Genomic DNA, 72,089 nt, shown 5'->3' on the forward strand with positions numbered 1-72,089 from the left:
CAGATAGGTCCAGATTTGGATATAGCTGCCATATAGACCGGTGTCTCGATTTAGGGTCCATAAAAGGCGCATTTATTTTCCGATTTTGCCAAAATTTGGGTCAGTGAGTTGTGTTAGGCCCTTCGACATCCTTCGTCAATTTGGCCCAGATCGGTCCAGTTTTGAATATAGCTGCCATATTGACCCATCTCTCGATTAAAGATTTTGGGCCTATAAAAGGCGATGTCTCTGAAATTTGGGACATACTTCTGCAATATGGCCCAGATTGGTTCAGATTTGTATATAGCTGTCATATAGACCGATCTCTCGATTTAAGGTCTTGGGCCCATAAAAGTCGCAATTATTATCCGATTTCACCGAAATTTGGGACGGTGGATTGTGTTCGGCCTTTCAATATTATTCTTCAATTTGGCCCAGATCGGCCTAGATTTGGATATAGCTGCCATATAGACCGACCTCTCGATTTAAAGTTTTGGGCCCATAAAAGGCGCATTTATTGTACGATGTCGCCAACATTTGGGATGGTGGGTTGTGTTTGGCCTTTCAACATTATTCTTCAATTTGACTCAGATCGGTGTAGATTTGGATATAGCTGCCATATAGACCAATCTCTCAATTTAAGGTTTTGGACCAATAAAAGGCTCTTTTATTGTTCGATTTCGCCGAAATTTGGGACAGTCAGTTGCGTTAGGCCCTTCGACAAATTTCTTCAATTTGGCCCAGATTGGTCCAGATATGGATATAGCTGCCATGTAGACCGATCTCTCGATTTAAGGTTTTGAGCTCGTAAAAGGCTCATTTATTGTCTGATGTCGCCGAAATGAGGGACAGTGGGCTAAGTTAGGCCCTTCGACATATTTCTGCAATATGGTACAGATCGGTTCAGATATGTATATAGCTGCCATATAGCCCGATCTCTCGATTTAAAGTCTTGGCCCATTAAAATGCGCTGTTTTTGCAATATTTTTTTATACACAATTGAACAATGACTTGTACTTATAGGTATTTGGTCCAAATCGGAATATATTTCGATATAGCTGCTGTGGGGCATTTTTCACCGGATTTTGACGGAAGGTGGTTTACATATATACCTGAGGTATCCAAAGTTCGTCCCGGCTGAACATGTTTAATTCAAGTTGAAAATTAATTTTTTGAACGATTTTCATAAAAATTTAGAATTTTTTGATGTAATCACGAATGAGTCTTACTTTTGCTCTACAAGTCTTAGTTTAGGAGATATGGCCATTTTAAAATTTTCAGGTTGACAATAAATTTTCTGACCGATTTTCTTCAACATGTTGAATTTTTGAAAGTGAACACGAATTATTCTTTATTTTGCTGTACGATACTAATCTTAGGAGATATGGCCATTCAAAGTTTTTGAATGAAAATTAATTTTTGCCGATTTTCTTAAAAATTTAAAATTTTTGTTTGTATATCCTCATAATGTTTAACTGTATTTCTCTTTAATTCTAGTTCCAATTTTTATACCCTCCACCATAGGATGGGGGTATACTAATTTCGTCATTCTGTTTGTAACACCTCGAAATATGCGTCTAAGACCCCATAAAGTATATATATTCTCGATCGTCATGTCATTTTAAGTCGATCGAGCCATGTCCGTCCGTCTGTCCCTCGGTCTGTTCGTCCGTCTGTCCGTCCTTCACGTTCAGCATTCATTTATAGTCCGAATCGGACTATAAATTGATATAGCTCCAATAGCAAAACAATTCTTATTCAATATTCTTTATTTGTCTAAAAAGAGATACCGCGCATAGAACTCGACAAATGCGATCAATGGTGGAGGGTATATATTGGGTTGCCCAAAAAGTAATTGCGGATTTTTTAAAAGAAGAATGAACTTTAATCAAATATACATTTTTCTAAAGCAAGCTAAAAGTAACAGCTGATAACTGACAGAAGAAAGAATGCAATTACAGAGTCACAAGCTGTGAAAAAAATTTGTCAACGTCGACTATATGAAAAATCCGCAATTACTTTTTGGGCAATCCAATAAGAATCGGCCCGGCCGAACTTAGCACGCTCTTACTTGTTTTTCCTAGTGTGAGCAGTTATAATGAAAATCCAAAACATTTAGTAAACAAGGACCCCATCTCTCCATATGTTTGTAAACTTTTTACAAACATTATTTCAATTTCGCTAAACATTTTTGCTTCTTATTTTCCCACAAAAAAAAAACTTCTTGCCATATGACCATGATATGCTTGCCGACATCATTGTTGGCTACGCTTCAAATTCAAGATCAGTCAGGCAATTCATAAATGTTGTGAAACAATGCAATTAATCTTTAAAAATAATTGTTATTTCTTTTAGAAATCATATTTTTTTTTATTGTACTTCTCGATCATCAAGTGATACTTCTGTCAAATCATATTTTTTCCCATTCATATCAGAATGTCTTTCCAAGGAATCACTTAAAACAAAACCAAGAAAAAAACAGCAAAGCGACAATCATTTTGAAAATCACAATTTTTTGGTTTTAACGATTTTATGGTGCCAATACCTGTCATAAATCATAAAATGCCTTGTTGTGTTATAAAAAAAAATGCATTTCAAGTGACACAGGACAGACAGACGATATTTCTCAGAAGCCAAAGAACAGTAGCCACGGCAAAGTTCATTGCTTGCGTTTGTCAACGCAATTGTTGTGTTCGACAACATCAAATGGTCGATCAAAGTGACGCCTTCATTAAATTGATGTTTGTGGTTAAGGTGATGATAGCTATCACTGTCTCTGCTTCTGAGGAGTGCAAAAATATGGTTTCTCTCATTCGTCCATCGATGGATTTTCTTTTGTCGTTTGGTTTTTTTCGGGAAATTTATGTCTGTTATGAAGTCATATTTTTAAGGGATGTGTTATAAATATTGAAGAAGTTACTTGAGGTGAGAAACAGGTAACAATGTTTTCAAATGTGTGGACAACTTTTTTTTAAATTCTTTTCTTTACTTTAGCATTAGCAAAAAATGTTAAGTAAAAAATTGACAAATCTTGGTGCTGTAGAGGGCGATATAAATATTTTTTTGTATCCCTACCATACCTTTAACAAAAAAATCATTCTGGAGTGCCCAAAGACCAAACCTCCTCAGAAACCCAATTGATATTGTATAGGTCATCCTACATGTTCGTTTGGAGGTTCTTCGTAAGTGGATGGGCAATAGACTTATGACCCCAAATATTGATATGATAACATAAGACATGAACCGAAATCCCAGGGCCCTTGGATACAAAATTGTGATGGAAAAACTCGACAAACGGGGTCGAACTGCGGTCATGGACAAGGGAATATATAGTCCACACACTCTTTCCCCGACACAAAGAAGATGAACATTATTTAAAGCCCACTGCCAACATAAGCTCTTCACGAAAGAAAACCTAAGGAATACCGCATGCAGCCCCGAGAGCGGAATAGCCTACTATCCCGACGGAATATCGGCCGAGGTCATCAGGCCGACATATGAAATTTTGAACAATGACTTCTGCTACGATATCCGACATCCAATATGGTTCTATTTATTAAAAGTAGTAGGTGGACTCGGTGGTGTAAGGTATTATACAGTCGGCTGCGCCCGACTTTAGCCCTGCCTTACTGGTTTTTATACCCACCACCGACGATCTAGACATGTCCGTCCGTCTGTCTGTTGAAATCACGCTACAGTTTTCAAAAATAGAGATATTGAGCTGAAACTTTGCACAGATTCTTTTTTTCCAATAAGCAGGTTAAGTTCGAAGACGGGCAATATCGCGCTGTATCTTGATATAGCTCCCATATAGACCGATCCGCCGATTTAGGATCTTAGGCCAATAAAAGCCACATTTATTATCCGATTTTGCTGAAATTTAGGACAGTGAGTTGTGTTAGGCTTTCCAACATCGTTCATCAATTTGGCCTAGATCGGTTCAGATTTGAATATAGCTGCCATATATACCGATCCGCCGATTTAGGATCTTAGGCCAATAAAAGCCACATTTATCATCTAATTTTGCTGAAATTTGGGACAGTGAGTTGTGTTAGGCTTTCCATCATCGTTCATCAATTTGGCCTAGATCGGTTCAGATTTGAATATAGCTGCCATATATACCGAACCTCCGATTTAGGGTCTTAGGCCCATAAAAGCCACATTTATTGTCCCATTTTGCAGAAATTTGGGACAGTGAGTTGTATTAGGCCCTTCAACATCCTTTGTCAATTTGGTTCAGATCGATCTAGATTTGGATATAGCTGTCATATAGACCGATGTTCCGACTTAGGGTCTTAGGCCCATAAAAGCCACATTTATTATCCGATTTTGCTGAAATTAAGGACAGTGAGTTGTGTTAGGCTTTCCAACATCCTTCGTCAATTTGGCTCAGATCGGTCCAATTTTGGATATAGCTGCCATATAGACCGATCCTCCGATTTAGGGTCTTAGGCCCATAAAAGCCACATTTATTGTCCCATTTTGCTGAAATTTGGGACAGTGAGTTGTATTATGCCCTTCAACATCCTTTGTCAATTTGGTTCAGATCGATCTAGATTTGGATATAGCTGCCATATAGACCGATGTTCCGACTTAGGGTCTTAGGCCCATAAAAGCCACATTTATTATCCGATTTTGCTGAAATTAAGGACAGTGAGTTGTGTTAGGCTTTCCAACATCCTTCGTCAATTTGGCTCAGATCGGTCCAATTTTGGATATAGCTGTCATATAGACCGATCCTCCGTTTTAGGGTCTTAGGCACATAAAAACCAGATTTATTATCCGATTGTGCAGAAATTTGGAGCAGTGAGTTGGGTTAAGGCCCTTGACATACTTATGCAATATGGCACAGATCGGTCCAGATATGGATATAGCTGCCATATAGACCGATCTCTCGGTTTTGGGTTTTGAGGCCATAAAAGACGCATTTATTGTCCGATGTCGCCGAAATTTTTTACAGTTAGTTAAGTTAAGCCCCTTGACATACTTCTGCAATATGGCACCTGATCGGTCCAGATTTGGATATAGCTGCCATATAGCCATTTTGGGACAGAGAATTAAGTTAAGCCCCTCCACATATTTCTGCAATTTGGTCTAGATCGATGAAGAATTGCATATAGCTGCCATATAGACCTATATCTCGATTTAAAGTCTTGGCCCCAAAAAAGGGGCATTTATAATCATAAGACATAAGGTATGCAATTTTCATCGGATTTTGATGAGAGGTGGTTTACATATATACCCGAAGTGGTGGGTATCCAAAGTTCGGCCCGGCCGCCTTTTTACTTGTTATTTTCTCTTTCATCCCAATTAGCTAAAGACGGCACAATTACCTGTGTCGACAGATCATCTAAAGTTAGATCAAGTGCCTTTTGAGAATGCTGATGAGTATTTAAGGTCCCACCAAGAGGCCAGAGGTTAGTATGTCCGCCTATGACGCTGAAAGCCTGGGTTCGAATCCTGGCGAGATCATCAGAATTGATATGTGAGAAGTTAGCCTCTGTTCCTTAAAGGAATGTTCATGGGCAAAATTTGCAATTTGCATTTGCACCAAGAAAAAACAACTTTTTTGTTTTTTGGGACACTGAATCTATACCCTAGCCTTTTTGTCACTTAAAAATATTACCTTATTAACTTAATGACTTTTCTTTAAATAAGTTCCCATAGTGAAAAATACGATTGTCTTAAGTGGGTATAGTTTTTTAAATAAATAATCCATGGCCAATTAATTTAGTTGCCGACACAAAAGAAAATATTGCTGCAATAAAATTGTTTATTAAGACTTATGAGACTGAATACAATCGCCAAAGTCATTGACAATAAAGTTAATAGTCGTTAATTAGACTTCACATTTGTATTTCGCTGCAACTTGGCAGAATGAACCAACCGCAAATAAAGCCAGAACTATGGCACTCTGAAGATGGTGCACTTTTTGCGCTACCGCCAGAGGTATTCATTTCAAAAAACGAACCATTCAAGATATTTGCGAAAATTGTTAAATGACTTCATTAGCAGACAATAATTTTTGATGCAGGCAGGGAGGCTGCCCCAGAGGAGCAATGGCAATGGTTTCATGAAATATGATTAATATTCTCAGGTGAAAGATAGCCATTTAATTTTGTTTGGTTTTTTTTTACGATTACATCCAGGTCAATAATATCGAAACGAATGTGAAATTAAGACATTTTTCAAGGAAAAGTAAATTGTTGTAGTCATTGCATCCAAAAAAGCATACAGTGAAAGCGATTGTCTTTGGTAGAGATGCACAGAGGAAGAGAAATGGAAAGGAAGTGACCCTATTGTACCAGATGGTCCAAAAACATGCCAAGTTGACAAAAGGATTACATGAAATTTTCCAGCATAGATCATTCAAGGAAGTTTTGTATTTCGTTTTCTTCAATAAGCGTTAAATGACTTCGCCATGGGTTGGCTTTGTTGCCATTTTCACTTAGAAGATCTCCACATACAATTGCAATTCAATATGGTTGATGGCCCAAGGACCATAGACAATTTTTTAGACACTTGAGCTTGTATTCAAAGATTGATGTTAGCCAGTGCTTGGACACTAGCCAACGTACGAACATTTTGGTTACCTATAGGCCTACCAGCTTGTGGTATTTATGACCATTCAACCATCCCTGAGGTAGACGTGTTTCATGGTCATCCACAGGGTTTTTACCTTTGTACGACATATATTTGCTCACTCTGGGTGATGTTACCAAGGCAGCGAATGTGTATTAAATGAAATTCAAATTTTTATTGAATGACTTGACAAACAGCAAGCCTAGGATATTTGAAGTCATTACAACATGCTGTGCTGCGAAACCCTAGGAGAAAATTATGTACGACAAAAATAGTTTTGACCATGGGCAAGTCATAAATCTAGATTGGCATAAGGGTCTTGCATTGTTTTTGATATTTAGAGGCTGCACAGTTTAGATAATGTGAAAATGCCTCCAAAAGTTAACACCTCACCTAAACCCGTAACATGTTGTGACCTTTTGAGTGATTTTCAATGTAAAACGATGTTGTGATTAAAATTTAGGAAATTATTGGGTTGCCCAAAAAGTAATTGCGGATTTTTCATATAGTCGACGTTGACAAATTTTTTTACAGCTTGTGGCTCTATAATTGCATTCTTTCTTCTGGCAGTTATCAGCTGTTACTTTTAGCTTGCTTTAGAAAAAAAGTGTAAAAAAACTATATTTAATTAAAGCTTTATTAAAAATGCATTTACTTTCTTTTAAAAAATCCGCAATTACTTTTTGGGCAACCCAATAGCATTGTGAAGAATTTTTATTTTTTTTTTTTACAAAATTTGCATTGGCTTATGATTTGGCAGTGAAATTGTATTTTATCCATTTTAGACCTCTACCACTTATTGTGGTACAATCGGTTTGAAATTTTATATGTAAGAAGCTTTGGGTTCCTGATAAAAAACAAGTAAAAAGGCGTTAAGTTCAGCCGGGCCGAACTTTGGATACCCACCACCTCGGGTATATATGTAAACCACCTTTCATCAAAATCCGGTGAAAATTCCATACCTTATGTCCCATAGCAGTTATATCGAGATATGTTCCGATTGGGACCAAATACTAATCAGTACATTAGCTATACCTAACAAGTAAAAGCGTGCTAAGTTCAGCCGGGCCGAATCTTATATACCCTCCACCATTCGCATTTGTCGAGTTCTTTCCCCGTATCTCTTTTTATAAAAACAAAGCATAAAAGCAAAGAATTGCTGTGATAATTGAATTGAGTATTGGAGACCACAGTAGAAGTCTATGTGTAAAGTTTCTGCCAAATCGAATAAGAATTGGGCCTTTTAGGGGCACAAAAAGTAAAATAGGGAGATCGGTTCATGAGGGAGATGTATCAGGCTGAAGACCGATTCAGACCATATTAGACATACGTGTGTGAAGGTCATGAGAGAAGCCGTTGTACAAATTTTTTCCAAATCGGATGAGGATTGCGCCCTCTAGAGGCTCAAGAAGTCAAGATCCCAGATCAGATTATAAGGCATATATATCAAAACATCGACCGATATGACCCATTTACAATCCCAACCGACCTACACTTATAAGAAGTATTTGTGCAAAATTTCAAGGGGCTAGCTCTACTCCTTTGAAAGTTAGCGTGTTTTCGACAGACACACGGACGGACGGACGGACGGACATGGCTAGATTAAAATATCATGACGATCTAGAATATATATACTTTATGGGGTCTTAGGCGAATATTTCGAGGAGTTACAAACATAATGACGAAATTAGTATACCCCCATCCTATGGTGGAGGGTATAAAAATGAACCGATCGGAACTCTACGACACGGATGTCGAAAAGCCTAACATAAGTCACTGTGTCAAATGTCAGTGAAATCGGATTATAAATGCGCCTTTTATGGGGCCAAGATTTTAAGTCGAGATATCGGTCAACGTGGCAGCTATATCCAATCTGGACCGATTTGGGCCAAGTTGCAGAAAGATGTCGAAAAGCCTTCAGAACACACTGTCCCAAATTTCGGCGAAATCTGATAATAAATGCGCCTTTTATGGGTCCAAAAACTTAAATGGAGAGATCGGTCTATATGGAAGCTATATCCAAATCTGAACCAATCAGGGCCAAGTTCACGAAAGATATCGAAGGGCCTAAGAAAACTCACTGTCCCGAATTTTGGCAAAATCGGATAATAAATGTGGCTTTTATGGGCCTAAGACCCTAAGTCGGAGGATCGGTCTATATGGCAGATATATATATGGGGGCTATATCAAGATATATCAAGTTTCAGCTTAATATCTGTATTTTTAAAGACTGTAGCGTGATTTCAACAGACAGACGGACGGACATGTCTAGTTGGTCTTAGATTTTTACGCCGAAAGTTGGTCTTAGATTTTTACGTTGAAAACACTAAACTATGTTTGCGTGAGTATCGTCAAACATCAACTGAAAGAAATAGCTTCGAAATGGGGGCAAACGAACGAAGACACACGAATACATTGTACGTGTGCCACGGGCATAGGAATTTATGAGCGAATGTATATGCTGCCCATCTATGGTCTAGACAGTACCCAGTTGTCCAAACAGTAACCAGTTGGCACCATCATCTAGTTCAGTAGCAAACTTTTAAAGCCAATTTTATACCTGCAGTTCTATTTTATGCAAAATTCTAAGAAATGTGGTTATTTATAACCATGGCTCTCAAATACTTTTTACCGAACTTCTATCGGGTACCGCTAATAGGGGTCGGGTTAAAACAAAGAACGTACTTCTTGCGTGCGAGAAAGAATTTACACCACCAAAAATTCACATGCCACTGATAGATTCGCAAACCCAGGTTCGAGTACCCCGGCATGAAATTTGTATACCATCTACCGTAGAAGGGTGGTATACTAATTTCGTTATTCCGTTTGTAACTCCTCGAAATATTCGTCTAAGACATATAGTGAATAAATACTTGATCGGCATGACATTTTAAGTCGATCTAGCCATGTACGTCCGATCGTCTGTATGTTGGTCTTTAACCTGATATAGATGCCATATAAACCTATCTGGTATATTGACTTCTTGAGCCTCTAGACGGTGCAATTACTATCCGATATGACTGAAATTTTGTGTAATGACCTTCAACATACCTGTCAAATCGAGAGCGGGCATTAAAATAAAAAATATTTGTTCAAACATTGACAAATGTTATAAGAAATCAATTACGAAACAAGTTTGTTGGAACTAGCAGAAGTACTAGTTCCAGGGTCAACTGGTAACTCCAATAACAAATCCATGTTAAATTTACCAGTTGTTTACACTGAAAGTAAACGATAGTGGAACTAGTCCTGATTACTTTGGAACTAGTGGCCTGGACTACTGGGTATTCAATGCTTACTCAAGCACAGCTTTCTTATCAATCCCCAACATATGGATATTAGTGAAAATCTTCTCTGAAGTTGAACTGTTGGCTTTTTAAGAGTTTAACACCTTTGCAACGTTTACTAAAATCTCTACCAAACTAAATTTACCTGTCCATTGCTTTCGCCTTAAAATTAAACTCAAATATTTATTGAATGACTTGAAAAACCAGCATGTCATCGTTGCGCCGTCAAGGCAACACATGCTGTGATGAGTAGGTGTCAAGTCGTGCTGTCTACCTTGTTGGGTTTTGTTTTTGTTTTTCATTCGTCATGTGATTTAAGTATCTTTTGGGGGAATCCTTTGCATTTCATAGGCCATAAAGATTTAAGGTGTCTCATTAGAAGTCCTAATGACAAATTGCCTCCTAAACCTATCACTTCGCAATAAAGACAATCCGCAAATCTGTCCTCAAGGCAATATCGTGGGCTGACAGTAGTATTGTTAAAAATTAACACCAGATGGGCAAACTAAGAACAATAAATTTTTAAAATATTGTACTTGGAGACCTTAAGGTCCTTGGAGTATTACAAATTCGAACCAAGGACAGTTGCCAAAGGTAGTGAGATCAGTTAGTTGAAAACTGTTAATTAAATTAATCACCTGAAGGGAGCTGACCTTGGGCGTTTACTAGGAATCTCAATGAAAAAATGAGTCAAAAATCGATTTTAGAATAAGTGAAAAAATGTCGGCGGCTCCTGTATAGAGCTGTGCATTCGATTTCAACCTTTAGAAGGAGACAGACGAAGATTACACTATACAAGGCACTAATACTACCCGTACTTGTGAAAGCAGATAAGGCAGTGCTTGGAGTATTTGAAAGAAAGATTCTTCGTAAAATATATGGACCAGTTTGCGTTAACGGAGTATATAGACGACGTATGAACCACGAGCTGGATGAGCTGTATGACGACGATAGCATGTCTCACGCATCAAAATACAAAGGCTGCGTTGGCTAGGTCATGTTGTCAGAATGGATGAAGAAGCTCCAGCAAAGAAGTCTTTTGAAGGCAAACACGGTGGTACACGCAAACCGGGAAGACCAAAAGCCCGATGGAAAGATCAAGTGGGAGACACCTCGAAACTTGGTGTCAGAGATTTTAGAATGAGCGCAGAAGATCGAGGCGCTTGGAACGCTATTCTACGTTCAGCTAGTGGAACAAATATTCTGTCATAGTCAATTAAAGTAAGGTAAAGAAGGAGACAAGGTGGACACATGGATAGGTATACCGATTGGTTTAGAATAAATTCCTGATTCGATTAAACTTTGTCCGTCTCTCTGGCTGGGAGATCGGTTTCTGTGGGAGCTACACCAGGTTATAGATGGATTTGGATCGTACTTGACACAGTTATTGAAAATCATAACAAAACATAAGGTGCAAAATTTATGTAAAATCGGAAAAAAATCACGGCGTGTAAGGGCTCAAGAAGTCAAATCGGGAGTTCGGTTTATATGGGAGCAATATCAGGTTATAGACCGATTCATATTTCATAATAGAACACCACATTCAAAAATGTGGCCAAATCGGACAAAAGATGTGGCTTCCAGAGGCTCAAAGAGTAAAATTGGAGATTCCATATAATCAGCTTCTTTGAATTATTATCTAATTATTGACCTTTCGAATTGCTTTTATCGCATTAAACAAAATTTAAAATTTATGAGATTTATTGTTTTTTCTTCATTTAAAGTCAGGCTAAAGTGCCCCTTCTTTTTTAATTCCAAATATAGCGAGCTATTACTCCCATAATAATTGTGTCTACGAGGACAAAAATGTTAAAGCTGGTGCGACCTGCAGGATTACAAAAATCCCCAAAGTTGCACATATCGCATTCATGGTGAGTACTATTTGGGGAATGAATCTCACGCAGTGGCAATTGACAAGCCTTTATGTTTGTATAGATGCATCCTTTATAAAAATATTCTCCATGATCTAGAAAAAAATTTAAAGAATTTTAATTAAGCTTTGAATTTTTGTGCATCGATTTACTTCTTCTTCTTCTTTACTTACTGCTCTTAATATTCTCTCTCAAACATTCCATATCAGGACTTGTTGTATTGGGATTAACTTCGGTGTGATGAATATTCAAATATGAGCGAGTGTCATTGGCTAATTGATAGTTACATTCTACTTTTCTAGGACTATTACATGAACTCTGGCTTTCACAACTGTAACATTTAATGGCGTAAGCTGAAATGAAATATATATAAAAAAAAAATAATTTTACATGTGGCTTAGGTCAGAAGAGATGTTAAAAATTTGCCAAGGAGAGAATTATTCATATATTTCATTAGACATATTGATTGGCACTTGACATCCTGTTAAAGAAACAAACAAAAAATCTGGTAAAATATACACAGATAATAATTATTTTGAAAAACAACAACTTTTGTCGAAAAAACGACGACGAAATTTGTTAATTTTCTTGGAACAATTAATTTTGAATTTCAGCGACCGAAAGAACAAATTTGTTGCTGAAAGGCATTCTTGGCAAGCCAACATATAACAACAACAATATATTCATAAGCAAAACAAAAAACCATCTATCCAGCCACCACATGCATGTGCTTTGCTGCACAGCTTCGGTGTGGTGGTGTTTTGTATTTATTTTTGCTCGGCTCGCTGTTTCTCTCGTTTGTATACTGCATGCTTTGCTCTCGGGTTTTATCTCAGTCACTCTCTTTTCTGCTATTATCCTAAAAACCAATTTTATTTATATTTTGCAGCCGCGTGATTTGAACTCATGATCTCATGTTTGGTTGTCTTGCAAGCACCCGACATCATTTTATTCATCAGGAAATAACTCGATAAGCATTATTGCACAGTAATAAATGTCTCAATCAATTTCAATTTTAACAAGTAAAAGCGTGATAAGTTCGGCCGGGTCGAATATTGGGAACCTACATGGAAGCGTGCTAAGTTCGGCCGGGCCAAATCTTGGGAATCCACCACCATGGATTCTGGTAAAATATGGGAGCTATATCTGCTAATAGACCGATTTGGACTGTACTTGGCACAGTTGTTGAGAGTCATTACAGAACACTATATGCAAAATTTCTGTCAAATCGGACAAAAATTGAGGCATCCAGGGGCTCAAGAAGTAAATTCGTTAGATCGGTTTACATGGGAGCTATATCAGGTTATAGACCGATTTGAACGGTACTATGGAAAGTTGTTGGAAGTCATAACAGAACACTATGTTCAAAATTTCTGCCAAATCGGTTGAAATTTGAGGCTACCAGGGGTTCATTATATCAAACCGGGAGATCGGTTTTTATGAGAGCTATATCAGGTTATAGACCGATTTGAATGGTACTAGGGAAAGTTGTTGGAAGTCATAACAGAACACTATGTGCAAAATTTCTGCCAAATCGGGTGAAATTTGAGGCTACCTGGGGTTCAAGATGTCAAATCGGGAGATCGGTTTTTATGGGAGCTATATCAGGTTATTGACCGACTTAGACTGTATTTAGCACAGTTATTGGAGGTCATAACGGAACCCAACATGCAAAATTTCAGCCAAATCGGATGAAAATTGAGGCTTCCATGGGCTCAAGATGTCGAATCTCGAGATCGGTTAATATGGGAGCTTGTCTAAATCTGAAACGATATGGCCCATTTTCAATACCCAACGCCAGCTATCGTGATTTCGACAGACGGACGGACATGGCTAGATCGAATTGGAATGTTGAGACGATCCATATCCGTCCTCGACATCCTTTTTCAATTTTAGTCCTAGGCCCATCAAAATGCGCCTTAATTATTCGATTTCGCCGAAATTTGAGACATTGAGTTGTGTTGGACTCTTCGCAATTTTTCTTCTTTTGGCTCAGATCGGCGCAGATTTGGATATATCTGCCATATTGATCGATCTCTCTATTTACGGGTTTGGGCCCATAAAAGCCGCATTTATTGTACGATTTAGTTGAAATTTGGGACAGTGAGTTTTGTAAGGCTCTTCGAAATCTTTTTGCAATTTGGCTCAGATCGGTTGAGATTTGATTATAGCTGCCATATAGACCGATCTCTCGATTTAAAGTCCTGGGCCCATCAAAATGCGCCTTAATTATTCGATTTCGCCGAAATTTGAGACATTGAGTTGTGTTGGACTCCTCGACATCTTTCTGCAATTTGGCCCAGATCGGTCTTGATTGGCATATACTGCCATATAGACCGCTCTCCCTATTTATGGTTTTGGGCCCATTAAAGGCGAATTTTTTGTCCGATTTCGCTGAAATTTGAGACGGTGAGTTGTGTTAGGCTCTTCGACATCCTTTTTCAATTTGGCTCAGATCGGTCCAGATTTGGATTTAGCTGCCATATAGACCGATCTCTCGATTTAATGTCCTGGGCCCATAAAATGCGCCTTAATTATCCAATTTCGCCGAAATTTGAGACAGTGAGTTGTGTTGGACTCTTCGACATTTTTCTGCAATTTGGCTCAGATCGGTTCAGATTTGGATGTAGCTGTCGTGTGGACCGATCTCTCTATTTGCGGTTTTGGGCCCATAAAAGGCGCATTTATTGTCCGATTTCGCCGAAATTTGAGACAGTGATTTCAGATTTGGATTTAGCTGCTATATAGACCGATCTCTCGATTTAAAGTTTTGGCCCCATAAAAGACACATTTCTAATCCGATATCGCTGAAATTTGACACAGTGACTTAAATTAGGCTTTGCGACATTCGTGCCCTATATGGTTCAGATCAGTCAATATTTGGATATAGCTACCAAAAAGACCAATATTTTGTTCTACAAAATTTGTTATTAGACCACTCAATGTCCGGTCCAAATCGGACCATATTTCGATATAGCTGCTATGGGGGCATGAATTATTAATTTTTTTTTATCCGATTTTGAAGAGAGGTGGTTCACATATATACAACTTAACGCCTTCTAACGTGTTCTGTGTACAGATTGTGTGCTAATGATAAGGACAAACCACTTTTCACAGCTGCTGATTTCCATCGTAGCCATGTGATTTTTTGATAAGATAAAAACCTTGAAGAAAAAACATTGACCTTAAATTTTATGCTGATTTATGTTTTGTCCATATGCTGATTATGTGTGTAAACGAGGCACTTTAAATTATACTTGGAGAAAACGATGATATATTGATTTCAGTTCATGATCCCATAACAGTAATTGTGGTGGTGTTCATTACTACTTGTTATTTACATCATCTTGTCACCCTGTTATTAACGGTCTTTATATTTGAAAATTTAAATGGACTTAAATAACCCGCCTCCAGGCGGGGGGACTCCTTTTAGAGGAAACCGAATCCAAATAATTCAAAATGAGAATATCATGCTAAAGCAGCAAATACATGAAATGCAGCACACTATTGATTGCATACTTGCTGAATTGCAAAATATAAAGCAAGAGAATATAGTTCTAAAAGAACAACTTTTAAATAAAAAAGATAGTCAATTCATGGACGCTAATGATATGGTAAATACTGTCCAATATACTGATAGACCACAAAACCAAGCCCAAGACGAATCTATAGTCGAACGTGGTTTAGTTCATCAGTATGTAACTGATGAAGAAGAATTGGAAAGAGAGACAAACTGGATTGTTCAAAGAAGTAAGAGGAACAAATCCAAAACTAAAAAAGATAACACCAGCGAATCACAGCAAACACAAATAGAAAAAGAAAATAATATCGAGAGATCCGAAACAAAAGATGGTAGGGCAGATAAACCGCCCCCTATAAATATTGTTGGCATTACAAGTTTTGAAGAGATTAAGAAATTAATTAAATCTGCTCAAGTACATGATTTCACAATCACAGCTTTGAACAATAATGTATGGAAGATTAACACGAATTCACCTACTGATTACAGAAACTTGTCACAAACATTGAACGCAATGAAAACTGAATGGTTCACATACGAAAATAAAAACGAAAGGCCAAATAAGGTCATTATACGTGGTCTCCACCACACTTGTACAAAGGAAGATATAATGCAAGATCTTCAAGAAAAGGGCTTTAAACCTTTAGATGCCGTCAACCTTTTAAAGAAAGAACGAGTAGAAAATAGCAGTTCCTATCGATACAGAAATCTTCCTATTTTCCGAGTAACTTTCCATAAAGACGACAATATAGATGAAATCTTTAAAATAACAAATATCCTTAAAATAAAAGTTAAAATTGAAGCAGTAAGACCTCAAACAAAACTAATACCCCAGTGTAAACGCTGTCAAGGCTTCAATCACACCAAAAGCTATTGCCAGAGGGAAGCAAGATGTGTAAAATGTGCAGGAAAACATGACACAGAAAATTGCGAAATGCCAAAATCTATAGTTCCTAAATGCATTAACTGCAAAGGTAATCATCCTGCCAGTTATAGAGGTTGTGAAGTTGCAAAAGAGCTTCAAAAACTCAGAAATAAATCTCGATCCGTCAAAGATATCCATACAAATAAACATAATGTGGAACCTCTCGTCTCAAATAACGGAGCAAACCAGCAAGTACTCCAAAATCCGATACAATTACAAATTCAAACATCCAACCAACAAACATTGCAGCAGTCAGTGCAAGCTACAAGTCGCCAAATCTCTCAAACAAAGAGCTACTCTGGTGTATTAGACGCCAAAAATTTGAATGCTTCTTATGAAGAAACCCCAACAATACTGGGTGTAATATTGAAAAACATGGAAAAAATTAATCAACGCTTAGATTTCCAAGCTAAGCTGAGTGAAAAATTGATTGATAAATTAAACGCTATAGTCGTTAATTCAATTAATTCTAATCCACAATAATGGCTATGCTACGAATCGCTACATGGAATTGCAATGGTTTATTGCGCCGATTAAATGAAATTGAATGTTTTCTATATGATGAAAAAATTGATATACTACTCATATCAGAGAGCCATTTAATTAAAAACTCGTTTGCAACTATCAAAGGTTATAAGATCTATAACGCCTTTCATCCTTCCTTAAAACCCAGGGGAGGAGCATCGGTCATAATAAAAGAAAATATCAAACATCAAGAGGAGCAAAAGATTGAGGACGTCATGTTTCAAATAGCGTGCGTATCGGTTCAACTTAAACACAACAACTATTTCAAAATTTGCGCACTATATTCTCCTCCAAGGCACAATATTAAAAGTGAACAGTATATAGAAACATTGAAAAAATGTAACAACCATTTCGTGATGGGTGGCGATTTTAATGCTAAAAATAAAGTCTGGGGTTCAAGACTCACTTCTCCAAAGGGATGTGAACTATACAAAGCATGTAGATCTCTTAAATGCGAGATATATTCGGGAAACAAACCAACGTATTGGCCTTCGAACGGAAATCTTATACCTGACTTGATTGATTTTTTCATCATAAAAAATATACCTAAAAATTATGTGTTTATTGAAAACTCAGAAGCGTTATCATCATCTGATCATTCTGCTGTAATACTGACTGTAAGTGACAGCGCCATTGAAATGGATCCTCCAAATTTTCTTATAAACAAAAAAACAAACTGGCACTTTTTCAAATATACTTTATCGGAGAAAATACATTTAAATACCAGTCTCAAGACAGAAGCCCAAATTGATGAAGAGCTAGCGAAATTTATTGAAGCCATTCAAATTTCTGCATGGGAAAGTACTCCTACCCAAAATTTGAATAAAATATATCATACGCCTACGTTTCCGAAAGAAATAAGAATTTTATTATCAAAGAAAAGAAAAGCACGAAAGAAGTGGCAAAGAGAAAGGACGGCAGAAAATAAAGCCGCCTTAAACCGTCTTGTTAATGATCTTAAGAAATTAACAAGTGAATCTAAAAATAAAACTATGTCGTCGCACCTAGAAAACTTGTCTTCAACCAAAGCAACCAACTACAGTTTGTGGAAAGCAACGAAGCAATTCAACCAAGCTTCACCAAAAATGCCTCCAATCAAAAACGTCGATGGAACATGGATTCGTAAAGCTGATGAAAAAGCTGAATTATTTGCAGATCATTTCTATAATATATTTAAACCACTGGAAGACAGATCTAATAACGAAGGTACCAGCAAAACCCAAAAATCGGACCATCTCACAATCAAACCAGCCACACTAAGGGAGTTGGAGAATGTAATAGCAAAAGATATAAGTGCTAAAAAAGCGCCTGGTTACGATTTAATAACAGGACAGATATTTAAAAAGCTTCCAGCTACAGCTCTAAAAAATCTATTATTTATTATAAACGCATGTTTCCGACTGCAGTATGTTCCACTAGAATGGAAAGTAGCCGAAATTATTATAATCCCGAAACCTGGCAAACCAGACCATCAAATAACCTCATATCGGCCTATATCTCTCCTACCTGTTATGTCGAAAATATTCGAAAAACTGCTCTTAAAGAGACTTGTACCACTAATAACAAATAGACGTCTCATCCCAAGCCATCAATTTGGATTTCGAACTGCACATTCAACCATTCAACAGGTTCACCGCATCGTAGATGTAGCAGAAAAAGCTATTGAAGATAAGCGCGTTTGTTCAACAGTATTTTTGGATGTTGGGCAAGCATTTGATAAGGTCTGGCATGAAGGGCTTTTGTGCAAACTACATAATGATCTACCACATGAGTATTATCAAATTCTGGCTTCCTACTTAACCCATCGCCACTTTCGAGTAAAAATTGAAACCCAATACTCAAATCTGAGGCCAATTCGAGCTGGTGTCCCACAAGGGAGTGTCTTAGGCCCAATACTATACCTCTTATATACGAGAGATATTCCAACATCTCCTGATGCAACCATTGCAACCTTTGCTGATGATACGGCGGTCCTCACCACTGCGGACACTGAAAAAGAAGCCACAAACAAGCTCCAAGTTATTCTTTCCAGTATTTTAAGCTGGATGAAAAAATGGAGAATGCATTTAAACGAAAGTAAATCAACGCACATTGTGTTTACAAATAAACAGATACTTCAAACTCCACTTTATCTAAATGGCACTGTGGTACCTTTCGTGAATAAGGCAAAATATCTTGGCATGACCCTAGATACAAAACTAAAATGGAAAGAACATGTGAAGATAAAGAACAAAGAAGTTAAAATGAAATTCAGTCAAGTATACTGGATATTAGTGGATAGTAGAATATCACTTAAAAATAAACTGCTGATTTACAATCAAACAATTAAACCTATATGGTGTTACGGCATACAGCTGTGGGGCTGTGCTGCAAAGAAGGAGGTGGATATTATACAGAAGACCCAAAATAAAATACTACGTACTATGGTAAACGCCCCTTGGTTCATACGCAACAATGACCTGCATCGGGACTTGGGAGTAAAAACCATCGCTGAAGAAATTCATATCAACGCACAAAAACATGTCCTCAAGCTACAAAGTCATATAAACAGTGACTTGAACAATATTGTCAGCAACTATTCCAGCACAAGGCGACTTCAAAGAACTTTACCCTTAGATTTAGCCACATAAACTCCCTTGATTGTACACAATTAGAGTATAGTTATTGAACTACTTCTCATTAAAATGTTATATACTAGGTTAACTATTCTAGTATTGAATATGTATTGTTAACATTAAATTACTAGATGAGTGCAAACTCAGTCGTAATAAAACTGCATTAAAAAAAAAAAAAAAAGTTCATGATCCCATAACAGAGGCATTCATTCAAAAATTTTGCTCAAATTTAAAAATTGTAACTTTCACCAGGCCCCTTTAACAACTTTCGGTTCATATCCGATAATGTTGAATAAAGTGACCATATTGATGAGGTTTAAGTACGTTGAGATATCGAACTATATTTGAATGTAGATGTAGATAGAAACGGATTGCTCATATTATTACTCCTTGGATCCACAAATCTCACTCGATCCTTATACAAAGTTCAGCCTAGTCAAACTTAATCATTGGTTCACCAATGTTTACACTTGACATTGTGCACTGTAGGGGAATCACATGTTGAATAAAGTGACCATATTGATGAGGTTTAAGTACGTTGAGATATCGAACTATATTTGAATGTAGATGTAGATAGAAACGGATTGCTCATATTATTACTCCTTGGATCCACAAATCTCACTCGATCCTTATACAAAGTTCAGCCTAGTCAAACTTAATCATTGGTTCACCAATGTTTACACTTGACATTGTGCACTGTAGGGGAATCACATCAATTCTCTGTTTATGTTAGACTTTCACTTTTCACATTGCTAAGTTTTGGTTATGTTGAATAAAGTGACCATATTGATGAGGTTTAAGTACGTTGAGATATCGAACTATATTTGAATGTAGATGTAGATAGAAACGGATTGCTCATATTATTACTCCTTGGATCCACAAATCTCACTCGATCCTTATACAAAGTTCAGCCTAGTCAAACTTAATCATTGGTTCACCAATGTTTACACTTGACATTATGCACTGTAGGGGAATCACATCAATTCTCTGTTTATGTTAGACTTTCACTTTTCACATTGCTAAGTTTTGGTTATATCCATACTATTATCAAAATGCCAGGCAATAAAGTGTTATGTCAAAAGAAATTCGATAATTCTCTCTTGAGCCTTATATTCACATTTTTATTATTTATAGCTTTTATTCCATTGATAACACATACAATATGTGAAAAAACAGAGGGCGGTAAAGCCAACAGCAAAAAAACTTTTCGAGGAATTCATTGCAAATATTTGTACTTAAAAAATAATTCGTCGCTTTTTCTAAAACGATTATCGCTACACAAACGTGAGAAAGCGACTGAGAATGATGTTAATGTGGGTTTAACCATATATTCTTGTGCGAACCACACCATCATACAACATATATCGCAACAAATCAAATGCTTTTCAAAGGTTTGTTCTTTTTTTTTTTGCCTTATAGGCAATACAAGGCGATAACAATAATGAATCGGTCAAAATATCAACGAAAATTGTAAAGATAAACATATTTAACCCTCGTTAAGTCCTAAAAAGTCATGTGGACTGACAATGCCTTTGTTAGTAACTAATAATTAAGTTCGAAATGGTCTTTATCGGACCATATAATGTCTAGTGGTACTCCATGTTCTAAATGTTAGCAAAAGTCGGGCAATAAACGTCTCCGTTATGGACTCTATACCTTAAAAAGTTCATTGGTTTACATGATAAATTCATGCAAGAATTTGTGACGAATACACTGTTCTTCACCCAAATACTCGTATTGCCACTTATTTCTGATAACTAAAACATAAATTATTTTTACACCCACCACCATTGCATGGGGGTATACTAATTTTTATTGAGATAAAAGAGACACGTGACTAAATGATTGCTGACTGACTGACTAATCATTGCCCAGGCTGAATCATGAAATTTGGTACGAAAGTCTTACAGGGGATAAGAGTGGGTTTGGAAAACATCGATTCAAGAGAGCGAAATGCGTTTGCTAAGTAAATTTAATAAGAGAAATGGTGACATTCAATAAGAAATGATTTCTCTTAAAGATCGTGTTGCAAGATTTGAAACAGTCACAGACAATATAAGTGCAATTGAACAAGTAAAAGCGTGCTAAGTTTACCGAACACTATGGATTCCGCTAAATACCGGTAATTAGTGGGGGCCTATATCACCATATTGACCGATTCGGATACAACTTGGCGCTGATATTGTAAGTCATAAGATAAGTTTTAGCGCCAAATTTCAGCCAAATCAAGTGAAAATTTTGGCTTCTAAGGGCTGAGGAAGTCAAATCGAATGATCCGTTCATATGGGGCTTTATCTGTATACAGACAGGTTCAAATCATAATTGGAATGAATGTTGAAGGTCATAATTCAAGTCTTTGTTTCAGCCGATTCTTATGAAAACAAGTAAAAAGGCGTTACTTAACCACCTCCACCTCATCAGGTATATACGTAAACAACCTTTCGTCATAATCCGGTGAAAATTGCATAATTTATGCCCGAATAGCAGCATTATCTAAATATGATCCGGTTTGGACCAAACTCGACTCGGATATTGGGAGGTCTAATAAGTACAAGTCATCTCAGAACACTGTCCCAAATTTCGCCGAAATCAGGCAATAAGTGCGGCTTTTTTGGGTCCAAAACCTTAAATCGAGAGATCGCTCTGTATGACAGCTATATCAAAATCTGGACGGATTTGGGCCAAATTGCAGAAAGTTGTTGAAGAACCTAACGCAACTCACTGTCCCAAATTTCACCGGAATCGGACAATAAATGCGCCTTTTATGGGTCCAAAACCTTGAATCGAGAGATCGGTCTATATGACAGCTATATCAAAATCTGGACGGATCTGGGCCAGAAAGTTGCCGAAAGTTGTTAAAGAGCCTAACGCAACCCACTGTACCAAATTTCAGCCAAATCGGATGAATATTTGGCATATAAGGGCTGAAGAATTCAAATCCGAGGATCGGTTTATATGAGAGCTATAATAGTTTATAGATCGACTCGGGTCATACTTGACATGGATGTTGGAAGTCATAACTTCAGTCTTTGTTTCAAAATTTCTGCCAAATCGCATGAAAATTGATGCTTCTAAGGGCTCAAGGGGTTAAATTGAGAGTAAAGTTGGCAACCCTGTTGATTAGCGTGTGTTTTTGACGGTGTAAACGTTGCACTGAATAAATCATATATTTTAAATAGAAAAACACTTTAACTAGCCATTCAAGTGTTTTTTCTGTAAATAAATCCAAGTCATAAGATTGTGTACAAATAAAAAGAAGAAAACAATGCCCAAATCAACATCAAGTCGTAGTGGCGCTTTCAAAAAAAGGTAAACAAATAAAAAGGCATTAAGTTCGGCCGGGCCGAACTTTGGATACCCACCACCTAGGGTATATATGAAAACCCCCTTTCGTAATAATCCGGTGAAAATTGGATAACTTAAGCACCCAAATTCGACACCGACATTAAGTGGTCTAATATATATGAAGCTATTTAATTTTGTAGAACAAAATATTGATCTTTTTGGCAAATATATCCAATTATAAACCGATCTAACCCATATTAAGGTCGGATATCGGGAGGCTCAGAAAAACTAACTGTTTATAATTTCAGCAAAATCGGATAATAAATAAAGCTTTTATGGGCTTCAGACCCTTTATCGGGTGATCGGTCTATATGGCAGCTATATCTAAACATAGTCCGATCAGAACCATATTTAGGTCAGATTTTGGGAAGTTTTAACCTACTCACTGTTCCAAATTTCAGCGAAATCGGGTAATAAATAAAGCTTTTATGAGCTTCAGATCCTTTATCGGCAGATCGGTCTATAGGGCACCTATATCTAAATATAGTCCAATCTGATCACATGTCGGGAGGCATAAAATAACCCACTGTTTTGAATTTCAGCGAAATCGGGTCGTAAATAAAGCTTTTATGGGGTTCAGACCCTTTATCGGGAGATCGGTCTATAAGGCACCTATATCTAAATATAGTCCGATCTGAACTATATTTGGATCACATCTCGGGAGGCTTAAAATAACCAACCGTTTTTAATTTTGTCGAAATCGGGTCATAAATAAAGCTTTTATGGGCTTCAGACCCTTTATCGGGAGATCGGTCTATATGGCAGCTATATCTACTTATAGAGCGATCTGAACCATATTTAGGTCAGATATCAGGAGGTTTAAAATAACCCACTGTTGCAAATTTCAGCGAAATCGGGTAATAAATAAAGCTTTTATGTCCTTCAGACCCTTTATTGGGTGATCAGTCTATATGGCAGCTATATCTATATATAGTCCGATTTGCCCCGTTCAAGAACTTAAGCAGCGTACATCAAAAAACGTATCTGTGCCAAAATTTAGTTCAATTTCTCAATTTTTGAAGGCTGTCGAGTGATTACAACAGACGGATGGAAAGACGGACAGACACACGGACATAGTCAAATCGTTTTTTACGACGATCAGAAATATATATGCTTTGTAGGGTCGGAAATTGATATTTCAATGTGTTGTAAACAGTATGGCTAAATGAATATACCCCCTATCTCACGGTGGTGGGTATACAAAGAGACAAAAGGGAAATTTGATGATTGCATTCAATGTGACAAAAAATAAAAACCAATAAAAGCGTGCTAAGTTCGGCCGGGCCGAATCTTATATACCCTCCACCATGGTCCGCTTTTTTTGAGTTTTTTTTCCCATTACCTCTTGTTAGGCGAACAAAAGATAAAAAAAGAGAAAGGCTTTGCTATGGGAGCTATATCAAGATATAGTCGGACCATAATTTGATTGAATGTTAGAGAACATAGTAGAAGTCATTGTGTAAAGTTTCAGCCAAATCGAATAAGAAGGCTCAAGAAATCAAGATCCGAGATCGGTTTATAAGGCAACTATATCAGTTTGTATACTGATTTAGACCATACTTGACACAGTTGTTGGAAGTCGTAGCGAAACACGTCGTGCCAAATTTCAGCCAAATTGTATAAGAATTACGCCCTCTAGTGGCCCAAAAGCAAGATTCAAGATTGGTTTCATCAGGATATGGACCGATATAGACCATACTTAGCACAATTGTTGGAGGTCATAACAGAACACTACATGCCAATTCGGATATTAATAGCGCCCTCTAGAGGTTCCAGGAGTCAAGAAAGTTAGCGAAAGTTAGCGTGCTTTCGACAGACGGGCAGACGGATGGACATTGTTAGATCGACATAAAATGCCATGATGATCAAGAATATAAACACTTTATGGGGTCTTAGAAGAATATTTCGAGGAGTTACAAACAGAATGACGAAATTAGTATACCCCCTCATATGGTGGAGGGTATAAAAAAAGATTAGCGCAATAGAAAAAGACAATATAAAGTTGAAGAATGAACTCGAAGTTATGAAAATATTTCTGAAGATGAAGAAAGATGCTCGGGAGAAAAACGATATTGAGTTGAAACTTTGCATAGATTCATTTTTTGTCCATAAGCAGATTAAGTTCGAAGATGGGCCATATCGGAATATATCTTGATATAGCTCCTATATAGACCGATCCGCCGATTTAGTGTCTTAGGTCCATAAAAGCCACATTTATTGACCGATTTTGCTAAAATTGAGGACAGTGAGTTGTGTTATGCCAGTCGATATCCCATTTCAATTTGGTCCAGATCGGTCCAGTTTTAGATATAGCTGCGATATAGACCGATCTCTCGATTTAAGGTCTTGGACCCATAAAAGTAGCATATATTGCCCAATTTTGCCAAAACTTGGGACAGTAAGTTGTGTTAGGCCCCTTGACATATTTTTGGAATTTGGTCTAGATCGGTCTAGATTGGATATAGCTGCCATATAGACTGATCTCCCGATTTATGGTTTTGGACCCATAAAAGGCGCACTAATTGCCCGATTTCGACGAAATTTGAGACAGTGGGTTCTGTAAGGCTCTTCGATATCCCTCCGCAATTTGACGCAGATCAGTTCAGATTTGGAACTAGCTGCCATTTGGACCGATCTCTTGATTTATAGTTTTGGGCCCATAAAAATCGCATTTATTGTCCGATTGCGCCAAAATTTGGGACGGTGAGATGTGTTAGACTCTTCGACATCTTTCTGCAATCTCAGATCGGTTCAAATTGGGATATAGCTGCCATATAGACCGATCTCTCGATTTATGGCTTTGGACTCATAAAAGGCGCACAAATTGCCCGATTTCGTGGAAATTTGAGACAGTGGGTTGTGTCAGATATCCCTCTGCAATTTGGCACAAATCGGTTCAGATTTGGAAATAGTTGCCATATAAACCGATCTCTTGATTTATGGATTTGGGCCTATAAAAAGGGCATTTATTAATAGATTTTGCCGAAATTTAGGACAGTGAGTTGTGTTAGGCCTTTCGACATATTTCTGCAATTTGGCCCCCATCGGTCCAGATTTGGATATAACTGCTATATAGACCGAACTCTCAATTCATGGTCTTGGGCCCGTAAAAGGCATATTTATTGTCCGATTTCGCCGAAATTTGAGACAGTGAGTAGATTCAGGTTTCTCGACGTCTTTCTGCAATTTTGCTCAGATCGGTCCAGATTTGGATATAGCTGCCATATAGACCGATCTCTCCATTTTAGGTGTTGGACCCATAAAAGGCGCATTTATTGTTTGATATCGCCGAAATTTGGTACAGTGAGTTGTGTTAGGGCCTTCGACGTCTTTTTGCAATCTGGCGCAGATCGGTTTTGATTTGGATATAGCTGCCATTAAGACCGATCTCTCGATTTTAGGTCTAGGCTCAATAAAAGGCGCATTTGTCATACAATTTCTCTGAAATTTGACACAGTGACTTATGTTAGGATTTTCGACATCCGTGTAGTATATGGTTCAGATCGGTCTATATTTGGTTATAGCTGCCAAAAAGACCAATATTTTGTTCTACAAAGTTGAAGAATGACTTGAACTCATCAGACCACTTAATATTCGGGGTCAAAATTGGACTATGTTTCGATATAGCTACCCCCATAAACACCAAGGTGGTGGGTATATAAACTTCGGCCCGGCCGAACTTAACGCCTATTCACTTGTTGATACATGATTTTCATATTGTCGACATTTATTGCATTTAGTTTTTCTGCCATGTGGTTGCATTACAAACTAGGCTTATTTTTGTAACTTTGATTAATTTGTTGTGAAGGTCATATTGCAAGCAACAACTGATGACTAACTTGTCAACGATTGCCCATGAATTGTTCATCGAACAACACTTTAAATAATCTATAAACTATATTTTTACTGAACGACCAGATAAGATAAGATTTGTCAATAACCCATTGATATAGCAACGGCAGTTTCCGTGTGTTTGTTTTCCAGTAGCTCTACTGATGTTGTGTCGCTTCATGGGTGTTATCGCCGTTGATTGGTTATGAATATAGAAAAATAACTTTGAAATGCTTTCGACTTGATGCAAGATATGAAAGTCTCAAAGGTTTGGCTTATATAGCAATATTACTAAAATATAATATAATGGTCGACTAAGTTTTAGTCATTTCCCTGCTTTTGTTTAGCGGTAATCGTAACGTTTTCTAACACAGAATAATTTTTAACGCGAATTGTAAAATTTTGAAAAAAGAACACATTTTACAATGAATTCTTCAAAAATTTTATTTGTGATTGGCATAATTGCCCTAAGTTGTGTTACGTACAGTACGTGTTATTAATGAAATAAGAATAAGAGGAAAATTAAAAAAAAAAAAAATAAGTGTAACGGAATGCAAGCAATATTTCATAAGAGGTTTCATTCTTGTCATGGGTAAATTTTTTCATTTCGGTGGTAATATATAAATTTTGTAATTTTATAAAGGACCTGTGTATAATTTAAATCGTTGTAAAATTCTAAGAGGATTGAACCGTGCCATGTCTTTACATCTATCCTTCAGTCTTTCGTATTATAGCTTTAAAACTAAAGAAATTGTGCTGCATTTTTCTCTCAACTCATATTCTTTCCACAAAAAAAGTTAAGATTTTAAACGGGGTAAATCGGACCATTTTTGCATAAAGCACAGTGAGATTTTCTAAACTTCTTTGGTTTATTAACGAATAATTTTGCATCCTATTTTGATGAAATATGAGTGAGTTGTTTGGCACTTCTCCACTTCAGTGCATAATGTGTATACCCTACACCACTACTGTGGTACAGGGTATTATAGCTTTGTGCATTTGTTTGTAACACCCAGAAGGAAGAGAGCTACACCTATTGATGAGCTCACCGATCGACTCAGAATCACTTCATGTTTCAATTCAGCTATGTCCGTCTGTCTGTCCATCTGTCTATGATGTGTACAAAGTACAAACAGCAATTTTCAAGCGATTGCCAATAATTTCGTCATTTACCAATCGATGCTCACGAAATTTCGACTCTTGACATAACTGGTGAATTTGATAGAAATCGGTTCAGATGTAGTCATAGATTTAATACATATATGTCTCCCGATTATCATTTTTAAAACCTTTGCAAGCACATTTATCAACCGGTCTTCTCAAAATTTTTACAATGCTTTCTAAGATTTAGATTAGATTTCTACCGGGTAAATACCCAACGCTTGAGTACTTATTGCGTACATACCCAATAAATACCTTTTTTGGGTATTTATAATTTTGCTGATATCTTGGGTGTAACAAATGTTTCTAAACAACTTTTGATGATTTCGTATCCTTTGTATGTAAACCTGACTTTCTGATCTCATAAAGTCGTATTTTAGCTATACACAGCCGACCGATCTCCAGACTTAAAGTCTTGAGGCAAGAAATTGGTAAGTTTTCATTCGATTTCGATGAACTTTGGCAGAGTAAGTTCTGGTAGACCTCTATTCATTCCTGTCATATGTGGTACAGATTGGACCAGATTTGGATATAGCTGCCATATATACCGATCTCCCGATATTGTGTAATGAGCCTATAAAAGAAGCATTTTTTCATGAAATTTGGCACAGCCAGTTCCGGTACCGCTCTAAACCTTTTTATTGAATATCGTCCAGATTGAACCAAATTTGGATAGCTGCCATATAGACCGATCTCGCGAAATAGAGTATTGAACCCATAAAACAAGCATTTTTCATTTGATTTTGATGAAATTTGAAACAGTGAAATGGCACCCCTCTAGATCTGTTTGTTGAATATCGTCCAGATAGTGCCATATAGGGAATGTGGACTAGATACTCTACACAATACTCAATATTGGAAGATGCGTCCATATAGCAGCTTTATCCAAATAACGTCCGATCGGGACGATCGGATGAAAAATGCTCCTTTTATGTTATATACATATATGGCCCGATCTAGACGATCTTCAATAAAAAGTTTTAGATGGGTACCGGAAATCGCTGTGCCAAATTTTTATTGAAGATCATCTAGATCGGGCCATATATGTATATAACATAAAAGGAGCATTTTTCATCCGATCGTCCCGATCGGACGTTATTTGGATAAAGCTGCTATATGGACGCATCTTCCAATATTGAGTATTGTGTAGAGTATCTAGTCCACATTCCCTATATGGCCCTATCTGGACGATATTCAACAAACAGATCTAGAGGGGTGCCATTTCACTGTTTCAAATTTCATCAAAATCTAATGAAAAATGCTGGTTTTATGGGTTCAATACTCTATTTCGCGAGATCGGTCTATATGGCAGCTATCCAAATATGGTTCGATCTGGACGTTATTCAATAAAAAGGTTTAGAGGGGTACCGGAACTCGCTGTGCCAAATTTCATCGAAATGGGATGAAAAATGCTTCTTTTATAGGCTCATTACACAATATCGGGAGATCGGTCTATATGGCAGCTATATCCAAATCTGGTCCGATCTGTACCACAAGTGACAGGAATGAATAGGGGTCTACCAAAACTCACTCTGCCAAATTTCATCGAATTCGGGTTATAAATGGATCTTTTATGGTCTCAATACCATATACCGGGAGATCGGGTGATCGGTCTAAGGGCATTAGTCATTTTTCATCCGATGAAAAATGCTCCTATTATGGGCTCAATACTCTATATCAGGAGATCGGTCTATATGGCAGCTATATGCAAATATGGTCCAATCTGGACGATATTCAATAAAAAGGTTTAGAGGGGTACCGGAACTCGATGTGCCAAATTTCATCGAATTTGGGTTATAAATGGATTTTTTATGGTCTCAATTCCATATACTGAGAGATCGGGTGATCGGTCTAAGGGCAGCTATATCCAAATCTGGACCTACCTGAGCCAAATTGCCGAAAGTGAATAGGGGTCTACCAGATCTCACTGTGCCGAATTTCATCCAAATCGGATGAAAAATTACCAATTTATTGCCTCAAGACTGGAGATGCCAAATTTCATCGAATTCGGGTTATAAATGGATTTTTTATGGTCTCAATTCCATATACTGAGAGATCAGGTGATCGGTCTAAGGGCAGCTATATCCAAATCTGGACCTACCTGAGCCAAATTGCCGAAAGTGAATACCAGATCTCACTGTGCCGAATTTCATCCAAATCGGATGAAAAATTACCAATTTATTGCCTCATGACTGGAGATCGGTCTTTATAGCGGTTATATATAACTAAAATCTGACTTTATGAGATCGAAGTTCAGGTTTACACACAAAAAAAAAAACTAAATTATCAAAAAATTTTTGAAAAATGTTTATATACCCAAAATATCTGCCAAATTATAAATACACAGCTTTTGGGTACGAATGGGTAAATACCTTTTGGGTATTTACCCATCGCCCATCTCTACCCTTTGCAAGGGCATTTATAAACCAATCATCTCAAAAGTGTGCACATCATAGAAAGTCTATGACTACCACAATATGTACGGATTTTGGTTGAAGATCCGTTTCAAATTTTACTTCCTACGACTTAGCCTACATACCCAATGTAGTGTAGGGTATCAAAAGCCGGCTTTGCTCGATTTAGCCCATGCTTACTTGTTTAATTTAATTTTGATTAAGTTTGGAACAGTAAGTTATTCTAAGATCCTCAATATTATTGCTCTTACAAAGATGTGCAACAGTGAGGTTTTAGATTTAGATGCGACCATATTTGGATAGACCCAATGGGAAAACTATGCTGGAAAAAATTGTTGTTCTAATTTTAAAGATTCGAGGCCAAGATAAGCAAAGTTGATTTAAAGATGATCAATTTTCCAAATTTTTCCACAAAATTACAAATTTATTTGATATCGCATAAAAAGACGACATGTTATGAGATCAAAAACCTGTCACCGGGAGATTGTTTTATACGGCAGCTATATTCGAATTTGAACCGAACTGGGCCAAATTGAAGAAGAATGTTGAAGGGTCTAACACAACTCACTATCTCAAATTTCGGCGACATCGGACAATTAAGGCGCCTTTTATGGGCCCAAGACCTTAAATTGAGAGATCGGTCTATATGGCAGCTATATCCAAATCTGGACCAGTCTGGGCCAAATTAAGGAAGGATGTAGAGTGGCCTAACGCCACTTAGTGGGCTTTTTATGGGCTCAAGACCTTAAATCGTGAGATCGGTCTATATGACAGCTATATTCAAATATGGATCAATTTGGGCCAAATTGAAGAAGGATGTCGAATGGCCTAACGCAACTCAGTGTCCCAAATTTCGGTGCCATCGGAAATTAAGGCGCCTTTGATGAGCTCAAAACCTTAACCCGAGAGATCGGTCTATATGACAGCTATATCTTAATCTGAACCGATCTGGGCCAAATTGAAGTATGATGTCGAAGGGCCCAACAAAACTCAGTGTTCAAAATTTTGGCCAAATCGGATAATAAATACGACTTTTTTGGGCCTACGACCTTAAATCGGCGGATCGTTCTATATGGCAGCTATATCCAAATCTGAACCGATATGGGCCAAATTGAGGAAGAATGTCGAATGGCCTAACGAAACTCAGTGTCCCAAATTTCGGCGACATCAAACAATAAATGCGCCTTTCATAGGCCCAAGACATTGAATCGTTAGATCGGTCTATATGGCAGCTATAACCAAAGTTGAACCGATCTGGGTCAAATTGAAGATGAATGTCGACTGGCCTTACACAACTCACTGTCTTAAATTTCAGTAAAATCTTATAATAATTGTGATTTTTATAGGCCTAAGGCCCTATATCGGCAGATCTGTCTATATGGGAGCTATATCCAGATATAGTCCGATATAGCTCATCTTTGAACTTCACCAATCTATGGACAAAAAACAATCTGCACAAAGTTTCTGTTCAATATATTTTTTTTATACCCTCCACCATAGGAGGGGGGGTATACTAATTTCGTCATTCTGTTTGTACCTACTCGAAATATTCGTCTGAGACCCCTTAAAGTATAAAGTGATCGTCGCGACATTTGATGTCGATCTAGCCATGTCCGTCCGTCTGTCCGTCTGTCCGTCCGTCCGTCTGTCTGTCCGTCTGTCTGTCGAAAGCTCGCTAACTTCCGAAGGAGTAAAGCTAGCCGCATGAAATTTTGCACAAATACTTCTTATTAGTGTAGGTCGGTTGGGATTGTAAATGGGCCATATCGGTCCATGTTTTGATGTAGCTGCCATATAAACCGATCTTGGGTCTTGACTTCTTGAGCCTCTAGAGTGCGCAATTCTTATCCGATTGAAATGAAATTTTGCACGACGTGTTTTGTTATGATGTCCAACAACTATGCCAAGTACAGTTCAAATCGGTCCATAACCTGATATAGCTGCCATATAAACCGATCTTGGGTCTTGACTTCTTGAGCCCCTAGAATGCGCAGTTCTTATTCGATTCGAATGAAATTTTGCACGACGTGTTTTGTTATGATATCCAACAACTTTGCCAAGTATGGTTCAAATCGGTTCATAACCTGATATAGTTGCCATATAAACCGATCTTGGGTCTTGACTTCTTGAGGTCGCAATTATTATCCGATTTGCCTGAAATTATGTACTACGGATCCTCTCATGACCATCAACATAGGTGTTTATTATGATCTGAATCGGTCTATAGTTCGATACAGCTCCCATATAAATCGATCTCTCTATTTTACTTCTTGAGCCCCCAAAGGGCGCAATTCTTATTCGAATTGGCTGACATTTTACACAGGTCTCCAACATGTAATAATATAATAATAGCACAGCAAATCATTTCTTATATCCTTTTTTGAGTAAGAATAGATGCCGGGAGAAGAACTCGACAAATGCGATCCATGGGTATGTAAGATTCGGCCCGGCCGAACTTAGCACGCTTGTACTTGTTTTTTATACCCTCCACCATAGGATGGGGGTATGCTAATTTCGTATATATTCTTGATCGTCGCGACATTTTATGTCGATCTAACCATGTCCGCCCGTCCGTCTGTCTGTCGAAAGCACGCTAACTTCCGAAGGAGTAAAGCTAGCCGCATGAAATTTTGCACAAATACTTCTTATTAGTGTAGGTCGGTTGGGATTGTAAATGGGCCATATCGGTCCATGTTTTGATGTAGCTGCCATATAAACCGATCTTGGGTCTTGACTTCTTGAGCCTCTAGAGTGCGCAATTCTTATCCGATTGAAATGAAATTTTGCACGACGTGTTTTGTTATGATGTCCAACAACTATGCCAAGTACAGTTCATATCGGTCCATAACCTGATATAGCTGCCATATAAACCGATCTTGGGTCTTGACTTCTTGAGCCCCTAGAATGCGCAGTTCTTATTCGATTCGAATGAAATTTTGCACGACGTGTTTTGTTATGATATCCAACAACTTTGCCAAGTATGGTTCAAATCGGTTCATAACCTGATATAGTTGCCATATAAACCGATCTTGGGTCTTGACTTCTTGAGGTCGCAATTATTATCCGATTTGCCTGAAATTATGTACTACGGATCCTCTCATGACCATCAACATAGGTGTTTATTATGATCTGAATCGGTCTATAGTTCGATACAACTCCCATATAAATCGATCTCTCTATTTTACTTCTTGAGCCCCCAAAGGGCGCAATTCTTATTCGAATTGGCTGACATTTTACACAGGTCTCCAACATGTAATAATATAATAATAGCACAGCAAATCTTTTCTTATATCCTTTTTTGAGTAAGAATAGATGCCGGGAGAAGAACTCGACAAATGCGATCCATGGGTATGTAAGATTCGGCCCGGCCGAACTTAGCACGCTTGTACTTGTTTTTTATACCCTCCACCATAGGATGGGGGTATGCTAATTTCGTATATATTCTTGATCGTCGCGACATTTTATGTCGATCTAACCATGTCCGCCCGTCCGTCTGTCTGTCGAAAGCACGCTAACTTCCGAAGGAGTAAAGCTAGCCGCTTGAAATTTTGCACAAATACTTCTTATTAGTGTAGGTCGGTTGGGATTGTAAATGGGCAATATCGGTCCATGTTTTGATATATAGCTGCCATATAAACCGATCTTGGGTCTTGACCTCTTGAGCTTTTAGAGCTCGCAATTCTTATCCGGTTGGAATGAAATTTTTCACGACATGTTTTGTTATGAAATCCAACAACTGTGCCAAGTATGGTTCAAATCGGTAAATGTTTTGATATAGCTGCCATATAAACCGATTTTGGGTCTTGACTTCTTGAGCCTCTAGAGGGCGCAATTCTCCTTCGATTTGACTGAAATTTGCACGTGGTGTTTTGGTATTGCTTTCAACAATTGCGCAAAGTATGGTTTAAATCGATCCATGTTTTGATATAACTGTCATATTGGGTTACCCAAAAAGGAGTTGCGGAGTTTTTAAAAGAAAGTAAATGAATTTTTAATAAAACTTAGAATGAACTTTAATCAAATATACTTTTTTACACTTTTTTTCTAAAGCAAGCTGAAAGTCAAGCTGATAACTGACAGAAGAATGAATGCAATTACAAAGTCACAAGCTGTGAAAAAATTTGTCAACGCCGACTATATGAAAAATCCGCAAATAATTTTTGGGCAACCCAATATAAACCGATCTTGGGTCTTGACTTCTTGAGCCTCTAGAGGGCGCAATTCTCGTACGATTTAACTGAAATTTTTCACGTAGTGTTTTGATATCACTTCCAACAACTGTGCTAAGCATGATTTTAATAGGTTCATAATCTGGTAAAGCTGTCATATAAACCGATTTTGGATCTTGACTTCTTGAGCCAATTAAGCGTGCAATTCTCATCCGATTTTGCTGTTATTTTGAGATGAGATGTTTTAGTATGACACTCAATAACTGTGCTAAGTATGGCGTAAATTGGTATAGAACTTGATATAGCTGCCGTATAAACCAATCTGCGATCTTGACTCTAGAGGGCGCAATTCAATTCAATTCATCCGATTTGGCTGAAATTTTGTACAACAGCTTCTCTCATGTCCTTCAACATACGTGTCTAATATGGTCTGAATCGATCAATAGCTTGATACAGCTCCCATATAAACCTATCTTCCGATTTTGCTTCTTGAGCCCCTACAAGGCGCAATTCTTATCCGAATGAACTGAAATGTCGCACAATGACTTCTACACTGGTGAGCATTCATTTATGGTCCGAGTCGGACTACAATTTGATATAGCTCCAATAGCATAGCAGTTCTTATTCTATATTCTTTCTTTGCCTAAAAAGAGATACCGCGCTTAGAACTCGACAATGCGATCCATGGTGGAGGGTATAGAAGATTCGGCCCGGCCTAACTTGGCACGCTCCTACTTGTTATTTGATACCCATATTGTCCTTATCGGTCCACTTTAGATTTTGGGTGGTGTTTTTGGGGTAACGGTAGAGGGTCCGCCCCCTTCCGATATCAATAAATTATAAAGCCTATTCCTACTTTTTGACCTTATTCGTAATTTACTCCTGAAAACCAAATAAAACTATTTTAAGGGGTTTTAGGGCTGGGGAGGGTCCGCCACCTTCCAGATATCAAAAAATTCTATAGCCAATGTTTTCTTCCAAACCAACCTGCACAATATGTGAAAATTTCAAGGTAATGGGTTCAGCCGTTTTTGAGTCTATACGAAACAAACAAACAAACCGACAAACAAACATACAAACAAATAAACAAACACAAATTGAATTTTATACAATACATAAGAGAAGAAGATGAGGTCGAAAATGGATATTTCGATGTGTTGCAAAAGGAATGGCAAAATGAATATTCCCCCATCCTTCGGTGGTGGGTTTGAAAATGGCTATGCTATTGGAGCTAGACAGGTTATGAACCGATTCGAGCCATGCTTTGCGTGGATGTTGGATTCCATAGTAGATGCCATTGTGCAAAATTTTAACCCAAGCGGTTAAGAATTGCTCCACCTAAAAGCTCAAGGAGCTCAAGAAGCATAATCAGGACATTGGTTTATATGGAAGCTATATCAGGTTATGAACCGATTTAGCCGATCTTTCATACCCGGTTACTCGCCATAAGCCCTATAGCTGCTTAAGTAGTAAAATCGGTTTATATTGACGTTATGACCCGATTCAGACTATCTTTGGCACTCATGTTGAAAGTCATAGAGGATAGCATCGTGAGATTGGCTTATATCGGATCTATATCAGGTTAGTAACCGATTAAAACCATAATTGAAAAATTGTTATTGGAAGCAAGAAAAAACACTTCATGAAAAATTTTAGCCCAATCGGGTGGGAAGCTCAAGAAGTCAAGATCCGAAATTGGTTTTTATGACAGCTGTTTGTCCATGTTTACCAAAAAAATTAAAAAGTCGATTTGGCTGAAATTTTGCTCATTTTGACTTTTTCTATGACCTCTAACATTAGTGTTATATATTGTTTGAATCGATTCATAAACTGATTTTGCTCCCATGTAAACCGATGTCTCTTTTTAAATTCTTTCGCCCCTAGAGGGCGTAATTCTTAACCGATTTGGTTGTGAGGTACTAAGCCATGTAAAAACTTTTCCACAAAGAGATGTCGCACTGCGGCACGCCGTTCGGAATCGGCTATATAAAAGAGGCCCCTTATCATTGAGCTTAAATTTGAATCGGACCATACTCATTTACAGATTGGGAAGTTTGCTCCTGTTCCTTAACAGAATTTCATGGACAAATTTGCATAAACCGATCTCCTGATTATACTTCTTGAGCCTCTAGAGGGCGTAATTCTCATCCGATTGAATAGTGACTTTTTCTATGATTTCTAACATTCGTGACGAGTATGGTCTTAGTCGGTCCATAACCTGATGCAGCTCCCATATAAACCCATCTCCTGATTATACTTTTAGAGCACCTAGAGGGCGCAATTCTTATCCGATATGACTATGGAGGCCACTGTAGCGCAGAGGTTAGCATGTCCGGCTAAGACGTTGAACACCTGGGTTCGAATCCTGGCGAGACCATCAGAAAAAATGTTCAGCGGTGGTTTTCCCCTCCTAATGCTGGCAACATTTGTGAGGTACTATGCCATGTAAAGCTTCTCTCCAAAAGAGGTGTCGCACTGCGGCACGCCGTTCGGACTCGGCTATAAAAAGTAGGCCCCTTATCATTGAACTTAAATTTGAATCGGACTTAGTGGAATGTTCATGGGCAAAATTTGCATTTGCATATGACTTAAAATTTTGCACAATGGCATTTACTATAAAGTCCAACATCCATCGGTTCATAATCTAATATAGCTTCAATAGCATAGCAATTCTTATTCATTATCCTTTGTTTGCCTATAAGGAGATACCGGGTGAAAATCTTCACAAATGCGATTCATGGGGGAGGGTATATAAGATACGGCCGAGCTTAGCACTCTTTTAATAGTTCGATCTTACTAAGCTACATCCATTTGCTTTATTTTGTATTACAGCTTATGCCATTAGATGTTACAGTTGTGACACCAAGAAAGCCTGCAAAAGTCCTAAAAAGGTAGAATGTAACAATGGGTTGGCCAATACCACTCGCGCTTATTTGGACTTCCATCACACTGGAATTAACCCCAACACAACAAGTCCTTTTATTGAATGTATGCAAGAACGCATCAAGAGTAGTAAGTGAAATAAAGTTGAATTCATAACAATAAATATATATTTAATTTAAATTGTATGTCTTTATTTTCTATCTAGATCAAGGTGAATTTGAATACAAAGGATGTGTCTATAGTAATATAAACGTTTGTCAATTGCCATTGCGTGATTTCCATACCAGTGGTAGATATGAACGTACCTGCGCCAAGTGCAACGACAAGGACCTGTGTAATCCTGCCGGTCGTGCCAGCATTAGCGGTTTTGCCCTTATAGCCACAGTGGTTATGGGTCTGCTTGTTCGAAAAATTTCGGCTTAGGCCAAAGAGAGAGAAGCTTAACCATAGCTTGCGGAATATATTGAGAAACTAAAAATCTAAAAAAGTAAATAAAATTGTTGTTTTGTTTTTTGAAATATTAATGTTGTAAATAAAATATTGAGCAGTAAAATTTTGATAAATAAAATTTTTAGCATAAATTAGATATTTTAACAACTAAAAACGTCCGACAAAGAGAGGGGATATCGAGAATAGAGAAGTTAATTCGATTTATGTGAGATTTATATCTATTTGTGAATTTATCAGGCATTTACGAAGCCAGTCCAGATTTCTTAAAGGCTTGAGGAAATTTTAAAAATTCTGGGGGGTTAAAACTTTTGGCACATTGAAATAACCTCCAATGAAATAAACCCCAAATCAAATTATGAAATAAACTCCAAACTTTTGGAAATAAAGCCCAAATAAAAAATGAAATAAAGCCCAATGTTTGTCATAATAGGTCAAATAACCCATTCGACGTATTTTTAGAAGGAAAAGCGCCACCTGGAATTGAACGCAAATTTTTATGTCATATTCACAATCTACTACTCCCTAGAATCATTCATTTGAGTCCATAGCCATGGTCGGCTAATATGCCCTATTGGTGGGTATTTGGGGGTGGGCGACCTCCCATTACTTGGACCTTATGTTTTGTGCCATATTTGTAATCCACTGCCTAATACTTTTCATTTGAATCCTATATTGACATGAACTTCAAATATGTATATTTAGAGGAGTTTGGGGGGGGGGGGGGGGGGGGTGATGGCGCCCTCTGGGTGAATTTGTATGCCAGATTCGTTATTTACCACTGCATACTTTTCATTTGATACCCATATTGTCCTTATCGGTCCACTTTAGATTTTGTGTGGTGTTTTTGGGGTAACGGAGGAGGGTCCGCCCCTTCTGATATCAATGAATTATAAAGCCTAATCCTATTTTTTGACCTTATTCCAAATCTACTCCTAAAAACCTTTCATTTGAGTCCCATATTGTCATGATCGTCAAATAAACCCAGCTTAAGGGGTTTCGGGGCTGGGGCGGCCCCCCAGGTACTTGGATCCCACTTTTATTATGAAATTCGTGCTCTACTCGTGAATGCCTTTCAATTGAATCCCATATTGTCCCTATCGGTCTACTTTTATTTTTGAGTAGTACTTTTGTGGTAAGGGGAGTGTCCGCCCCCCTCCCGATATCAAAAAATTATACAGCCTATGTTTCCTTCCAGACCAACCTATACAATCTGTGAAAATTTCAAGGTAATCGGTTAAAACGGTTTTTATACCCTCCACCATAAGATGGGGGGTATACTAATTTCGTCATTCTGTTTGTAACTACTCGAAATATTCGTCTGAGACCCCATAAAGTATATATATTCTTGATCGTCGTGAAATTTTATGTCGATCTAGCCATGTCCGTCCGTCTGTCCGTCCGTCCGTCCGTCCGTCCGTCCGTCCGTCTGTCTGTCGAAAGCACGCTAACTTCCGAAGGAGTAAAGCTAGCCGCTTGAAATTTTGCACAAATACTTCTTATTAGTGTAGGTCGGTTGGTATTGTAAATGGGCCATATCGGTCCATGTTTTGATATAGCTGCCATATAAACCGATCTAGGGTCTTGACTTCTTGAGCCTCTAGAGTGCGCAATTCTTATCCGATTGGAATGAAATTTTGCACGACGTGTTTTCTTATGATATCCAACAACTGTGCCAAGTATGGTTGAAATCGGTCCATAATCTGATATAGTTGCCATATAAACCGATCTGGGGTCTTGACTTCTTGAGCCTCTAGCATGCGCAATTCTTATCCGATCAGAATGAAATTTTGCACGACGTGTTTTGTTATGATATCCAACAACTGTGCCAAGTATGGTTCAAATCGGCCCATAACCTGATATAGCTGCCATGTAAACCGATCTTGGGTCTTGACTTCTTGAGCCTCTAGAGTGCGCAATTCTTATCCGATTGAAATGAAATTTTGCACGACGTGTTTTGTTATTATACCCAACAACTGTGCCAAGTATGGTTTAAATCGGTTCATAACCTGATATAGCTGCCATATAAACCGATCTTGGGTCTTGACTTCTTGAGCCTCTAGAGGGCACAATTCTTATCCGATTTGAATGAATTTTTGCACGAAGTATTTCGTCATGATATCCAACAACTGTGCTAAGTATGGTTGAAATCGGTTCATAACCTGATATAGCTGTCATATAAAAAGATCTGGGGATTTGACTTCTTGAGCTTCTAGAGGGCGCAATTCCTATCCGATTTGGCTGAAATTTTGCATAACGTATTTTATTCTTACTCTCAACATATGTGTAGAATAAGGTTCAAATCGGTTCATAACCTGATATAGCTGCCATATAAACCGATCTGGGATCTTGACTTCTTGACCCCTAGAGGTCGCAATTATTATCCGATATGCCTGAAATTTTGTGCGACGGATCCTCTCATGACCATTAACAAACGTGTTTATTATGTTCTGAATCGGTCTATAGCCCGATACAGATCCCATATAAATCGTTCTCTCTATTTTACTTCGTGAGCCCCAATGGGCGCAATTCTTATACGAATTGGCTGACATTTTACACAGGTCTGCAACATATAATTTAGTTGTGGTCCAAACCGGACCGTATATTGATATCCCTTTAATAGCAGAGCAAATATTTTCTTATATCCTGTTTTGCCTAAGAAGAGATGCCGGGAAAAGAACTCGACAAATGCGATCCATGGTGGAGGGTATATAAGATTCGGCCCGGCCGAACTTAGCACGCTTTTACTTGTTTTTGTCTAAACGGAACAAGCAAACAAACCGACATTCAAACAAACAAATATACAAACAAACAAACACAGATTGAATTTTTGATATAAGATATATATTCTTGATCAGCTTAAAAATCTAAGACGATCTAGCCATGTCCGTCCGTCTGTCGGTTGAAATCACGCTGAAACTTTGCACAGATCGTTTTTTTTTTTTTTTATAAGCAGGTAAAGTTCGAAGATGGGCTAAATTGGACTACATCTTGATAAAGACCCCATATAGACTGAGCTGACGATTTGGGGTCTTAGGCCCATAAAAGCCACATTTATTATCCGATTTTGCTGAAATTTGAGACGGTGAGTTGTGTTAGGCCCTTCGACATCCGTTTTCAATTTGGCTCAGATCGGTCCAGATTTGGATATATTGTAGCTGCCATATAGACCGATCCCTCGATTTAGGGTCTTGCGCCCATAAAAGGCGTATTTATTGTCCGATGCCGCCGAAATTTGAGACATCCCTCTTTCAATTTAGCCCAGATCGGTCCTGATTTGGATATAGCTGCCCTTCGACATCCCTCTTCCATTTAGCCCAGATCGGTCCAGATTTGGATATAGCTGCCCTTCGACATCCCTCTTTCAATTTAGCCCAGATCGGTCCAGATTTGGATATAGCTGCCCTTCGACATCCCTCTTTCAATTTAGCCCAGATCGGTCCAGATTTAGATATAGCTGCCATATAGACCGGTCTTTCGATTTAAGGTTTTATGCCTATGAAAGGCACATTTATTGCCGGATGTCGCCGAAAATTGGGAGAGTAAGTTGTGTTAGGCCACGTTTGGCCATTCTTCATCAATTTGGTTCAGATCGGTGCAGATTTGGATATAGCTGTCATATAGACCGATCTTTCGATTTAAGGTTTTGTGTCTATGAATGACACATTTATTGCCCGATGTCGCCGAAATTTGGGACAGTGAGTTTTATTAGGCCCTTCGACATCCTTCTTCAATTTGGCTCAGATCGGTCCAGATTTGGATATAGCTGCCATATAGACCGATCCGCCGATTTCTAAGGCTAATAAAAGCCACATTTAATACCCGATTTTGTTGAAATTTGGGACAGTGAGTTTTGTAAGGCCCTTGGACTTCCTTCGTTAATTTGGCTTATATCGGTTCAGATTTTGTAGCTGTCATATAGACCGATCCTCCGATTTAGGGTCTTAGACCCTTAAAAGCCACATTTATTACCCGATTTTGCTGAAATTTGGGACAGTGAGTTTTGTTAGGCCCTTCGACTTCCTTCGTTAATCAGTTCAGATTTGGTTGTAGCTGTCATATAGACCGATCCTCCGATTTAGGGTTTTAGGCCCTTAAAGCCACATTTATCCGAGTTTGCTGAAATTTGGGACAGTGATTTTTGTTAGGCCCTTCGACTTCCTTCGTTAATTTAGCCTATATCGATTCAGATTTGGTTGTAGCTGTCATATAGACCGATCCTCCGATTTAGGGTCTTAGGCCCTTAAAAGCCACGTTTAATAACCGATTTTGCTGAAATTTGGGATAGTGAGTTGTGTTAGGCTCTTCGATACTGCTGAAATTTGAGACAGTGAGTTGTGCAAGGTCTATATATAGCTCATAAAAAGCGCATTTATTGTCCGATTTTGCCAAAATTTGAGACAGTGAGTTGTGTTAGGCTCTTCGACGTTCTTCTTCAATTTAGCAGATTTGGATATAGCTGCCATATAGACCGATCTCTCGATTTAAGGTTTTGGGCCCATAAAAAGCGCATTTATTGTCCGATGTCGCCGAAATTTGGTACAGTGAGTTATGTTAGGCCCTTCGCTATTCGTCTTCAATTTGGTTCAGATTGGTCCAGATTTGTATATAGCTGCCATATAGACCGATATCTCGATTTGAAGTCTAGGCCCCAAAAAATGCGCATTTATAATCCGATTTCACTGAAATTTGACACAGTGACTTATGTTAGGATTTTCGACATCCGTGTGGTATATGGTTCAGATCGGTCTATATTCGGATATAGCTACAAAAAAGACTAATATTTTGTTATACACAATTTACCAATGTCTTTTACTTGTTAGTATTTGGTACAAATCGGACCATATCTCGATATAGCTGCTATGGGACATAAAGTATGCAATTTTCACCGGATTTTGTTGAAAGATGTTTCACAGAAACCCGATATGATGGGTAACCAGAGTTTATGTGTTTTCTTTAACTTTTCTATAGCTCTTGAAAACCACCCTTTATAAGAATAGAGTTTTCAAGTGTTTGTTCTGCTTGGTCGTACTCAACTCATTGTTTATCATTAGATTTTATATTAATGTCCACTATTTTCCACTAATTGTGTATAATCTTCAGTGTTATGTAATCGCATACTATTGATAGGAATTTTATATGGTAGGTATTTGTTATTGTATTGCAGCTATTAAAGAAACCCATGTGATAAGATCTTATCTTTTATAGCTTCCAAATGGCTATCAATTCACAATCATTTATAATGTGGTTTGCTTGACCCGGGGTAAGGTGATTTTTAGATTTTAAAAACAATGTGTTAGCAGCCCAATTTTGAACACAGTTCCAGTCTTTTTGGTGCATTTGTAAAGCAACGTTTGCTCAAAATATTTCTCAAGTACCTTTTAAAAATGAGATCTTTAAAAAATCTATTTGCCATTACAATAGTGGTATTTTGCTGCTTCACATACAGTAGGTATTTCAAACAAAACAACTAGTACCACATTATGCTTACCTTTTCAATACGATGCCGAGCTCGAGTACATTTTATACTTCATGGAAACATGCTAAGATTGTGTCTGTGCCTGTGCCTAAAACTAATATGAAGTCTCGCCGTAAAGCAATTTTTTGCTACCTTTATAAGGTTTTTGAAAAAGTAATGCACGAACATATGCTTGAATATCGCAGGAATCGTTGTTAACTGATATGCAATCAGGATTTCGCACTGACCACAGTTATATCACCGCCTTGATCGATGTCTCGGAATCCATAAGGAGTGACATGGATGACAATAAGGTCTGACTTCTCTTTCCACTTGATCACTCAAAGGTCTTCGACACTCTTTATCGCCGTAACATGTGATTTAAACTCAGTAGATTTTTATACCCACCACCATAGGATGGGGGTATACAAATTTCGTCATTCTGTTTGTAACACCTCGGAATATGCCTCGGAAACCCTATAAAGTATATATATTCTTGATTGTCATGTCATTTTAAGTTGATCTACCCATGTCCGTCCGTCCGTCCGTCTGTCCGTCTGCCTGTCGAAAGCACGCTAACTTTCGAAGGAGTAAGGCCAGCCGCTTGAAATTTTGCACAAATACTTCTTATTAGTGTAGATCGGTTGTGATTGTAAATGGGCCAAACCGGTCCATGTTTTGATATAGCTGCCATATAAACCGATCTTGGGTCTTGATTTCTTGAGCCTCTAGAGGGCAAAATTTTCGTCCGATTTAATTGAAATTTTGCATGTGGTGTTTTGGTATCACTCCCAACAACTGTTTTATGTACGATTCAAATCGGTTCATAATATGGTATATCTGTCATATAAACCGATCTTAGATCTTGATTTCTTGAGCCAATAGAACGCGCAATTTTCATCCGATTTGGCTGAAATTTTGCATTAAGTGTTTTGTCATGACTTCCAAAAACTGTGCTATGTATGGTTGAAATCGCTCTATAACCTGATATAGTTGTCATGGAAACCGATCTGGGATCTTGGCTTCTTAAGCCTCTAGAGGACGCATTTCTCATCCGATTTGGCTCAAATGTACAACGGCTTCTCTCATAATTTTCAGCACACGTGTCTAATATTGTCTGAATCGATCAATAGCTTGATACAGCTCCCATATAAACCTATCTACCAATTTTGCTTCTTGAGCCCCTACGAGGTGCAATTATTATCTGAATGAACTGAAATATTACACAACGACTTCTACAATGTTCGGCATTCATTTGTGGTTCGAATCCGAATATAATTTGATATAGCTCCAATAGCAGTTTTCGAACTCTGCTCCAATAACAGAACTCGACAAATGCGATCCATGGTGGAGGGTATGTAAGATTCGGCCGGGCCGAACTTAGCACGCTCTTACTTGTTGTTCATAGGCAGGTTAAGTTCGAAGATGGACTATATGTTGATATAGCCCCCATATAGACCGATCCGCCGATTTAAGGTCTTGGGCCCACAAAAGCCACATGTATATTCCGCTTTTACTGAAATTTCAGACAGTGAGTTGTGTTAATCCACTCGACATTTTCTCTCAATTTTGCCCTGATCGGTCCAGATTTGGATATAGCTGCCATATAAACCGATCTCTCGATATATGGTTTGGGCCCATAAAATACACATTTATTGTCCGATTTCGCCGAAATTTGGGACAGTGAGTAGTGTTAGGCCCTTCGATATCCTTCTTCCATTTGGCTCAGATCGGTTCAGTTTTTTATATAGCTGTAGTATAGACAATTCTCTAGATTTTAGGTTTTGGGCCCATAAAAGCCTCATTTGTTGTCCGATTTCGCCGAAATTTAGGCCAGTGAGTTGTGTTAGTCCCTTCGTCAGCCCTCTCCAATTTGGCCCAGATTGGTTAAGATTTTGATATAGCTGCCATAGAGACCGAACTCTCGATTTTAAGTCTTGGCCCAATAAAAGGCGCATTTATAATCCGATTACGTTGAAATTTGACACAGTGTTTTATCTTAGTCTTATCGACATCCGTTATGTGTATGGTTCAGATTGGTCTATATTGGGATATAGATACCAAAACGACCAATATTTTGTTCTACAAAATTGAACAGTGACTTTTACTTATTAACCCACTCAATGTCCGTACCGAATTCGATTCAAGTCGGACCATATTTCGATAAAGCTGCTATGGGGACTTGTTCTTATTAGACCACTTAATGTCCGTAACGAATTTGGTCCAAATCGAACCATATATCGATATAGCTGCTATGGGGGCATAAATTATGAATTTTTCACCCGATTATGACGAAAGGTGGTTGACATACATACTTGATGGGGTAGGTATTGAATGTTCGGTTCGGCCGAACTTAACGCCTTTTTATGCCCACCACCATAGGATAGGGAGTATATTCATTTAGTCATTCCGTTTGCAACACATCGATATGTCAATATTCGATCCTACAAAGTATATATATTTCGGATCGTCGTAAAAATCCAAGACGATTTAAAGATGTCCGTGTGTCTGTTCGTCCGTCTGTTGTAATCACTCCAGAGCTTTCAAAACTTGAGATATTGAGCTGAAATTTGGCACAGATTAGTGTTTTTGATGAATGCTGGTTAAGTTCTTGAACGGGCCAAATCGGACCATATTTGGATATAGCAGCTATATAGACCGATCTGCCGATAAAGGGTCTAATGCCCATAAATGCTTTATTTTGTATCCGATTTCACTGAAATATGAAACAGTGAGTAGTTTAAGCCTTCCAGACAACTGACCCAAACATGGTTCGAATCGGACTTTATTCAGATATAGCTGCCATATAGACCGATCACCCGATAAAGGGTCTGAAGACCATAAAAGCTTTGTTTATTACCCAATTTCGCTGAAATTTGCAACAGTGTATAGGTTAAGATCTCCTAACATCCGACCTAAATATGGTTCTGGTCGGACTATATTTAGATATGGCTGTCATATAGACCGATATCCCGATAATGGGTCTGAAGACAATAAAAGCTTTATTTATTACCCGATTTCGCTGAAATTTGGAACAGTGGTATATTTTAAGCCTTCTGACACCCGACCTAAATATGGTTCAGATTAGACTATATTTTGATATAGCTGCCATATAGATCGATCGACAGATAAAGGGTCTGAAGCCCGTAAAAGCTTTATTTATTACTCGATTTCGCTGAAATTTGAAACAGTGAGTTTTTCTGAGCCTCACGATATCCGACGTTAATATGGTTCAGATCGGTTAATAATTGGATATATCTGCCAAAAAAGAACCAATATTTTGATCTGCAAATTTTCTTTCCGATAGTTTTGGACTATAAGAGTATATTGAACTTTTCGAACAAGACCCATGGTGGAGGGTATATAAGATTCGTCGCAGCCAAGCTTAACACAATTTTACTTTTACTTTATTACAGGCTTTGCTATTAGATGTCTAATCTGCGACAATGAAGAATCCTGTAAGAAGCCTGCAAAATTAGAATGTAATGCCACAATGGCCAATACCGCACGATTCTATTTGGATTACCATCACACGGGGGTCAATACAACATTAACAAGTCAATATTTGGACTGTTTTAGTGAGAGGATTGAAAGTTGTAAGTAAATAACATATTGTAAAATATTGTTGTTATAATGTGATTATTCTAAAATTTCGTTTTTTTCTTTTAGATGAGGGCAAATTTGCTTTTAAAGGCTGCATGTACAACAATATAAACGCTTGCGAATTACCATTGCGTCAAATGCATGCTCCTGGAGCCACTAAACAATCGTGCAATAAGTGCAATAACCGGGATTATTGCAATCCAGCTAATCGCGCCACTACAAATGTCTTCGCTATTGCCGCCACAGTTATCATGGGCATTGCTTCACGTCGCATTTGGGCTTAAGCAAGTGGGAAAAAATATTACAAAATTTTTATTTTGAAAAAAAGGCTTTCGTTACAAAGCCAAATTAATGATCAAATTTTCAATATATTTTTTAAATAAAGAAAGGGATTTTATAATAACGTCAAAGTCTTCATTTCCAAACAAATGATTCGTTGTATTATCACAACACATGTGATTCGTAAGAATAATCAAATATTTTTGTGCGATAAGGTTATAAGCAGCTAATAAACCGCCTATTCCTCAGTTTTTTCAACAGCGGTGAACTCAATTAAATCGAATTAGAAATTTTTTAAAATTTAAAGTTTATAATGGTTGGTTGATATATTGGGTTGCTCAAAAAGTAATTGCGGATTTTTTATATATGCTTAGAATGAACTTTAATCAAATATACTTTTTTACACTTTTTTTTCTAAAGCAAGCTAAAAGTAACAGCTGATAACTGACAGAAGAAAGAATGCAATTACAGAGTCACAAGCTGTGAAAAAATTTGTCAACGCCGAAAAATCCGCAATTACTTTTTGGGCAACCCAATAGTTTCTAGCTAAACAAAACATGAATGCAAAAGCTTACTGACAGGGAATGGGATAACTTAATGATATCAGACGAAGTGTATCGTGTGGGGACTGATTTACCACACGATGCACTCCATCATTTTTTGGGGATGCTCATTCCTGGTTGCGAATTCAAGGGTCAGGTGGGGAGAGGCTTAAGGAATACTTACCCTGAACCGATATGGCCCATATCGGTTCAGTTTTGGGTATAGCTCCCACATAAACCTATCTCCCGATTTGAATTCTTGAGTGCCTGGAAGCAGCAATTTTTGTCCAACAACTATGCCAAGTATCGTCTAAATCGGTCAAGAACTTGATATAGCTCCCATATAAACCGATATTTCGATATCACTTATTGAGCCCCTGCCTTGCAAGCCGCAATTTTTGTCCGATTTGGCTGAAATGTTGCATTTAGTGTTCTGTTATGACTTCCAACAACTGTGCCAAGTACCGTCTAAATCGGTCTATAATCTGATATAGCTCCCATATAAACCCATCTCCCGATTTGACTTCTTCACTTCTGTGCCAAGTACGGTCCAAATCGGTCCATAACCAGATATAGCTACATATTTTAGCAGAATCCATGGTGGTGGGTTCCCAAGATTCGACCCGGCCGAACTTAGCAAATTGGCACTTTGCCTTATAAGTGTACCCTGATATACTGCAGGATCATGGCCAGTATGGGCAACACGTCGATAGGGATGAGTGCACGAGTTTAGCCCTTTTGGGAGGGGTCATTTTAACGCTCTTTTGGATCCTGGTAGCTGACAGAATTCTTATGAAACTTGGTAGAAAAGTGACCAAGGTAGGATATGCTCATAAGGCATAAAACAGGCAGAATCCTGTCCACGTTATCAGAGGTATTGAACGTGACAGAATTCTTATGAAACTTGGTTGAAAAGTGACCAAGGTAGGAAATGCTGATAAGGCATAAAACAGGCAGAATCCTGTCCACTGTATCAGATGTATTGGACGTGCTCTCGGATATAAGGACTGGTTTATCGAGTGTGGATAAAGTGGTAATAAAAAAGGCGATTTTTAAGAACTATACGAAAGTTTAAATAAAACACACATAAAATTCAAAAAAAAAAAAAAAAAAAAATTTTCATCAAAATCGGGTAATAAATATAGCTTTTATGAGCTTCAGACCCTATATGGAAGCTATATCTAAATACAGTCCCATTTTTACCATATTTGGGTCGGACGGCGGGTGGCCTAAAACTATTCAATGTTTCAAATTTCAGTGAAATTGGATAAAAAATTATGTTTTTATGAGCTCCAGACCCATTATTGGGAGATCGGTCTATATGGCAGCTATATCTTAATATAGTCCGATCCGAACCATATTTGTGTCCTATATTAGGGTGCCTAAAACTACTCACTGTTTCAAATTTCAGGGAAATCGGTTAAAAAAATAAAGCTTTTATGAGCTTCAGACCTTTTATCAGCAGACCGGTCTATATGGCAGCTACATCTAAATATAGTCCGATCTGAACCATATTTGCGTCCTGTGTTAGGAGGCCTCAAACTACTCACTGTTTCAAATTTCAGCGAAATCGGTTAAAAAATAAAGCTTTTATGGGCTTCAGGCCCTTTATTGGGAGATCGGTTTATAGGGCAGCTATATCTAATTATAGTCCCATCTGAACCATATATGCGCCCTGTGTTAGGAGGCCTCAAACTACTCACTGTTTCAAATTTCAGCGAAATCGGTTAAAAAATAAAGCTTTTATGGGCTTCAGACCCATTATCGGCAGATCGGTCTGTCTAAACATGTTGTTTAGCCTTAATGTATTATATGAATTTAATTTGAATTTAACCGAAACATAGTTTGAAAGTCATATGAATTAAAAATTGAACTATTAGGAAAATGTACAAATTGCACTAAAATTAGTATCGACAAGAATGTCAAAGTTTGTTTAAACTTCAACTAGTTCTAAAATGAAATAAAATAAAGTCGATAGGTTTCCTAGTTGAAAGAAAATTGTCAATCTGCCACTTGCTTGGCAGCCGCAAACCAAACCACTTGGTGAGAACTTATCATCTTTAAATAAAACCAACTTGGATTCTAACCTGCTCGTGCTACTCTTTTTTTCTCTATACCATTTGGTGAGTTGGATGGTGATTTTCATTGCTCGAGAAATCAACTTCACCCAACCTGACATAAAGCCGTGTCGTTAAGCCATTGAATCCATCAGCTGGTTCTGCTAACGTTACCGTGTGGAAGATAATCTCCTCTGTGACATCCATATACAGTCCACAATTGGAACAACAACCTCTGGAGTCGTGTGTCCAGCTTTCCATCGTAGCGACAGTTGGCGCTGATCCACACTCTCCTTGTCCCATTTCTATTCATGGTCCTCTCGGCAAGAGAATCGAATTCAGCAGCAGAGAAGATCCCACAACATAGAGAAATGAGGTAAACCCTAAACGGAATGAAATATCACTTGTCAGTGTCATTTCGGGTACGGTAAGCTAAACAACTTTGTTAAGAAGCCGGTGTGCAGTTATTGATACGGTGTGCCAAATTTAATAGGGAAGCAATTAGAAGAAGTGGTTTAGAATAATTTAATAAAAGTTTGCAGTCCGTCCGTGTATTAAGAGTGCATCTGTGAACATTTGCAGGGATTATGTTTAAAGAGTTAAAAAATGAACTAAGCAGCGAAAGACAGAAAGAAAAAGAAAACCTGTTCAGAAAATCATAGATCGAAAAATTCCTACCCGATCCGTTAAATTAGAGTATTTTGTCAGTCTAAAAAATTTAGTGAAGTGAGTTTCTTTAGAACTCACCAAAATTCGGCAAAGATATTATACATGTGGGAAAAGATGTGATACATGTGCGTGGAAAATTACAACGAGCGCAAATTCAGTGTATGAAATTCTGTAATTAAAAATTGCGATAATTATGTATATATATATATGCATATGGTTTATGGAAAAATTGAATAAAACACGTGCCTTGTGGTAAAAAATCTCCAGTTACATAATCTGCAAAAGTAACATTATTAAGAAGTGCAAGTGTAAGAAACCGTTATTGCAAATCGAACAGAAGAAATCTAAAAATTCGCAAACATAGCGGCTCGTATACCACAAGACATAACCTGCAAATTTATTTTCCTCATATCTACCATTTCGCAAACGTCATTATGATGTTAACATCATTCCCATTCGTTCCCATTGCAAATTTTGGCTCTTGTCTATCATTTCCCAAAAGTCATCATATTTTTAATTTCATTTCCATTCGTTCTTTCGCCAGTCTCTTTGGTCAGTTCTTTGGTTTTCGTTTCTAATTTCTTCTGTATTAATTCCTCTTTTTGCTAAGATTATGACAAATTTTATCGTTGTGATACCATTTACATTTAAACATTTAAACTTAAGAAAAGGAAGGAAATAATGAATTGCAGGAATGTTTTCTGTCCAATAACTAGTGATGCGGTTTGACTATAAAGGTCCAGAAAGAATTGAAAAAAAAAAAAAAAAACCAAACGAAAAAAAAAAAAAGAAAAAACGCGCATATTTCGTTCGTATTAACCAACAATGCGAAAATTAAAATTCCACAATTCATCACATTAAAGGTAATCTTGTTTCGTTAATCTTCTCATTTGTAAACAAAGATCAATGTGAAGGAAATATCTTTGACCAAACACTTTTTCAAGAAGAAGTAATCCATTTTGTAAGACATTGATACATACATATTCATGGCAACAACTATTTACGTTTGTCTTGTTTTCATTACACTTACTTTCATCGCCTTTCTTCTTCTTTCTTGACAAATCATCGCACGAACATATCACGTTATAATATAATGAGATTCCGATTCCACATCTAATCGAAACATAATTTTTTCTAAGCAACAGTACAAAAGAAACTGTTACCCCTATTATTGCATATCGGGATAGATCTAGGATAACATGCCAATTTCATTTAAATTGGGAAAATAATGTGGTTTACAATCAAATGAATTTAAATTAGTTGCTGTCACTAGAAGTAAATTCAAATTCATCGCTACGCAAAGGTTCATAGTCACCCGAAACTAGTTCATCAAAATTGTCCTTCCAACTTTTAATTTTGGATTTTGTCATATGGTTTACAATTACTCACTATTTTGTTCCCCGCTTGTAACATTTTGTTTATTATATATAGCGGTTCATAGCCACCTAAAGACTATTGGGCTCAAACAATTTTTTTTTATTTAGCAAGACCCTTTGTTTGTATGCAGACAGAGTTTTCCGGTAAGCTTTGATTGAGAGGCTATTTTTTTTTTTTTTTTTTTGAGACAATTTATTAAATCGGATTCTTTGGGAAATGTGCATAGATTTCGTCGATCACACCGGAATTATTGTTGTCTGTCTGGCTTGGGTCACACTGAACGGAATTGGTAAGGGCTTACTGTTCATCAGTGAATTTTAGTTGGGATCGTGTAGGTCCTAGGGCAGTGTGCTGTCCATTATCATTATTTCGCGTTTAATTACCGACTCGATATAGAGATATTATTTTTCTCCTCAAAGGATCTGTGCTGACCATAATTGGGTCAACATACGAATATGTCTAACGATTCTTTGGACGATAGTACCACGGGTGGCGAGAATAGAAAGATGTGCGTGGTAGAGAGTAAATTTTATTTTTATTACGACCATTTGTTGATGCTTTGCAGTTATATAGAGAAGATAGATTTGATCCAGCAGACCGAGTCATTGGTACAGGCAAAAATGGAGGATCTTGAAGATAGATGGAAGAAGTTGAATTCTTCCTATGAGTCCATAATGCTGTCATCTGATCCGTCTGTTACCAAGGAAGTGAGAGATAAAGCTAAGATCAATTTTAATGTATGCTCTGAAGCATACTATGGGTCTAGATCTCGGCTTTTCGATATTTCGAAGATAACATCTTCTTCCGATCCTCGAGTAGAGGCTTTCAGAATAGGCATAACTCCGAATGATTTCCCGATCCCTCGCGGTGGTTTAGAGCCACACTCGAATGATTCACCCAATGTTTACATAAAGGTTCCTCCGTGCGATACGGAGGTTTTCAAAGGGGGATACGAGGAATGGCCATCTTTCCGTGATATGTTCACGGCGGTCTATGTGAACCACCCAAAACTTACTCCGGCACAGAAGTTGTATCACCTGAGGAATAAGACTCAGGGCTCTGCTGGTGCCATAGTCAAACGATACACTTTGTGTGATGAGAATTTTGAATTGGCATGGAGGGCTCTTAAAGCTCGCTTTGAGAATAAGCGAGTGTTGGTTGACAACCAACTTAAGATTTTGTTCAATATCCCAGTGGCAGCGGTAGAGACTAGTGATTCGGTCCAGAAAATACAGTCGACGGTGAATGACTGTCTTGCCACTCTTAGGACACTCGATGTTAAAGTAGAGTATTGGGATCCTATTTTGATTTATTTGATTTCGACGAAACTTCCGGATAAGACATTATCCTTATGGGAACAGTCCCTAAGCTCTCACAGTGAATTGCCGATGTGGTCCCAATTGGACGAATTCCTCATCGATAGGTATGAAATTGTTGAACGTTTATCCAGTATCCGTTCAACAAAAGATGGCTATAATCAGCCTTCTCCTCCGGTTAATCGTACTCAGGCTTACCATTCTCAGGAAAAACTGGATCTTTCGTGTCCTTTATGTGAGGAGAATCACTCTTTACGCATTTGCTCGAAATTCCGAGGTTTTACAGAACAAGAAAGGATAGACTTCGTGTTTAGAAACAAATTCTGCAATAACTGTCTGTCTACCTTTCATAGGAAACAGAAATGTAAGAGCAAGAACAAATGCTCGGTGTGTCAGAAATCACATCATACCTTGCTCCATTTGAAGCAGAGGTCACAAGTCGAGTCTGAGAGTAATAGGGTTAAAGATGGTCCTGTGACGACGGAACCTCGTCGTTATCCGAATAGTATGGCGGAGGACACATCCAATCCATCATCATCAGGTCTTTTACGCAGTGCTCAGGTACAGGCAAATTTTGCTTCAAGCAATGGAACTATTTTGCTTCGCACCGCTATGGTGCAAGTTGATCATGGAGGACAGCTTTTCACTCTTCGAGCATTGATAGACCCTGGTTCCCAACGCACATTTTTGTCAGAAAAGGCCAGAAATCTGCTTCAAATCCCTTATCGTAGAGCCCTATTTGATATCTTCGGTATAGGGGAACAGAAACTTTCTTCTAATAAGGAATGTGAACTGGTACTTTATTCCTCAAGATACAATCTTCGAATAGCCATTAATGCCATCGTGCTCCCTAAGGTAACCCAGAAATTGCCTTCCGTCTCATTTTCGATCACAAATCCGGAGGAATTAAGTGAACTTGATTTAGCAGATCCTTTTTTCAACAAGTCGTCACAGATAGATCTGATTTTGGGCAATGACTCTGAGAAATATCTCAACATCGATGGAATTAAGAAGAATATATGTGGGGACGCATCTGCCTATAATACTATTTTTGGTTGGGTCCTCAGCGGCCCCATGAGGACGGAACAAATTCAGGCGTTCACGACCAATGTTTTACCCTCTGAGAACACCGCTCTCAATGAAACTCTGCAGAAATTTTGGGAATTGGAAGATATTCCCGCTTCACCCCCAATTTCAGAGGAAGATCAATTCTGCGAGGAATTTTACGTTAAAACCACAGTACGTGGACCCGACGGTCGGTACATTGTACGACTGCCATTTAAAAAAGAGTTTTCAAATTCCATTCATCTCGGATCATCGCGATTCCTCGCCCTCGGGCAGTTAACAAGAATGGAGAATACTCTGTCGAAAAATCCGGAACTACAGTTTCAATACAATTCGGTTTTGGAGGAATATTTATCAATGGGTCATATGGAAGAAACATCTTCCGAAGAGGTTTTCTCTGACGGAAAGTTTTATTCTTTCTACCTCCCCCATCACGCTGTGGTGCGACCTGAACATAAAAGTACGAAAGTAAGAATTGTGTTTAATGCGTCCCGAAAATCCAAATCTGGATTCTCTCTTAATGACGTCTTATTGACTGGGACCACACTTCAAACACATTTGATAACCACTGTGTTAAATTGGAGGAAATACAAATATGTCTTCAGCGGTGACATACAGAAAATGTACCGGCAAATTTTAGTACACCCAATTGATCGGCCATACCAGAGAATTCTATATCAGAAAACATCTGATAGCGCAGTCAAAGATTACCAACTACGTACTGTAACTTTTGGTATAAACTGCGCCCCATTTTTGGCGATCCGTACTTTGCTTCAATTAGCATCCGACTGTGAGACACAGTTCCCGAAAGTATCTTACACATTAAGGAAAGAAACTTATGTGGACGATATACTTTCTGGCGGTTTTTCTTTACAGGAGACAATCGATCTCCAAACCCAGTTGATAACTACTCTCAAATCTGCGGGTTTCCCGTTAAAGAAGATGACCGCCAATAATTCTCGACTTTTGAATCATTTGCCTCCCGAAGACATGTATGACCTGAATTTTTTGAGACTGGATGAGACAAGCTCCACAAAGACTCTTGGAGTAATGTGGAACGCTTTGACCGACAGTTTTTCTTACGCGCTGAATCCTATAAACACAACTACAACCCTGACTAAACGAAAGGTGCTGTCGGCCGTCAGTCAGTTATTTGATCCAGCAGGCTGGATAACTCCAGTCATCATACGAGCCAAGATACTAATGCAGCAGTTATGGCTTGAAGGGTTGGATTGGGATTCACCCATAAGCGAGGAGTCACACTTAACCTGGGAGGGTCTCATGAAAGATTTCTCCCATATTATTGACCTAAGAATACCGCGCTGGATTCGATATATGCCATCTGATCGCGTTCAGATCCATGGCTTTGCTGATGCTTCTAAAGCAGCATATTGCGCTTGCGTGTACATAGTGGTTGATTCGGGATTTGAGTCTTGCTCCAACCTACTGATTGCAAAAAGTAGGGTAGCTCCATTGAAGACGGTGTGTTTACCACGTTTGGAGCTTATTGGAGCCGAGCTACTAGCCAAGCTGGTGAATTATATTCTATCTGTTTTTGATTTTGAAATCGCTCACACCTTCTTGTGGACGGATTCGTCGATCGTACTTGGGTGGTTATCAAAACCTCCATGGTCTTGGGAGACATTTGTCGCGAATCGGACTTCAAGGATTCATTCCCTTGTTCCCAATGCCCAATGGCGTCATGTTCCTACTGCCGACAATCCAGCGGATCTTGGTACCCGTGGGTGTAGTCCTCGAGATCTTACGAACTCCAAGCTATGGTGGAACGGACCATCGTGGATGACTGCCACTTCGTCCTCTTGGCCAGAAATGGTTCCCATAACACTCCCGGGACCACCGGAGGGACTTGCACAAACCTTTCACATTGTATCAGAAGATTCTGAAATTTTGAAAAGATTTTCTTCATACGATAGAGCCTTAAGAGTTATTTCATATATTTATCGATTTTATCACCGGACACATCCGACAACTAGATCGACTGCGAATTTCTCCAGTGTGAGTCTTTGCTACGAGGAGATTTTGTTTGTGAAGCGAAGGTTAATACTCACGGCTCAGCAATACGGGTTCAAGGACGAATACAATGCTCTTTCTCAAGGTCTCCAAATCTCCCCAAAAAGCTCTTTGAGCACAATTAACCCATTTCTTGATGATGCCAGGATTATTAGAATTAATGGGCGTTTGTCGCAATCAACACTTCCATATAGCGAACGCCACCCAATGGTACTTCCAGGCAATTCATGGTTTTGCCATCTTTACCTGTCTCATCTTCACAAGTTTTTGGCTCACGCAGACTGCACGCTAATGTGCAGAATGGTACAGACAGAATTTTACATTTCAAGACTGAAACCCCGGGTTAAGTCTATTATACGCAAATGTAAGACGTGTGTTGTGTTCAAACACAAATCCTGTACCCAAATGATGGCACCATTACCACTTGATCGGTGTACGATCTCGCCACCATTCCATGTGACCGGCATAGACTTTGCAGGTCCATTCGACCTGAAAAGCTCATATTTACGCAAAGCTCCTTCGACCAAGGCATACGTATCAGTGTTCGTGTGCTTCTCAACGAAGGCCATACACTTAGAGCCGTGCTCAGATTTGTCGTCTGTGGCATTCGAGGCCGCCTTTGCTCGATTTGTTGGGAGGCGAGGACTACCCCGAAGGGTAGTATCGGATAATGGTCGGAATTTTGTAGGCGCTAGTAGAGTGCTTCTCAGGGAATTTTCACAGTTTATAAAAAATGCATCTGCAGATTTGTCGAATAGATATTCCACGCATGGTTTCGAATGGAGCTTCATACCACCTCACGCCCCACACATGGGAGGATTGTGGGAGGCTGCTGTTAGGAGCTTCAAACTCCATTTTAAAAGGGTAGCAGGTGCCCACAGGTTTACATTTGAGCAATTTGCCACTATTTTAGCACGCATAGAAGGTGTTCTAAATTCTCGCCCTATATCAGCTTTGTCAGAAGACCCTACAGATTTGAGTGCACTCACACCGGGCCACTTTCTAAAAGGGTCCCCGATGTTAGCATTTCCCGAACCGATATCTCCAAATATTTCTATGATAAATCGATGGACGAAACTGAAAGCCATCCACCATCAGTTCGCGGTACGCTGGAGAGAAGATTACTTGAAATCACTTCAGAAACGATACAAGTGGAAAAACCCGCAATCTGACGTGAAAAAGGGAGATCTAGTCGTCGTTATTGATGATTTGCTTCCACCCAGTGAGTGGAAGCTCGGAAGAATCGAGGATTCCCAGGCCGGATCAGATGGTAAAGTAAGAGTCGTCAACGTGCGTACTGCTGCTGGGTTGATAAAGCGCCCAATAGTAAAACTATGTCTATTGCCCTATATGAATACAACCGAATCCGACTGTTAAAATCTCTTTATCGCACTACATACCTATAAAATTTTCCACTGTTTTGAGGATTTTTTTCAGCTTAACCGTATGCCACATTTTACCATTACAGATCATCTAGTAAAAATCAATCCCCAAACTCCGAGATATATCGTTGTATGTTGTGTAAGAGATTCCACAGCATAAGTGTATGTCCAAAATTTTTTAAGATGCAACCTGTTGAGAGATGCCGGACAGTGCGTCAATTCAAATACTGTGTGAACTGTCTAGCGAAAAGCCACACAGCCGCCCAATGTAAATCAAAAAATAAATGTCGCAAATGTCGTAATTGCCATCACACCATGTTGCACCCAAACAAACCGATGATTTACACTGGAACCTCAGTTACGAACACCAAAAGACAACAAAAGAACCATCCAAAGCAAAGAAAAAGTCAGCATACTCAACAACAGCAACCAAGGCATCATAAGCAACAGAAGAGCAAGCGAATTGGTCAAAAGGCTAAAAGGAACACATCCATTCAACCATTTATAAACCAAACCATAATTTCAGACGCCATTCGATCATTAGCAACTGTACTTTGTGCCACCCACCAGAACGATCATTTCTAAGCCCGGCGCCATGTCTAAACATGTTGTTTAGCCTTAATGTATTATATGAATTTAATTTGAATTTAACCGAAACATAGTTTGAAAGTCATATGAATTAAAAATTGAACTATTAGGAAAATGTACAAATTGCACTAAAATTAGTATCGACAAGAATGTCAAAGTTTGTTTAAACTTCAACTAGTTCTAAAATGAAATAAAATAAAGTCGATAGGTTTCCTAGTTGAAAGAAAATTGTCAATCTGCCACTTGCTTGGCAGCCGCAAACCAAACCACTTGGTGAGAACTTATCATCTTTAAATAAAACCAACTTGGATTCTAACCTGCTCGTGCTACTCTTTTTTTCTCTATACCATTTGGTGAGTTGGATGGTGATTTTCATTGCTCGAGAAATCAACTTCACCCAACCTGACATAAAGCCGTGTCGTTAAGCCATTGAATCCATCAGCTGGTTCTGCTAACGTTACCGTGTGGAAGATAATCTCCTCTGTGACATCCATATACAGTCCACAATTGGAACAACAACCTCTGGAGTCGTGTGTCCAGCTTTCCATCGTAGCGACAGTTGGCGCTGATCCACACTCTCCTTGTCCCATTTCTATTCACGGTCTATATGACAGCTATATTTAAATATAGTCCGATCTGAACCATACTTAGGTCAGATGTCGGGAGGCTTAAAATAACCCACTGTTTAAAATTTCAGCGAAATTGGGCAATAAATAAATATTTTATGGGATTCAGTCCCTTTATCGGCAGATCGGTCTATATGGCAGCTATATCGAAATATAGTCCGATGTGAACCATATTTGGGTCAGATGTCGACTGTTTAAAATTTCAGCAAAATCCGATGTAAAATGAAGTTTTTATGGGCATTAGACCCTTTATCGGAAAATCGGTCTATATAGCAGCTATATCCAAATATGGTCCGATTTGGCCCGTTCAAAAACTTAACCAGCGTGCAAAAAGACGTATCAGTGCCAAATTTCAGCTCAATATCTCAATTTTTGAAGCCTGTGGAGTGATTACACCAGACTGACGGACAGACGGACTGACGGAAAGACGAACAGACACACGGTCATTGTTTAATCCTCTTAGAATTTTACGACGATCCGAAATGTATATGATGGTTGGGAAATTGATATTTCGATGTGTTGCAAATGGAATGACTAACTGAATATACCCCCTATCCTACGGTGGTGGGTATAAAAATCCATACCCACCATACCCATGTTTGAAGATTATTTCATGCAAATGTTGACCGTGACTTCGTTTCAAATGGTCCATTCGCTTAGTCCAATGTTTGGCATACTCTTTCCAACATATCGGCCGGTATCTCACGAATAAATGCTTCAAAGTTGTTTTCCAATTTCCCGATGTTGAAATAAAATGTCCACCGAACTCGCCTCTCATTAAGTCCAATGTTACGCGTGCTGTATGGCATGTGGCACCGTCTTGTTGAAATCACATGTCATAAAAGTCAAGCTCTTGCTTTTTGGGCAAAACAAAAGTTGGATATCTTCCCACGATAGCGCTCACCATCCACAGTTACGTTACGATTCGCATCATCTTTGAAGAAGTACGGTCCAATGATGCTACCAGACCATAAATCGCACCAAACTGTGACTTTTCTAGATGCATTGGTAGCTCTTGCTATGCTCCTGGCTGATCTTCACTCCAAAATCGACAAAATGAGCTTTGTCATAAAATGGAAGATTTCTTCAATTTGGCCCAGATCTGTCCAGATTTGACCCACATAGGTTCAGATTTGGATATAACTGTCATATAGACCGATCTTTCGATTTAAAATCTTGGCTCCATAAATGTTGCGTTAGGCCCTTCGACATCCTTCTTCAATTTGGCCTAGATCAGTTCAGATTTGGATATAGCTGTCATATAGACCCATCGCTCGATTTAATGTCTTGGGCTCATAGAAGACGCATTTATAATTCGATTTCGCTAAAATTTGACACATTGTCTTATGTTAGGCTTTATGACATCCGTATCGTATATGGTTCGTATCGTGGGTAAAACAACTTCTCAGAATATGGGTAAAACAAAGAGTATTATCGAATCTTATGTTTGAGTGGTTTTCCTACGCAAACGTTTAAGGCATTCAAAACTACTTTCCAAATAACGGGGGGGATTACGACTTTGTCCATTTGTTTCCAACGCTTAGAAGCGGAGGTGTTAGATATACCTTTAAGTATACCGATCTACTCAGAATCACTTGCTGATTCGATTTAGTCATGTTCGGCTGTTTGTCTGTGAGTCCATATTTCATGTAATCAGGTCTTGTTAATAGTCCAATCGTAACAAAAGTTTTCACACGCCACTTTTTTGACCCAAGGACAATTGCTGTTGATTTTGGTAAAAATCATTTCAGATTTATCTCCCATATATATGTATAGGCCGATGTTCATCTAAATGGCCGTGGTATAGAGCATTATATAGTTCCCTCCCACGAATTTAATCTTTCCTAGCTGGTTTCAAATGGCAAATGGTATCTCACAAATGTTTCCAGTATTAAGAGAGGATAACCACTGCTGAAAATGTTTTCTAATGTTCTCGACTGGATTCGAATGAAGGCATTCTGCGTCATGCTAACCTCTGTGCTACGGTCACCCTAAGGCTCATTCGCAGTCACCACAAACTTCATCAATAAGAAGTATATAGCAAAATTTCAAGCGAATATCTTTCTACGTTCGACAGCATGGTCGGACGGTGGGAGGGACGGATGTACATGGATAGATTGACTTAGGATGTCAATACAATAAAGAATACTTAAACCTTATGGGGTCGCCGATCAGTATTTAGGTGTGTTGCACAAACCCATCCTACATTGGTGGATGTACAAAAGTGTTATGGCAGGTAAGGAGTTAAATTAAGAACCATAGTTCAGATCGGACTATATTAAGATCAACATATTTAAATAGAGACAGATTTTTCAAATAATCTCCTAAAGTTATTAAAAAGGGCGAATTTTTCATTTGATTTTCACAAAATTGGGTTTAGCGGATGATTTATAATTGTTTAATTGTTGCACATCAATGATTCATAAAAGTGACTTTCTATACGATCTAAATCCATTTGTTAGACAGTTTGACTAGTTTGACAGCCACAATGAATTATAAAATTAAAATTCTGCTCATAAAATTATACAGCCATATGTGGTTTGGATTTATTTTAACACCCAAGAAGATGGACCATTAGCGAATGGTTACATGCATGCCATGCCATGCCATTTTACCATCAATTATTCCTGAACTGAATTTAAAAGTGAATAATGGCATTTAACGCCAACAAGACGCAAGTTGGCAATATATCAAATGCTCACCTAACAAACGAGGTTTTCAATTAAACCAATCAAAATGTCCAAACGATTATAATTTTCACTTTGAATCGAATTCCAGCGTTCTTGCGTGTAAAGAAGTGAGAAACCAGAATATATCACCGAACGCAATGAACTAAGCACCGCACATAGTGGCATTAACATTAAACCACCAATTAAAGAGTATTTAATTCGACACCAGTCCGCAGCAGAAGAACAACTGAATAATGGATGTGGCAACACCCCATAACAGTCCATTGGAGGATATGATGATGAAAGGATTGTAGAAAACAAAAAACCCCTGATTAAATGTAGTGCGACTAATCATCATAGGTAGTAAACAACAATTTTAGTCCATTGGTCTATCCAACACCGATTTCTATGCTAATTAGCATTGCCATAAATTTCTCTAACAACAAGCGAAGCTACCATCCGCTTTTAGAACATATTTTATATTGATTTAATTACAAGGCGCTTAAAATTTGTAGTTTATGCTCTCTCCCAGACATTTTAGAAAGATTTTTATTCTAGGGTTGAGGCAATCAAATCCTTTTTAAAGTGTTGAGGGGTATTTAGTTGCTTCAATTTTTAGTAAACAATTTGTTAACATAGAAGGACTTTCATAGGCAATCAAACATGAATACACTCAAAATTGTATGCTCATACTTAACCGATTTCCATGTATGAGTGCTTTTATACCTTCCATCAAAGTAATTTCGTCATTCCGTTGTAACACCTTGAAATATGCGTCTGAGACCCTAGCTTATATATAACAAGTAAAAAGGCGTTAAGTTCGGCCGGGCCGAACTTTGGATATCCACCACCTCGGGTATATATGTAAACCACCTTTCATCAAAATTCGGTGAAAATTTCATACCTTATGTCCCATATCAGTTATATCAAAATAGGTTCCGATTTGGACCAAATACTAATAAGTATACTAGCTAAATCTAAAAATAAACCGATCTGACCTATATACGAAACGAATGTCGAAAAGCCTAATGTAAGACACTGTGTCAAACTTCAGTGAAATCGGATTATAAATGCGCCTTTTAGGGGGCCAAGACTTTAAATAGAGATATCGCTCTACATGGCAGCTATATCCAAATCTGAACCGATTTGGGTCAAGTTGCATAAAAATTTCGAAGAGACTAATACAAAGCACTGTCCCACATTTCGGCGAAATCGGACAATAAATGCGCCTTTTATGGGGCCAAGACTTTAAATCGAGATATCGGTCTATATGGCAGCTACATCCAAATCTGGACCGATCTGTGCGATATTGCAGAAGTATGTCAAGGCCCTTAACCTAACTCACTGTCCGAAATTTCGGCGACATCGGACAATAAATGAGCATTTTATGGGCCCAAAACCATAAATCAAGAAATCGGTCTATATGGCGCTATATCCAAATCTGAACCGATCTGGACCAAATTGACGAAGGATGTCGAAGGGACTAACACAACTCATTGTCCCAAATTTCAGTAAAATCGGATAATAAATGTGGGTTTTATGGGCCTAAGACCCTAAATCGGCGGGTCGGTCTATATGGCAGCTATATCCAAATCTGGACCGATCTGAGCCAAATTGAAGGAGGATGTCGATGGGCCTTACACAACTCACTGTCCCAAATTTCAGCAAAATCGGGTAATAAATGTAGCTTTTATGGGCCTATGACCCTAAATCGGAGGATCGGTCTCTATGGCAGCTATATCCAAATCTGGTCCGATCTGAGCCAAATTGACGGAGGATGTCGAAGGGCCTACCAAAACTCACTGTCCCAAATTTCAGCAAAATCGGATAATAAATGTGGCTTTTATGGGCCTAAGACCCCAAATCGGAGGATCGGTCTATATGGCAGCTATATCCAAATCTCAACCGATCTGAGCCATATTGACGGAGGATGCCGAAGGTCCTAACACAACTCATTGTCCCAAATTTCAGTAAATTCGGATAATAAATGTGGCTTTTATGGGCCTAAGACCCCAAATCGGAGGATCGGTCTATATGACAGCTATATCCAAATCTGAACCGATCTGAGCCATATTGACGGAGGATGCCGAAGGGCCTAACACAACTCATTGTCCCAAATTTCAGCAAAATCGGATAATAAATGTGGCCTTTATGGACCTAAGACCCCAAATCGGAGGATCGGTCTATATGGCAGCTATATCCAAATCTAAACCGATCTGAGCCATATTAACGGAGGATGCCGAAGGGCCTAACACAACTCATTGTCCCAAATTTCAGCAAAATCGGATAATAAATGTGGCTTTTAAGGGCCTAAGACCCTAAATCGGAAGATCGGTCTATATGGCAGCTATATCCAAATATGAACCAATCTGCGCCAAATTGACGAAGGATGTCGAGGGGCCTAACGCAACTCACTGTCCCAAATTTCAGCAAAATTGGATAATAAATGTGGCTTTTATAAGCCTAAGACCCTAAATCGGAAGATCGGTCTATATGGCAGCTATATCCAAATTTGAACCGATCTGGACAAAACTGACGAAGGATGTCGAAGGGCCTAACACAACTCACTGTCCAAAATTTCAGCAAAATCGGATAATAAATGTGGCATTTATTGGCCTAAGTCCCTAAATCGCCGGATCGGTCTATATGGGGGCTATATCAAGATATAGTCCGATATAGCCCATCTTCGAACTTAACCTGCTTATGGGCAAAAAAAGAATCTGTGCAAAATTTCAGCTTAATATCTCTATTTTTGAAGACTATAGCTTGATTTCAACAGACAGACGGACGGACATGTCTATATCGTCTTAGATTTTGACGCTGATCAAGAATTTATACACTTTATAGGGTCGGAAATGGATATTTCGATGTGTTGCAAACGAAATGACAAAATGAATATACCCCCATCCTTCGATGGTGGATATAACAAGTAAAAGCGTACTAAGTTCGGCCGGGCCGAATCTTATATACCCTCCACCATGGATCGCATTTGTCAAGTTCTTTTCCCGGCATCTCTTCTTAGGCAAAAAAGGATATAAGAAATGAGTTACTCTGCTATTAAAACGATATCAAGATATGGTCCGGTTCGGACCACAATTAAATTATATGTTGCGTTAAGAATTGCGCCCATTGGGGCTCCCGAAGTAAAATAGAGAGAACGATTTATATGGGATCTGTATCGGGCTATAGACCGATTCAGACCATAATAAACACGTTTGTTGATGGTCATGAGAGGATCCAACGTACAAAATTTCAATCATATCGGATAATAATTGCGACCTCTAGGGGCCAAAAAGTCAAGATCCCAGATCGGTTTATATGGCAGCTATATCAGGTTATGAACCGATTTGAACCTTATTTGATCCATTTGTTGAAAGTAAAAATAAAATACGTCATGCAAAATTTCAGCCAAATCGGATAGGAATTGCGCCCTCTAGAAGCTCAAGAAATCAAATCCCCAGATCTGTTTATATGACAGCTATATCAGTTTATGAACCGATTTGAACCATACTTGGCACAGTTGTTGGATATCATAACGAAATACTTCGTGCAAAAATTCATTCAAATCGGATAAGAATTGTGCCCTCTAGAGGGTCAAGAATTCAAGAATTCAAGACCCAAGATCGGTTTATATGGTAGCTATATCAGGTTATGAACCGATTTGAACCATACTTGGCACTGTTGTTGGTTATAATAAGAAAACACGTCGTGCAAAATTTCATTTCAATCGGATAAGAATTGCGCACTCTAGAGGCTCAAGAAGTCAAGACCCAAGATCGGTTTATATGGCAGCTATATCAGGTTATAGACCGATTTAAACCATACTTGGCACATTTGTTGGATATCATAACAAAACACTTCGTACAAAATTTCATTCCAATCGGATAAGAATTGCGCACTCTAGAGGCTCAAGAAGTCAAGACCCAAGATCGGTTGATATGACAGCTATATCAGGTCATGGACCGATTTGAACCATACTTAACACAGTTTTTAGATATTATAACAAAACACGTGGTGCAAAATTTCATTCCAATCGGATGAGAATTGCGCATTCTAGAGGCTCAAGAAGTCAAGACCCAAGATCGGTTTATATGGCAGCTATATCAAAACATGGACCGATATGGCCCATTTACAATACCAACTGACCTACACTAATAAGAAGTATTTGTGCAAAATTTCAAGCGGCTAGCTTTTTTCCTTCGGAAGTTAGCGTGCTTTCGACAGACAGACAGACGGACGGACGGACAGACGGACGGACGGACGGACAGACGGACGGACATGGCTAGATCGATATAAAATGTCGCGACGATCAAGAATATATGTACTTTATGGGGTCTCAGACGAATATTTCGAGTAGTTACAAACAGAATGACGAAATTAGTATACCCCCCATCCTATGGTGGAGGGTATAAAAACGGCTGAACCGATTTTCCTGAAATTTTCACAGATGGTGCATAATGACCCCGTGGTAAAAATAGGGTACTACATTTTTTGATATCTGAAGGGGGGGGCGGACCCTCCCCCTTACCCTAATTTGCAGAAACGCCAGATCTCGGAGATGGGTGGTGCGATTTAAGCGAAATTTTGTGTGCTCTCATATAGTACCCTAAAAATAAAAATTTGGTATCCAAATTTCGGATGGGGTACCAAGGGGGCTGCCCCACCCCAAAACCTACCAAACATATATTTAGATCAATCACAACAATATGGGACTCAAATGAAAGGTCTTTGGGAGTAAAGCACGAATTTGATATCAATATTCGAATTTGATATCAATATAAGGCATTTGAATGTAGAATACGAATCTGATATTCAAATATGGGACCATATATTTGGGGGACGCCTCATCCTGTAAACTCTCCTCAAAACCAATGGCAACAAGGGGGTTTAAATAAATGGTATTTGAGAGATGGTTTTGAGCGTTAAGGATCATTTCTGGCTAAATGACTACGTAAACCAGTAAAACTGCCGTATCTCAAGAATTCATTGCGGGATATCAGGAGTATTGGAGGACATAGGTGTAAATTTTGGCTTTTACTGGTGAACATTTCGATTTTTAGGGGCTCAAGAAGTCAAAAACAGGGAAAGGTACATATATAGGGGCTATTTCACATTTTAGACCGATTCGAGGAATGCTTAACACGATTATTGGTAGCCAAAACAAAGTCTTTGTGCTAAATTTCAGCCATATCAGATGAAATTTGTGGCCCCTAAGAGCTCAAAAAGTCAAAGCCGGAGATTTGTTTATATTGGGCCTTTATAAGTTTTTAGACCGATTGGAAGCATACTTGGTACAGATGTTGGCAGCAGAATTTCAGCCAAATCGGAACAAAATTGGGGCTTCTGGGGGCTCAAGAAGCCAAATCAGGGGATTGGTCATCTTGTGGACCGATTAGTATCATATTTGGCACGCATGTTGGAAATCAGAACAGTAGTCTGTGCCAAAATCCCGCCAAATCGGTGGAAAATTGTATGTTATAGGGGCTCAAAAATTCAAATCCTGGAATTGGTTTATATGGGGACTATAAAAGATCCTTTTACAAGAAGTAAAAGGATCAAGAATATATACACTTTATATGGTCTCAGATCAATATTTCGAGGTGTTACAAACGGAATGATTATATTGGTATACTCCCCATCCTATGGTGGTGGGTTTAAGCAGTCACTCATTGAATCTAAAATCGTTGTTGGGAAATTACAAATGGGTAAAAACTTTGAGTGCTCAAACCTCTTTTACTAGATTTCCCATGGACATTCCATTTAAGAACAGAGGATACTTATCTCGCATCAACGAGTGCAGTCCTATAAAAGTTAAGGTTCAACGATAAGGGGTCTCCTTTTTGTTGTCGAGTCCGAACGTCGTACCGCATAGCGACATCACTTGGTAGAGAAGTTTAACCGTGGCAGTGAAGGGATAACCACCGCTGAACATTTTTCTGATGTTTACGCCGGTGTTTGAACCTAGGCGACCAGCGTCATAGGCGGATTTGCTAACCTCTGCGCGGCGGTGGTCACTTTTAGTTTTTATTCGACGCAATTATTACTCGATTTGGTTGAAATTTGGTATGTGAAGTACGTTTATACACTCCGCCATAACAGCCTATTTGACTTCTTGAGGCACCAAGCAAAGTCAATCATTATACGATTTAATTTTTTTTTAAACTAATTGAAATATAAACGATTTTTATTTCAGGGACACTACAAAAGTGGACCGATGGGGACAACAAACAAGGCCATATTTTTTGCCGCTCTTTTGACATTTCGCTTCAGTAAGGTTTGCCATTTCGTGATTGAAAAATTTTGGAGCCAACAACCAGCCGAAATTATTAAAATTTACTATCGAAATTCCGAGTCAGTGGCATCAACGTTAAGTGCGCTACGTCCAATTTAGCGACGTGGCTTATTTCAGGCTCAATGGCTTCGTCAATTAAAAAAAATATGCCTTGTTGGTCAGACAGCCATCCACATGTACTTCATGAGTCATCATTGCATCCTAAAAAAATTATGGGTTGGTGCGATTTATGGGCCGTACTTCTTTCGTGATGATCAAGACTAGCACCTTACAATGAATGGAAATCGCTACCGTTCAGTGATAATAAAATATTTTTTGCTCCAATAGGATAATATGGACTTGGAGGACATGTGGTTCCAATAGAACGGCGCCACAAGCCACACAGTGAATGTCACAATCAATTTATTGGAAACAAAGTTAGGAGAACATGTTATCTCACGAAATGATCCAGTCGATTGGCTGCCTCGGTAGTGCGATTTGACGCCGTGAGACTATTTCCTGTTGCCCTACGTCAAGTGTATGTTCTATGCCAACAAGCCAGCGACGACTAATGAACTTCGTACAAATATCGAACTCAAAATTGCAGCAGTATAGGCCTTCATAAAAAAAATAGGTCGGTTGAGATTGGAAAAGGACCAAATCGGTCTATAGAGAGCGCAATTGTTATGCGATTTAGTTGAAATTTAGCTCGAAGATTTTTCCTATTTCCTTCAACAGATGTATCAAGTATGGTTTGAATCGCTTAAAATCGTGGTATAACTTCCATGTAAACCAATCTCTCGATTCTCGTCCTATACGGTTAAGAACGATGATTTCTCCTTTGATCTCCAACTCATGTTCCGAAGATGGTCCCAAACTGGTCAAAATCTTGATAGAGCTCCCATATATAAACCGATCTCCTAATCGTACTTCTTGAGCCCCAAGGGGGCTCAAATCCTCCAAAAGTTATTATACCTACCAACATAGTACGGGGGGTATTCTAATGGAATACTTGTAACACCTTCAAATATTGCTCTTTGACATTAAAGAGGCAGAGGTTCGCATGTCAGCCAATGACGCCGAACGTCTGGGTTCAAATCCCGGCGTGAATATCAGAAAAATCTTCAGCGGTGGCTATCCGTTTACTAATGCTGACTATATTTGTGAGGCAACCTTCCATGTTAAAACTTCTCTATCAAGTGTTGTCGCTATGAGACACGCCGTTCGATCTCGACATTAAAAAATATGCCCATATCATTGAGCTCAAACTTTAATCGGACAGCACTCATAGATATAAGAGAAGTATTCCCTGTTCCTTAGTGATATGTTCATGGGAAATTTAGTAATTAGTACCTCATGATATATACACCCAAAAAGTATATATACGTAGAGTCCAATCCGATTTCAATGAAATTTAACACAGTGACATATGTTAGGATTTTCGACACTTTTAGATATAGCTACTAAAAAGACCAATATTTCGTTATACACAAATCTGGCTACAATTTAAGTTTCTAGGATCCGTATAATATTCATAGAAAGATCGGCTTATATTGGAGCTTATATTGGAGCTATATAAGCCGATCTTTCTATGAATATTATACGGATCCTAGAAACTTAAATTGTAGCCAGATTTGTGTATAACGAAATATTGGTCTTTTTAGTAGCTATATCTAAAAGTGTCGAAAATCCTAACATATGTCACTGTGTTAAATTTCATTGAAATCGGGTTATAAATGCGCCTTTTATGGGGCCAAGGCTTTAAATCGAGATATCGGTCGGCAGCTATACGCAAATCTTGATCGATCTAGACCAAATTGCAGAAATATGTGGAGAGGCTTAACTTAACTCTCTGTCCCAAATTTCGGCAACGTCGGACAATAAATGCACCTTTTATGGGCCCAAACATTAAATCGAGAGGTCGGTCTATATGGCAGTTATATCCAAGCCTGGACTGATATGAGTGAAATTGGAGAAGGATGTCGAAGGGCCTAACACAACTCACTGTCCCAAATTTCGGCGACATCGGACAATAAATGCGCATTTTATGGCCCCAAACCCTAAAACCGAGATATCCGTCTATACGCCAGCTATATCCAAATCTTTACCGATGTGTGCCATAATGCAGAAGTATGTCAAGGGGCTTAACTTAACTCACTGTTCCAAATTTCGGCGACATAGAACAATAAATGCGAATTTTATGGGCCCAAAACCTTAAATCGAGGGATCGGTCTATATTTCAGCTATATCCAAATCTGATTTGATCAGGGCGAAATTAAAGCCTAAGACAACTCACTGTCCCAAATTTCAGCAAAATCGGTTGATAAATGTGGCTTTTATGGGTCTAACACCCTACATCCGAGTATCGGTCTATATAGCAGCTATATCCAAATCTGATCCGATCTGAGCCAAATTGGCGAAGGATGTCGAGGGAACAAACACAACTCACTGTCCCAAATTTCATCAAAATCGGATAATTAATGTAGATTTTATGAGCCTAAGACCCTAAATCGGCTAATCGGTCTATATGGCAGCTATATCCAAATCTGAACCGATGTAAGCCAAATTGAAGAACGATGTCGAAGGATCTAACACAACTCACTGTCCCAAATTTCAGCAAAATCGGATAATAAATGTAGCGTTTATGGATCTGGGCTAAATTGAAGAACAGTGTCGAGTTGGCTAACATAACTCACTGTCACAAATTTCAGCAAAATCGGATACTAAATGTGGCTTTTATGGGTCTAAGACCCTAAATCGGCCGATCGGTCTATATGACAGCTATATCCAAATCTTTACCGATCTGAGCCAAATTGAAAAGCGATGTCAAAGGACCTAACACAACTCACTGTCCCAAATTTCAGCAAAATCGGATAATAAATGTGGCTCTTTTGGGCCTAAGACCCTAAATCGGCGGATCGGTCTCTATAGGGGCAATATGAAGATATAGTCAGATATAGCCCATCTTCGATCTTAGCATGCTTATGGACAAAAGAGAATCTGTGCAAAGTTTCAGCTCAATATCTCTATTTTTGAAGACTATAGCTTGATTTCAACAGACAGACGGACGGACATGTCTATATCGTCTTAGATTTTGACGCTGATCAAGAATATATATTTTTATAGGGTCGGAAATGGATGTTTGCATGTATTGCAAACGGAATGACAAAATGAATATACACCCATCCTTCGGTGGTGGGTATACAAATGAATATAAGTAGCTTTTTGTCCAAAGGTAGGTGAAGTTTGGATATGGATTATATCAGACTATATCTTGTTATAGCACCCATATATAACGATCTTCCGATTTAAGGTTTTAGGCTCATTAAAGCCAGTTTTTTTTACCCGATTTCTGTAAATGGTTGGCACATTGGTTTGCGTTAGGCTCCTCGACATTTGTGCTGAGTATGGCCAAGATCGGCAGCTATTTGAATATAGCTGCGATATAGACAGATCTGCCGATTTAGGATGTTTGACCTATAAAAGGCGCATTTATTACCCGATTTCGCTGAAATTTGACAATGTTGCCAGTGTTAACATCCGTGTTGAATATGTATCCCATCGGCTTATGTTTCGATATAGCCGTCATATAGACCGATCCCACGATCTAAGGCCTTGAGACCATAAAAGACACATTTATTATCCGATTTCGCTTAAATAGTGTTAGACTTTTCGACATCCGTGACCTACATGGTCCAGATCAATCTATAATAATAAATAAGAGGTACATTTATTACCCGATTTCGCTGAAGTTTTGAACAATGACCAATTTTAGGCTTCCTGACATCCGTTCCCCAAATGTTTCAGATCGGTCTGTAGTTGGTTATAGCTGCCATATTTACCTGATTTTAGTCCTTGGACTGGGTTTATAACCCGATTTCGATGACATGTGACACGGTGAGCTCTGTTAGGCCATACGACGTCCGCATTCGATATGGCACCCATCGGTCTATATTTGGATATCGCTGCCATATATAGCGATACCCTGATACAAAACCTTATCGTCCCATAAAAGGCGCATTTATTATACGATTTCGCTTGAATTCGGCATAGTGACCTATGTTAGGCTTTTCGACATCCGTACCCTATATGATTACCCTTTCGCCGGATTATGACAAAAGGTGATTAACATATATGGTATAGATATTTCATGTTTTCCCACTTTTAATTTTTTCATGTAAACCCCTAAAAAGGCCCTTACGGTAGGCTCTTGAGGTGCAAACTGCCTTTAAATATATAAACATAGGAGATATAGAGAGAAATGAACGTAACCGGCTACAAGACCGGCACGCGACTCTTTAAATGAGTGGTTATTTCAACATATGGAAATTTCCAACAAAAACATCTGCACAAAAATAAGGGGCAAGGCAGTCTCACCTTTACAGCCGTTTATTTGTTTGGCTCTGTAGACGAACTGTTCCCATTTATTGCAATTTCCCCTCAGTGTGCAGCCAAGCACACACTGATCATATTGCCAGAGTCGGGTGGAGATAGGGAGAGAAAACTCAGTAGACAATCTCAGAATAGTAATGAAATGAAGTTAAAGATTTGTTGAGTACAGGGAGAGTATTGCCGAAGAAAACTCAACATAAAGGCCTTTTC

The 72,089-nt window shown here is 38.4% G+C and overlaps 5 protein-coding genes across 6 annotated transcripts; 4 read left to right on the forward strand and 1 right to left on the reverse strand.

Moving 5' to 3' along the window:
- Positions 1-11,565: 11,565 nt before the first annotated feature.
- Positions 11,566-20,585, reverse strand: LOC106083853 (uncharacterized). Its single transcript, XM_013247116.2, has 3 exons — positions 20,464-20,585; positions 11,893-12,072; positions 11,566-11,814 (listed from the first exon to the last, which is right to left on the reverse strand). Exons 1-3 carry the CDS (start codon positions 20,522-20,524, stop codon positions 11,597-11,599), a joined length of 459 nt encoding a protein of 152 aa, XP_013102570.2. The 5' UTR covers positions 20,525-20,585; the 3' UTR covers positions 11,566-11,596.
- Positions 20,586-26,819: 6,234 nt separating this feature from the next.
- Positions 26,820-37,688, forward strand: LOC106083850 (uncharacterized). Of its 2 annotated transcripts, none has more exons than XM_013247112.2 (3): positions 26,820-26,966; positions 37,057-37,236; positions 37,313-37,688. In XM_013247112.2, exons 1-3 carry the CDS (start codon positions 26,906-26,908, stop codon positions 37,528-37,530), a joined length of 459 nt encoding a protein of 152 aa, XP_013102566.1. In that variant the 5' UTR covers positions 26,820-26,905; the 3' UTR covers positions 37,531-37,688. The 2 variants fall into 2 exon arrangements, with proteins under 2 accessions (XP_013102566.1, XP_013102567.1); XM_013247113.2 differs by lacking the exon at positions 26,820-26,966 and adding an exon at positions 26,975-27,072.
- A 5,237-nt stretch (positions 37,689-42,925) lies between these two features.
- Positions 42,926-46,900, forward strand: LOC131996862 (uncharacterized). Its single transcript, XM_059367021.1, has 3 exons — positions 42,926-43,002; positions 46,429-46,608; positions 46,682-46,900. Exons 1-3 carry the CDS (start codon positions 42,942-42,944, stop codon positions 46,897-46,899), a joined length of 459 nt encoding a protein of 152 aa, XP_059223004.1. The 5' UTR covers positions 42,926-42,941; the 3' UTR covers position 46,900.
- Positions 46,901-51,994: 5,094 nt separating this feature from the next.
- LOC131997049 (uncharacterized) lies at positions 51,995-56,076 on the forward strand. The gene is made up of 4 exons (XM_059367315.1): positions 51,995-52,047; positions 52,105-54,388; positions 54,797-55,936; positions 56,059-56,076. Exons 1-4 carry the CDS (start codon positions 51,995-51,997, stop codon positions 56,074-56,076), a joined length of 3,495 nt encoding a protein of 1,164 aa, XP_059223298.1.
- A 791-nt stretch (positions 56,077-56,867) lies between these two features.
- LOC131997150 (uncharacterized) lies at positions 56,868-58,137 on the forward strand. The gene is made up of 2 exons (XM_059367618.1): positions 56,868-57,226; positions 57,420-58,137. The coding sequence occupies exons 1-2, from the start codon at positions 57,156-57,158 to the stop codon at positions 57,916-57,918; spliced, it is 570 nt and encodes a 189-aa protein (XP_059223601.1). The 5' UTR covers positions 56,868-57,155; the 3' UTR covers positions 57,919-58,137.
- Positions 58,138-72,089: the final 13,952 nt, after the last annotated feature.

The sequence above is a fragment of the Stomoxys calcitrans genome, chromosome 4 (assembly GCF_963082655.1).
Source record: "Stomoxys calcitrans chromosome 4, idStoCalc2.1, whole genome shotgun sequence".
NCBI lineage: Eukaryota > Metazoa > Arthropoda > Insecta > Diptera > Muscidae > Stomoxys > Stomoxys calcitrans.

Coding starts and splice junctions, on each gene's coding strand:
- LOC106083853 (XM_013247116.2), bottom strand. CDS start 20,524: ATGAATTCCTCGAAAAGTTTTTTTGCTGTTGGCTTTACCGCCCTCTGT. Junction 12,073..20,463: donor CCTCTGTTTTTTCACATATT/GTATGTGTTATC, acceptor ATTTCATTTCAG/CTTACGCCATTAAATGTTAC. Junction 11,815..11,892: donor GAGAGAGAATATTAAGAGCA/GTAAGTAAAGAA, acceptor ATTTTTTTCTAG/ATCATGGAGAATATTTTTAT.
- LOC106083850 (XM_013247112.2), top strand. CDS start 26,906: ATGAATTCTTCAAAAATTTTATTTGTGATTGGCATAATTGCCCTAAGT. Junction 26,967..37,056: donor CCTAAGTTGTGTTACGTACA/GTACGTGTTATT, acceptor TTTGTATTACAG/CTTATGCCATTAGATGTTAC. Junction 37,237..37,312: donor GCAAGAACGCATCAAGAGTA/GTAAGTGAAATA, acceptor TTTTCTATCTAG/ATCAAGGTGAATTTGAATAC.
- LOC131996862 (XM_059367021.1), top strand. CDS start 42,942: ATGAGATCTTTAAAAAATCTATTTGCCATTACAATAGTGGTATTTTGC. Junction 43,003..46,428: donor ATTTTGCTGCTTCACATACA/GTAGGTATTTCA, acceptor ACTTTATTACAG/GCTTTGCTATTAGATGTCTA. Junction 46,609..46,681: donor TAGTGAGAGGATTGAAAGTT/GTAAGTAAATAA, acceptor TTTTTCTTTTAG/ATGAGGGCAAATTTGCTTTT.
- LOC131997049 (XM_059367315.1), top strand. CDS start 51,995: ATGTCTAACGATTCTTTGGACGATAGTACCACGGGTGGCGAGAATAGA. Junction 52,048..52,104: donor GGTGGCGAGAATAGAAAGAT/GTGCGTGGTAGA, acceptor GATGCTTTGCAG/TTATATAGAGAAGATAGATT. Junction 54,389..54,796: donor CTGAACATAAAAGTACGAAA/GTAAGAATTGTG, acceptor TTTTCTTTACAG/GAGACAATCGATCTCCAAAC.
- LOC131997150 (XM_059367618.1), top strand. CDS start 57,156: ATGATTTGCTTCCACCCAGTGAGTGGAAGCTCGGAAGAATCGAGGATT. Junction 57,227..57,419: donor AGGCCGGATCAGATGGTAAA/GTAAGAGTCGTC, acceptor TTACCATTACAG/ATCATCTAGTAAAAATCAAT.